This window comes from Hypanus sabinus, chromosome 24 (genome assembly GCF_030144855.1).
Source record: "Hypanus sabinus isolate sHypSab1 chromosome 24, sHypSab1.hap1, whole genome shotgun sequence".
NCBI lineage: Eukaryota > Metazoa > Chordata > Chondrichthyes > Myliobatiformes > Dasyatidae > Hypanus > Hypanus sabinus.
Window position 1 is genome coordinate 27012360 of NC_082729.1, and position 52504 is coordinate 27064863.

The window sequence follows — 52504 nt, forward strand, 5'->3', positions numbered from 1 at the left end:
AGATCAAGCTTCAACCCCACTGCTCTCTGTAAGGAGTTTGCACGTTCTCCCCATGACCATGTCGGTTTCTTCCAGCTGCTCCTGTCTCCTCCCACATTCCAGAGAATTGATAAGTTTGCCCACGGAAAAAAGGAATCTCACGGTTGTATGTGGTGACATGTATGAACTCTGCTGATAAATTTTACTTCCAACTTTAAAACTTGGACAGCTATGCTCTGGGTGAAGGGTAGATGTCTGCCATGTGGGATGTGGCTCATTTGACGGTCAAAAGCCCCTTCCACCGTGTTGGTCATACCTGGTGGATGAACATCAATTTCTCAATCCCCCTCCCCACCTCGCTCATTCCCATTCCCTTTTCCCTCCCCTACCTGTCCTTACCTGCCCATCACCTCCCTCTGGTGCCCCGCCCTCTGTTCTTCCTTCCATGGTTTTCTGTCCTCTCCTATCAGATTCCCCCTTCTCCAGCCCTTTATCGGGTTGTTGAATAGTTTGTGGAACTTGTTCCTCTCCGTGCTGTTGGCCAGAAAGAACTACAGTCTGCGAATCAATGAATTCTAATGAATCAAGGACAATGGAAGCAGGCAATCCCATTGCCTTTGCTCCCGCCCTGAGGGGGGGGAATGCAAGCTGCCATTTTATGAAGGGACTGTTTTCACCATTCTGTGAGTCAGTCGCTTGGCTTGATCAGTTTTAAAGTCGACGCGATGATGCCTCGGCTAATCTGCTGAACTAGGGATCGTTTACCAAGTAAGAAGTTATTCGTGACGTTGGATAAAACATGCAGGTTTTTGACTGCTGCGGTTCTGAATCTGTCCTGCGTGAGTCAAGCTGATTGCTGATTGATAACAAAGGGCCGTAAGTGCCCGATTTTCACTTGCTGGGAAGAGGGCAAAAAATGGACGCTGGCCTCGAGCAGAGCCAATAAAAAAAGGTGTTAAAGGTCAGACACATGACCTACAGCTAATGACACTGGAATGCAATATCTGAATTACATAGAAATATAGAAACCCTACTGCACAATACAGGCCCTTCGGCCCCAGTTATGCCGAACATGTCCTTACCTTGGAAATTACTCGGCTTACCCATAGCCTTCTATTTTACTAAGCTCCATGTACCCATCTAAAAGACTCTTAAAAGACCCTATTGTATCTGTCTCCACCACCATTGCCGGCAGCCCATTCCACGCACTCACCACTCTGAGTAAAAATCTTACTCTGTGCCTACTCCCCAGCACCTTAAACCTGTGTCCTCTTGTGACAACCATTTCAGCCCTCGGAAAAAGCCTCTGACTATCCACACGATCAATGCCTCTCATCATCTTGTACACCTCTATCAGGTCACCTCTCATCCTCCTTCACTCCAAGGAGAAAAGACCAAGTTCACTCAACCCATTCTCATAAGCCATGCTCCCCAATCCAGGCAACATCCTTGTATATCTCCTCTGCACCCTTTCAATGGCTTCCTGCAGTGAGCCGACCATAACTCAGCACAGTACTCCAAGTGGGGTCTGACCAGGGTCCTATATGGCTGCAACATTACCACTCAGCTCCTAAATTCAATTCCACAATCGATGAAGGCCAATACACCGTAGCCCTCTTAACCACAGTCAACCAGTGCTTTGAGCATCCTATGGACTTGGACCCCAAGATATCTCTGATCCTACACACTACCAAGAACTGTACCATTAATATTATATTCTGCCATCATAATTAACCTATCAAAATGAACCACTTCACACTTATCTGGGTTGAACTCCATCTGCCACCTCACAGCCCAGTTTTGCACCCTATCAATATCCTGCTGTAACGTCCAACAGCCCTCCACACTATCCACAACACCTCCAACCTTTGCGTCATCAGCAAATTTACTAACCCATCCCTCCACTTCCTCATCACAAAGAGTAAGGGTCCCAGAACAGATCCTTGAGGCACTCCACTGGTCACCAACCTCCATGCAGAATATGACCCGTCTACAACCACCCTTTGCCTTTTGTGGGCAAGCCAGATCTGGATCCAAAAAGCAATGTCCCCTTGGATCCCATGCCTCCTTACTTTCTCAATGTGCCTTGCATGGGGTACCTTATCAATTGCCTTGGTGAAATCCATATACACTACATTTACTGCTCTTCTTTCATCAATCTGTTTAGTCGCATCCTCAAAAATTCAATCAGGCTCGTAAGGCACGACCTGCCCTTGACAAAGCCATGCTGACTACTCCTAATCATATTATACCTCTCCAAATGTTCATAAATCCTGCCTCCCAGGATCTTCTCCATCAACTTACCAACCACTCAGGTAAGATGCACTGTTCTACAATTTCCTGGGCTATCTCTACTCCCTTTATGAATAAAGGAACATCTGCAACCCTCCAATCCTCCAGAACTTCTCTCGTCCCCATTGATGATGCAAAGATCATCCAAAGATCATCACCAGAGGCTCAGCAATCTCCTCCCTCGCCTCCCACAGTAGCCTGGGGTACATTTCATCCAGTTCCGGTGACTTATCCAACTTGATGCTTTCCAAAAGCTCCAGCACATCCTCTTTCTTAATATCTAGATGCTCAAGCTTTTCAGTCCACTGCAAGTCATCACTACAATCACCAAGATCCTTTTCCATAGTGAATACTGAAATATTCATTAAGTACCTTTGTTATTTCCTCCAGTTCCATACACACTTTCCAACTGTCACACTTCATAGGTCCTATTCTTTCAAGTCTTGTCCTCTTGCTCTTCACATACTTGTAGAATGCCTTGGGGTTTTCCTTAAATCAGCCCACCAAGGCCTTCTCATGGCCCCTTCTGGCTCTCCTAATTTCCTTCTTAAGCTCCTTCCTAGTAGCCTTATAATCTTCTAGGTCTCTAACATTACCTAGCTCTCTGAACCTTTTGTAAGCTTTTCTTTTCTTAACTAGATTTATCACAGCCTTTGTGCACCACCATTCCTGTACCCTACCATAACTTCCCTGTCTCATTGGAACGCACCTATACAGAACTCTACACAAATATCCCCTGAATATTTACCACATTTCTTCCGTACTTTTCCCTGAGAACATCTGTTTCCAATTTAAGCCTCCAATTTCCTACCTGATAGCCTCATAATTCCCCTTACTCCAATTAAATGCTTTACTAACTTGTCTGTTCCTCTCTCTCTCTCTCTCTCTCTCTCTCCCCAATGCTACTGTAACGGAGATAGAATTATGATCATTTTCTCCAAAATGCTCTCCCACTGAGAGATCTGACACCTGACCAGGTTCATTTCCCAATACCAAATCAAGTACAATCTCTCCTCGTGTAGGCTTATCTACATATTGTATCAAGAAACCTTCCTGAACACACCTAACAAACTCCACCCCATCTAAACCCTAGGGAGATGCCAGTCAATATTTGGGAAATTAAAATCTCCCGTCACAACTACTCTCATTATTACACCATTCCAGGATCTGTCTCCCTATCTGCTCCTCGACGTCCCTGTTACTATTTATAAAAAGTACCCAGTAATTATTCCTAGCCACCATCCACAGAGACTCCGTTGACAATCCCTCCTTGGCGTCCACCTTTTCTGCAGCCGTGAGATTATGTCTTATCAACAGTGCCACGCCCCCACCTCTTTTGCCTCCCTTCCTGTCCTTTCTGAAACATCTGAAACCTGGCACTTGAAGTAACCATTCCTGTCCCTGAGCCATCCAAGTCTCTATAATGGCCACCACATCATATCTCCAGGTACTGATCCATGCTCTGAGCTCATCCACTTTGTTCACAACACTCCTTGCATAAAATAGACACATCTCAAGCCTTCGGTCTGAGCGCGTCCCTTCTCTATCACCTGCCTATCCATCTCGCACTGTCTACAAGCTTTCTCTATTTGTGAATTGGTAAGAAATGAATACAAAAGCAGACGCTTCAAGTATGCTGGTGCTGGAACTCTGTAGGAAGCCAACCATCATGGATGTGCAGTGCCCCATAAAGATGTGGAGGTTCAGAATGACAGACATGTGGTCAGCAACAAGATCAGTTTCCTGCTCTTTGACTGGTCAGGAAAACTTAGTAGGTGAGCAGACAGTTATTTGGTTGTGTAAATTCAAGTGTTGTCCTGTTGAGATTGTAAATGTTCTTATCAGCAAATTCAGATTCTCTCTGTGCCTCCCTCATTGTTACTACAAGACTGTGCATTGGGTGGCAACCCTGCCGTTCCCTTGGCATTTGTCTGTCTTTTTTTTCGAGACGGAGTTCCTAGTTCGATGCTCAACGCAGCATGGATGGAAAGTGTGCAAGCAGCTGGCCGGATTCGAACCTGGGATCGTTCGCCTCGAAGTCCGGTGCTGGGGCCACTATACCACTGGCCGAGTTGGTGGAAGCTGGGGGGGGGGGGGGGGGGGGGCGACCTAAATGTTTGATCCAATCTGTTTGGAAATAGATGATTGCTTATTCACAGTCAGAGTTTTCTGCATCACTCAACAAACTTGTGAAACTGCTACCACAGTACAATGGTGCAGACTAGATGGCCTGAAGGGAAGTCACACTCATGCATGTGCACACACACACACACAGTGCAGGTCACACACACTCTCTCACACACACACAACCATGTCACCTGCACACAGCCCATCGATGCACCCTGTAAACAAGAACTTTAAGAAAAAAGCACACGTACCTAAAGGTCTTTACTAAATAAACTGAAATATACAGCAGTAGTTATAAAACTGATCCCAGTCCAAACTGTGTCCCTCCCTTCGCGCTCTCTTCTCCCTTCAATCAGCACAACGACCCGTTACAGCAGACCCAGTCAGTGGGGCTCTCTTTAGGGTACGAATTAGCTGAAAAGGGGAATGCAAGTCACATTTCAAACCTTCTCACAGTGTATGCAGCTTCAAACTGTTGTTATCAAGACTAAAGTGTGGGAAGTAGGAATGTTTAGAGGAAAGTCAGGCACAAAGCTTTGAGGTCAGGTAACAGTGAACTCCATGGTTTAGCCGCAGAGCCAGCAGCCTCCGTCCGTGAGCCATGAGGCGAGAAGGTGCAGCCGAATCCTGTGGCCTGACTATTCCTTCCCCCCCCCCACCCCCCAGTACCAGGTTCTAGAGGGTATAAAATGGGCTCCTTCTTCATCCAAACTGGAACCTCGCCTCAGGCTGAGAGGAGGCAGAATGACACCAGAGGAGACGGGGGGCAACCAGGCAGGGAGGGAGGGGCTGCGGCAGAGCCGGTTCAACACCGAAGGGTTTCTCCCACATTGTATCGGTTTTCCCTCCTTCTGTGTTTTAGTTGTTAATAAGCAGTCTTTAAAAAATCCTAATTTAGTAGTTTTTAAAACCGGTAACATGTATACTGCCTGAAGAGAGAAGGACAAAAATAGAGTGAATCTCCCTCCACACTGTCCCATCACACACTCCCGGGGTCAGACACAGAGTGAATCTCCCCCACACCGTCCCATCACACACTCCCGGGGTCAGACACAGAGTGAAGCTCCCTCCACACCGTCCCATCACACACTCCCGGGGTCAGACACAGAGTGAAACTCCCTCCACACCGTCCCATCACACACTCCCGGGGTCAGACACAGAGTGAATCTCCCTCCACACCGTCCCATCACACACTCCCGGGGTCAGACACAGAGTGAATCTCCCTCCACACTGTCCCATCACACACTCCCGGGGTCAGACACAGAGTGAAACTCCCTCCACACCGTCCCATCACACACTCCCGGGGTCAGACACAGAGTGAAACTCCCTCCACACCGTCCCATCACACACTCCCGGGGTCAGAGGCAGAGTGAATCTCCCTCCACATTGTTCCATCACACACACTCGGTATATCTGTCTCCTCCAGAACCCCAAACGCGTTCCGTGCAGGGTGACCAAGCCGGGCAGTGATTTCTGGATGAGGTGGGTGAGAGGGAGGGAACGTTCTAGCGAGTTCTTTCAGACCAATAAACCAGCGCTGTGAAGAGACACTGAGAAGAACCCACCCACCCACCCAGCAGCACAGGCAGTCCGTGAAGCTTCACCACCCCTTTCCACGAGCAACGACAAGACAGCAGTGATTTAAGCTCCAGCACTCTCTGTGCATACAAGTAACAAAAGTACATTCATCAGGTCCGACGGGCAACGCTGGCCTTGTGATGTTCTGTACGTTCCAGCCGGAATCATCCTGAGGGGGGTCCTCTGTTCTTCCCGGAGGTGCGATGGAACTGGTGCGGGGAGGGGTGGGGGGGTAGGTGTGGAGATTGGGGAAGGGTAGAAGGTCGGTGGTGTGTGTGTGTGTGTGTGTGTGTGTGTGTGTGTGTGTGTGTGTCTCTCTCTCTCTCTGTCTCCATCCACTCCCCCTCTCTCCGTTTCCACCCGGCAGCCGGGCTCACAGCCTGTTGGGGCTCACCCACTTGTAGGTGCCCTCGTAACGAAAGCCCACCTTCTTCATCATCTCATCGGCCTCTGGGGGTCCGCGGCTGGTGAGAAGGGAGGAGAGAGAGAAGGGTGGGTGTTGCTGGCCGGTGCTCAGACAGGGGTGGCAACGCAGGAGGGCAAGAACTCTAGCTGATAATTCCCCCCCCCCCCAAACAGAGGGGTGGACTGGGTAGCGATGGGGTGCAGGAACCCCTGGCTGATTCCCTCTCACTCTCTCTCTAACCCCGGGGTAACTGGACAGCGATGGGGAGCAGGAACCCTGGCTGATTCCCCCTCACTCTCTCTCTCTCACTCTCCTCCTCCCTCCCCCCGGGGTATCTGGGCAGCGACGGGGAGCAGGAACACTGTTTGATTCCCCCTCACTTTCTTTCTCTCCCTCTCCTCCTCCCCCCCCCCGGGGTAACTGGGCAGCGATGGGGAGCAGGAACCCTGGCTGATTCCCCCCCTCCCTAACCCCAGGGTGACTGGGCAGTGACGGGGGATCAGGACGAGAGAGACACGTGTGCATTCACATACCTGCCGTACTCATAGGGAACAGGTTGAATTTTGGAAGACTCCAGCTTGTGAAGAAGGGGCGTGAATATTCTCCAGGCTTCTTGGAGCTCGTCACTGAGGGGAAAAAGCAAAGCAGAGTCTCTGGTGAATCCAAAATGGCAGCCGAGCAGCACGGTAGTATGGAGCTCGCACAGGGCCTCCCGGGGTCAACTCCTCCCGCTGCCCGTGAGGGGTTTTGATGCTCTCCGGGGGCTCTGGGTTCCTCGGGGATGTACCAGTTAGTATCGACTGTCCCACGATCAGGTTAGGGTAATACTGGGGTGGCGCGGTTCGAAAGGCCCGTTCCACACTGCATCTCAACATCAAAGTGTTGGCAGGTAAAACGGACAGTGTGCATGTGTGCGCGTGTCTATTTGTGTGGGTGCGCGCATGTCAGTGCACATGCGTGTGCGTTTGTACGTGTGTACACGCAGACTTGTGCTGGTGCGCGGCGACCTCCCGGTGCAGGACAAGTGGGCACCCCAGTGGACGTTACCGTGCAGGGCCCAGAACCGAACGGACGGTACGAACCTCCGGACAAAGTGCATCTGGCTGCCGCAGAACACATCCAGAATCAGGCGCTCATAGGCATCAGGTAGCTTGACGTCCTGGGAGAGAAATCACCCATTAAAGACCACTCAGAGAAAAAAAAAGGGATCCTCATACCCTCCCTCAGTGACCCCTCTCCCCTACACCACGTCACTGACTGAATCCCCACTGACATCAATCCACGTCCCTCACACCGTCCCTCATTGACCCCTCTACCCACAGCCACGTCACTGACTGTATCCCCACTGACGTTAGTCCAGCTCCCTCACTCCGCCCCTCAGTGACCTGTCTCCCCCAGCGCCCTGTGTCACTGACTGCATCCCCACTGACGTTAGTCCAGCTCCCTCACTCCGCCCCTCAGTGACCTGTCTCCCCCAGCGCCGTGTCACTGACTGCATCCCCACTGACGTTAGTCCAGCTCCCTCACACCGACTCTCAGTGACTCCTCTCCCCCAGCGCCCTGTGTCACTGACTGCATCCCCACTGACGTTAGTCCAGCTCCCTCACAACGACTCTCAGTGACTCCTCTCCCCCAGCGCCCTGTGTCACTGACTGCATCCCCACTGACGTTAGTCCAGCTCCCTCACACCGACTCTCAGTAACCCCTCTCCCCCAGCGCCACCACTGACTGTATCCCCACTGACGTTAGTCCAGCTCCCTCACTCCGCCCCTCAGTGACCCCTCTCCCCTACACCACGTCACTGACTGAATCCCCACTGACATCAATCCACGTCCCTCACACCGTCCCTCATTGACCCCTCTACCCACAGCCACGTCACTGACTGTATCCCCACTGACGTTAGTCCAGCTCCCTCACTCCGCCCCTCAGTGACCTGTCTCCCCCAGCGCCCTGTGTCACTGACTGCATCCCCACTGACGTTAGTCCAGCTCCCTCACTCCGCCCCTCAGTGACCTGTCTCCCCCAGCGCCCTGTGTCACTGACTGCATCCCCACTGACGTTAGTCCAGCTCCCTCACACTGACTCTCAGTGACTCCTCTCCCCCAGCGCCCTGTGTCACTGACTGCATCCCCACTGACGTTAGTCCAGCTCCCTCACACTGACTCTCAGTGACTCCTCTCCCCCAGCGCCCTGTGTCACTGACTGCATCCCCACTGACGTTAGTCCAGCTCCCTCACACCGACTCTCAGTGACTCCTCTCCCCCAGCGCCCTGTGTCACTGACTGCATCCCCACTGACGTTAGTCCAGCTCCCTCACACCGACTCTCAGTAACCCCTCTCCCCCAGCGCCACCACTGACTGTATCCCCACTGACGTTAGTCCAGCTCCCTCACTCCGCCCCTCAGTGACCCCTCTCCCCTACACCACGTCACTGACTGAATCCCCACTGACATCAATCCACGTCCCTCACACCGTCCCTCATTGACCCCTCTACCCACAGCCACGTCACTGACTGTATTCCCACTGTTGTTAGTCCATCTCCCTCACACTGTCCCTCAGTGACCTGTCTCCCCCAGCGCCCTGTGTCACTGACTGCATCCCCACTGACGTTAGTCCAGCTCCCTCACACCGACTCTCAGTAACCCCTCTAACCCAGCGCCATCACTGACTGTATCCCCACTGACGTTAGTCCAGCTCCCTCACTCCGCCCCTCAGTGACCCCTCTCCCTCAGTGCCCTGTGTCACTGACGTTAATCCAGCTCCCTCACACCGTCCCTCAGTGACCCCTCTCCCCCATCGCCCTGTGTCACTGACTGTATCCCCACTGACGTTAGTCCATCTCCCTCACACCATCCTTCAGTGACCCCTCTCCCCCACAGCCACGTCACTGACTGAATGCCCACCAACATCAATCCTCGTCCCTCACACCCTCCCTCAGTGACCCCACTCCCCCTGCGCCCTGTGTCACTGACTGTATCCCCACTGACGTTAGTCCATCTCCCTCACACCCTCCCTCAGTGACCCCACTCCCCCTGCGCCCTGTGTCACTGACTGTATCCCCACTGACGTTAGTCCAGCTCCCTCACACCGTCCCTCAGTGACCCCTCTCCCTCAGCGTCCTGTGTCACTGACTGTATCCCCATTGACGTTAATCCAGCTCCCTCACACCCTCCCTCAGTGACCCCTCTCCCCCAGTGCCCTGTGTCACTGACTGTATCCTCACTGACTTTAGTCCCTCCCTCACACCGTCCCTCAGTGACCCCTCCCCCCATCGCTCTGTGTCACTGACTGAATCCCCACTGACGTTAGTCCAGCTCCTTCACTCCACCCCTCAGTGACCCCTCTCCCCCAGCGCCGTCACTGACTGTATCCCCACTGACGTTTGTCCAGCTCCCTCACTCTGCCCCTCAGTGACCCCTCTCCCTCAGTGCCCTGTGTCACTAACGTTAATCCAGCTCCCTCACACCGTCCCTCAGTGACCCCTCTCCCCCATCGCCGTGTCACTGACTGTATCCTCACTGACTTTAGTCCAACTCCCTCACACCGTCCCTCAGTGACCCCTCTCCCCCACAGCCACGTCACTGACTGAATCCCCACTGACGTTAGTCCAGCTCCTTCACTCCACCCCTCAGTGACCCCACTCCCACAGCGCCGTCACTGACTGTATCCCCACTGACGTTAGTCCAGCTCCCTCACTCCGCCCCTCAGTGACCCCTCTCCCTCAGTGCCCTGTGTCACTGACGTTAATCCAGCTCACTCACACCGTCCCCTCAGTGACCCCTCTCCCCCATCGCCCTGTGTCACTGACTGTATCCCCACTGACGTTAATCCTGCTCCCTCACACTGTCCCTCAGTGACCCCTCTCCCACAGCGCCGTCACTGACTGTATCCCCACTGACGTTAGTCCATCTCCCTCACACCATCCTTCAGTGACCCCTCTCCCCCACAGCCACGTCACTGACTGAATCCCCACCAACATCAATCCACGTCCCTCACACCCTCCCTCAGTGACCCCTCTCCCACAGCGCCGTCACTGACTGTATCCCCACTGACGTTAGTCCATCTCCCTCACACCGTCCCTCATTGACCCCTCTACCCACAGCCACGTCACTGACTGTATTCCCACTGTTGTTAGTCCATCTCCCTCACACTGTCCCTCAGTGACCTGTCTCCCCCAGCGCCCTGTGTCACTGACTGCATCCCCACTGACGTTAGTCCAGCTCCCTCACACCGACTCTCAGTAACCCCTCTAACCCAGCGCCATCACTGACTGTATCCCCACTGACGTTAGTCCAGCTCCCTCACTCCGCCCCTCAGTGACCCCTCTCCCTCAGTGCCCTGTGTCACTGACGTTAATCCAGCTCCCTCACACCGTCCCTCAGTGACCCCTCTCCCCCATCGCCCTGTGTCACTGACTGTATCCCCACTGACGTTAGTCCATCTCCCTCACACCATCCTTCAGTGACCCCTCTCCCCCACAGCCACGTCACTGACTGAATGCCCACCAACATCAATCCTCGTCCCTCACACCCTCCCTCAGTGACCCCACTCCCCCTGCGCCCTGTGTCACTGACTGTATCCCCACTGACGTTAGTCCATCTCCCTCACACCCTCCCTCAGTGACCCCACTCCCCCTGCGCCCTGTGTCACTGACTGTATCCCCACTGACGTTAGTCCAGCTCCCTCACACCGTCCCTCAGTGACCCCTCTCCCTCAGCGTCCTGTGTCACTGACTGTATCCCCATTGACGTTAATCCAGCTCCCTCACACCCTCCCTCAGTGACCCCTCTCCCCCAGTGCCCTGTGTCACTGACTGTATCCTCACTGACTTTAGTCCCTCCCTCACACCGTCCCTCAGTGACCCCTCCCCCCATCGCTCTGTGTCACTGACTGAATCCCCACTGACGTTAGTCCAGCTCCTTCACTCCACCCCTCAGTGACCCCTCTCCCCCATCGCTCTGTGTCACTGACTGAATCCCCACTGACGTTAGTCCAGCTCCTTCACTCCACCCCTCAGTGACCCCTCTCCCCCATCGCTCTGTGTCACTGACTGAATCCCCACTGACGTTAGTCCAGCTCCTTCACTCCACCCCTCAGTGACCCCTCTCCCCCAGCGCCGTCACTGACTGTATCCCCACTGACGTTTGTCCAGCTCCCTCACTCTGCCCCTCAGTGACCCCTCTCCCTCAGTGCCCTGTGTCACTAACGTTAATCCAGCTCCCTCACACCGTCCCTCAGTGACCCCTCTCCCCCATCGCCGTGTCACTGACTGTATCCTCACTGACTTTAGTCCAACTCCCTCACACCGTCCCTCAGTGACCCCTCTCCCCCACAGCCACGTCACTGACTGAATCCCCACTGACGTTAGTCCAGCTCCTTCACTCCACCCCTCAGTGACCCCACTCCCACAGCGCCGTCACTGACTGTATCCCCACTGACGTTAGTCCAGCTCCCTCACTCCGCCCCTCAGTGACCCCTCTCCCTCAGTGCCGTGTCACTGACGTTAATCCAGCTCACTCACACCGTCCCCTCAGTGACCCCTCTCCCCCATCGCCCTGTGTCACTGACTGTATCCCCACTGACGTTAATCCTGCTCCCTCACACTGTCCCTCAGTGACCCCTCTCCCACAGCGCCGTCACTGACTGTATCCCCACTGACGTTAGTCCATCTCCCTCACACCATCCTTCAGTGACCCCTCTCCCCCACAGCCACGTCACTGACTGAATCCCCACCAACATCAATCCACGTCCCTCACACCCTCCCTCAGTGACCCCACTCCCCCTGCGCCCTGTCACTGACTGTATCCCCACTGACGTTAGTCCAGCTCTTTCACACCCTCCCTCAGTGACCCCTCTCCCCCAGCGCCCTGTCTCTGACTGTATCCCCACTGACGTTAGTCCAGCTCTTTCACACCCTCCCTCAGCAACCCCTCTCCCTCAGCTCCGTCACAGACTGTATCCCCACTGACGTTAGTCCAGCTCCCTCACTCCGCCCCTCAGTGACCCTTCTCCCCCAGCGCCATGTCACTGACGTTAATCCAGCTCCCTCACGCAGTCCCTCAGTGACCCCTCTCCCCCAGCGCCGTGTCACTGACTGTATCTCCACTGACGTTAGTCCATCTCCCTCACACCCTCCCTCAGTGACCCCTCTCCCCCAGCGCCGTGTCACTGACTGTATCTCCACTGACGTTAGTCCATCTCCCTCACACCCTCCCTCAGTGACCCCTCTCCCCCAGCGCCGTGTCACTTGACTGTATCTCCACTGACGTTAATCCATCTCCCTCACACCCTCCCTCAGTGACCCCTCTCCCCCAGCGCCGTGTCACTTGACTGTATCTCCACTGACGTTAATCCAGCTCCCTCACGCAGTCCCTCAGTGACCCCTCTCCCTCAGCGTCCTGTCACAGACTGTATCCCCACTGACGTTGGTCCAGTTCTGACCGCGGAGTTGCCGAGCGCTTCCCAACCTTGTAGCGGCTGCCGTAGGTGAGGTCCAGCTCAGTCTCCTCGGGGCTGAAGAACATTCCGGGCTTCTTGGTCATCAGTTTGGTGTAGATGGCCTCGTTGGGCTGGACGCGGATGACCAACTCGTTGCGTTTGGACTGGCGCTGGAAGATGTCTCCCGGCACGTCCCGGAACTGGAGGCGAACCTCTGCCTTCCTCTCATTCAGCGCCTTCCCGCAGCGCATCACAAAGGGGACCCCTGCGGCAGAGGGGTGGGGTCAGACCGGTGCCTGCTCGGAACCCCTCCCTCCCCACCCGCAGCGTGGCCCTCGAGAGCGGGGAGGGGTCGAGAGGCGGCCCAGCCCTCATCACTCACTGGCGAGGGGCAGGGGTAGGAACAGAGGATGGAGTGGACACAAAGGGACCTCAGATGGGATGGGGATGGGTGGGTCACTGGGGGCAAACAACTCACCATCCCACCGCTCGTTCTGGATGTAGAGCACCACGGTGGCAAAGGTGGGGGTGGTGGAGCCCGCTGGCACGGTGGGGTCATCGAGGTAACCCTTCTTCGCCTCACCCTCTCCGTTCGGATTCCCGACGTACTGCCCGACCAGCACGTTCCCCATCTGGATCTCCGAAACGCTCTTCAGTACCTTCACCTGGAACAGAGAACCCGGAGTGACACCCCCTCCACACCGTCCCATCACACCTCCCCCGGGGTGACACCCCCTCCACACCGTCCCATCACACACCCCCGGGGTGACACCCCCTCCACACCGTCCCATCACACACTCCCGGGGTCAGACACAGAGTGAAACTCCCTCCACACCGTCCCATCACACACTCCCGGGGTGACACCCCCTCCACACCGTCCCATCACACACCCCCGGGGTGACACCCCCTCCACACCGTCCCATCACACCTCCCCCCCCCGGGGTCAGACACACAGTGACACCCCCTCCACACCGTCCCATCACACACCCCCGGGGTCAGACACAGAGTGACACCCCCTCCACACCGTCCCATCACACCTCCCCCGGGGTCAGACACACAGTGAATCTCCCTCCACACCGTCCCATCACACCCCCCCGGGGTCAGACACAGAGTGAATCTCCCTCCACACCGTCCCATCACACACTCCCGGGGTCAGACAGGAGTGAATCTCCCTCCACACTGTCCCATTACACACCCCCGGGGTCAGACACAGAGTGACACCCCCTCCACACCGTCCCATCACACCCCCCCGGGGTCAGACACACAGTGACACCCCCTCCACACCGTCCCATCACACACCCCCGGGGTCAGACACAGAGTGACACCCCCTCCACACCGTCCCATCACACCCCCCCGGGGTCAGACACAGAGTGAATCTCCCTCCACACCGTCCCATCACACCCCCCCGGGGTCAGACACAGAGTGAATCTCCCTGCACACCGTCCCATCACACCTCCCCCCCCCGGGGTCAGACACACAGTGACACCCCCTCCACACCGTCCCATCACACACCCCCGGGGTCAGACACAGAGTGACACCCCCTCCACACCGTCCCATCACACCTCCCCCGGGGTCAGACACACAGTGAATCTCCCTCCACACCGTCCCATCACACCCCCCCGGGGTCAGACACAGAGTGAATCTCCCTCCACACCGTCCCATCACACACCCCCGGGGTGACACCCCCTCCACACCGTCCCATCACACACCCCCGGGGTGACACCCCCTCCACACCGTCCCATCACACACCCCCGGGGTGACACCCCCTCCACACCGTCCCATCACACCTCCCCCGGGGTGACACCCCCTCCACACCGTCCCATCACACCTCCCCCGGGGTGACACCCCCTCCACACCGTCCCATCACACCTCCCCCGGGGTGACACCCCCTCCACACCGTCCCATCACACCTCCCCCGGGGTGACACCCCCTCCACACCGTCCTATCACACACTCCCGGGGTGACACCCCCTCCACACCGTCCCATCACACCTCCCCCGGGGTCAGACACAGAGTGAATCTCCCTCCACACCGTCCCATCACACCCCCCCGGGGTCAGACACAGAGTGAATCCCCCTCCACACCGTCCCATCACACCTCCCCCGGGGTCAGACACAGAGTGACACCCCCTCCACACCGTCCCATCACACCTCCCCCGGGGTCAGACACAGAGTGAATCTCCCTCTACACCGTCCCATCACACCCCCCCGGGGTCAGACACAGAGTGAATCCCCCTCCACACCGTCCCATCACACCTCCCCCGGGGTCAGACACAGAGTGACACCCCCTCCACACCGTCCCATCACACCTCCCCCGGGGTCAGACACAGAGTGAATCTCCCTCCACACCGTCCCATCACACCTCCCCCGGGGTCAGACACAGAGTGACACCCCCTCCACACCGTCCCATCACACCTCCCCCGGGGTCAGACACAGAGTGACACCCCCTCCACACCGTCCCATCACACCTCCCCCGGGGTCAGACACAGAGTGAATCTCCCTCTACACCGTCCCATCACACCCCCCCGGGGTCAGACACAGAGTGAATCCCCCTCCACACCGTCCCATCACACCTCCCCCGGGGTCAGACACAGAGTGAATCTCCCTCCACACCGTCCCATCACACCTCCCCCGGGGTCAGACACAGAGTGAATCCCCCTCCACACCGTCCCATCACACCCCCCCGGGGTCAGACACAGAGTGAATCTCCCTCCACACCGTCCCATCACACCTCCCCCGGGGTCAGACACAGAGTGACACCCCCTCCACACCGTCCCATCACACCTCCCCCGGGGTCAGACACAGAGTGACACCCCCTCCACACCGTCCCATCACACCTCCCCCGGGGTCAGACACAGAGTGAATCTCCCTCTACACCGTCCCATCACACCCCCCCGGGGTCAGACACAGAGTGAATCCCCCTCCACACCGTCCCATCACACCTCCCCCGGGGTCAGACACAGAGTGACACCCCCTCCACACCGTCCCATCACACCTCCCCCGGGGTCAGACACAGAGTGAATCTCCCTCCACACCGTCCCATCACACCTCCCCCGGGGTCAGACACAGAGTGACACCCCCTCCACACCGTCCCATCACACCTCCCCCGGGGTCAGACACAGAGTGAATCTCCCTCCACACCGTCCCATCACTCACTCCCGGGGTCAGACACAGAGTGAATCTCCCCCCACACCGTCCCATCACACACTTCCGGGGTCAGACACAGAGTGAATCTCCCTCCACACCGTCCCATCACACACTCCCGGGGTCAGACACAGAGTGGATTTCACTCCACACCGTCCCATAAACACTCCCGGGGTCAGACACAGAGTGAATCTCCCTCCACACCGTCCCATCACACACTCCCGGGGTCAGACACAGAGTGAATCTCCCTCCACACCTTCCCATCACACACTCGCGAGGTCAGACACAGAGTGAATCTCCCTCCACACCGTCCCATCACACACTCCCGGGGTCAGACTCAGAGTGAATCTCCCTCCACACCGTCCCATCACACACTCCCGGGGTCAGACACAGAGTGAATCTCCCTCCACACCGTCCCATCACACACTCCCGGGGTCAGACACAGAGTGAATCTCCCTCCACACCGTCCCATCACACACTCCCGGGGTCAGACACAGAGTGAATCTCCCTCCACACCGTCCCATCACACACTCGCGAGGTCAGACACACAGTGAAACTCCCTCCACACCGTCCCATCACACACTCGCGAGGTCAGACACACAGTGAAACTCCCTCCACACCGTCCCATCACACACTCCCGGGGTCAGACACAGAGTGAATCTCCCTCCACACCGTCCCATCACACACTCCCGGGGTCAGACACAGAGTGAATCTCCCTCCACACCGTCCCATCACACACTCCCGGGGTCAGACACAGAGTGAATCTCCCTCCACACCGTCCCATCACACACTCCCGGGGTCAGACACAGAGTGAATCTCCCTCCACACCGTCCCATCACACCCCCCCGGGGTCAGACACACAGTGAATCTCCCTCCACACCGTCCCATCACACCCCCCCCCCCCCCGGGGTCAGACACACAGTGAATCTCCCTCCACACCGTCCCATCACACACTCGCGGGGTCAGACACAGAGTGAATCTCCCTCCACACCGTCCCATCACACCCCCCCGGGGTCAGACACACAGTGAATCTCCCTCCACACCATCCCATCACACACTCCCGGGGTCAGACACACAGTGAATCTCCCTCCACACCGTCCCATCACACACCCCCGGGGTGACACCCCCTCCACACCGTCCCATCACACACCCCCGGGGTGACACCCCCTCCACACCGTCCCATCACACACCCCCGGGGTGACACCCCCTCCACACCGTCCCATCACACACCCCCGGGGTGACACCCCCTCCACACCGTCCCATCACACACTCCCGGGGTCAGACAGAGTGAATCTCCCTCCACACCGTCCCATCACACACCCCCGGGGTGACACCCCCTCCACACCGTCCCATCACACACTCCCGGGGTCAGACAGAGTGAATCTCCCTCCACACCATCCCATCACACACTCCCGGGGTCAGACAGAGTGAATCTCCCTCCACACCGTCCCATCACACACTCCCAGGGTCAGACACAGAGTGAAACTCCCTCTCCATACACACTATCCCATCGCATGCATGCAGGGTCCAACGAAGCATGAAGCTCCCTCCACTCCAGGGATTCCGAGACCCCCTGGCTATTGGTAGGGACCCACAGCATACAGGAGTTTGGGACACTGTCCCATTATACACTCCTGAGGTCAGACACTAGTTGTTCATTTCTACGATGTTAGCATTTATTTGATGTGAGCAGGACGGTGATGGTTGTGATTGGGACAAAATATGGCAACCCAGTGTACTAAACGAGAACAGGGTTGTTAAAATGAAAAAAAATCTTTTCTTTGTTGTTTAAATGTTATCAGAGTTAGCAGGGGATTGTTTCCTGTTGAGGATCTCGCCGGCATTCCGTAAGAGCAAGCTGTACGAAAGCTGGAAAAATTAAATTGGGATACGGATTCAGTTTACAGAGCTCAGACCTTGGAACTGTACTGTCTCTTTCGGAAACAGTGAGAGACCAGGATGGGAATTTCGGTGATAGAATTGAACAAAGATGACGGTGTGACTACATTAATAAATGCACTTGTCTCCGTTTCTCTAAAGGAAGAAAAGGATCGGAATTATGAGGCATATTCACACAGACAAAATTTCTGGATGTACAGTCAGAAGTTCAAATCCAAAATGGAACTTCCTGGTGTTGTATTAGCTTTTAAACTGTTGGATACTGCGTGTCTAGACGTAAAGGACAGACAGTTAGCATTAACTGAAGACACAATTGCATCTTTGGAAATGGCTCTGAAGAAGATATTTTGGAGAAGACGCCAGGGAAACAGTCGGAATTAGTCTGAGTGGGGAAAGGACAGACTTCACTGAGCAGAGAGGGCAGCCGGTGTCAGTCCCATAGTGACCAGACGGGGGCAGCATTACCTGCACAAATCAACTAGACAAGTACGCAGGCGATCAAAACGCGAGTGCAGTTGAGAATTCGGCGCAGACTTGCTTGAACAAGTGCAAAGACAACTTGGAAGTTTCGGTGTTAAAACAGGACGATCTGTGAGATTAGTAGACCAAGGCACTGGTATCTCAAAGCAAAGCTTTGCAAAGCTTTGCCGACGAGCCGGCAATGCCTCTGGGAGAAACAAAAGTTAGTCCGACCTGAGCTGACTAGAAGCGGTCGTGGTCACCGGCACTGCAGGGTCAGTCGATATGTCACGTGCAGACAGACTTCATGTTGAACCATGTGTACATCAGGCTGGACCAACTGAGAAATAACACAAGATGAAGGTGTTCTAGTTACTGATGAGCTGTCACCTGAATCTGAAAAACAGGACGAAAGTAGCTGGAGAAATCGTGGAGCCTTTGAGGAACTTTGAGACATTGGCTACAAGATGGGAGTGCGCCCGGAGAGGAATGAGACCAAAAGCGCGGCTGTCGGAACGGAACATAAAAGACTCACCAACATGTACATCAGAGTCTCCCCACCTCCTTCTCTCAGCGTTACGTCAAAAGCATTGGCAACCCGAAGGCAGGGGCATGAAATCCGCATTCTTACAGTGAATTGAGCGGTCACCTGATACTTACATTAAGTTCATCCACCCCTCTCCTCCTGAAGCCAGAAGTGAGGGAACACTGTGGAAATTCAACAAGTGTGTGTATGGTTGAGGAAATACATCACGTTACTAGTAAAATCAAGGAAGTGATGTTGAAAGCAGATGGAAAGATGTGGCCAGTGGATCCAGCTGTTTTGTTACTGGAGTATTTGCCAGTCACGTAGAGACTCACTAAAACTTGCCACAACACTCATCCCTCAGCTGACGTCCTTGTTTCGGGTCGGGTGTGAGGAACCGTGATTGAAATGGACGTCCCTGCTGCTGACGGGAGCAGTACACCTCCACCGAGAGAGCCCCATCAGGAACCTTCAGACAATCCGCACAGAATGCCCCCCGAGGGGATGCAGGGCGACTCGGGCCAAAGGTACGACGGACCCCAGGCAGAGCCGACCCAACGTCACGTCGGACGTCCAGCAGAAAGAAATGCCGCGGTGCGAACTTTACACGAGGCAAACAAGATCGCATGCAGAATTCAGTCTGGAAAAGCAATCCTGAAGTTTCAACAGCTTGGAAAAGTTAGCTCACCAAAGCTCGTTGAGTTGAGTGATGCCCCACTTGGAAATCTCCCTGGTGGACACTTATTGCACTGATGGGGGAAGAGGGAAGATTTGCTCCTCTCTGGTGGGGATCAAAAACAATCCGAAGAGTTGTACTGACTACGCTGGCAAGAGAAACCCTTGCAACGTCTGCAGGTATTGACAATGCCGTTTATCTGGCCACACACAATTCCGAGCTGTCCATGGTCACCCAACGAGGACAACTCTACAAATAACTTGTGTCACAGACAACGGCTCTCTGGTTGATACTGTGGTGACCCACTTCCCAGCGCACTGGAACCGGCTCACAAAGCGGTGCGCGCCGGCATTGAGGCCAGTCCCAAAGAGGGTGCCAAGCCTGCTTCAACAGCAAGGGGAAAACCCGTGCACGGGATGGGACTGTGAATACACGGCACCTACAGCATTCCAGCCCGGGGAGGACGGGAACAGGAAGGCTTTAAAGCGAGGCCACGAAGTTTGAATAAACCTCTTTTTGCAACTGCAGCTCACCGACTCTGCGTCGTTATTTCAGCGCTGCATGTAGCACACCACTACAATTGGTGACCCCAACAGCCCAAACAATATTTGGACTGGAGATGAACGACGCCGCATCTGTTCATGCAGATTCGTTCAAACTGCCAAGCTTCTGGACGCTGCGATCTCACCTGTGGTTCCAGCAAGCAGAAGCCCAATTCCACATTCGGCAGATAGTCTCGGATGCCACATGTTACGACTACGTGGCAAGTTCCCTCGACCAGGAAACAGCGGCCCAGGTTGAGGAGTTCATACAGTCTCCCCCAGCAGACGGCAAATACACAGAATTCAAAGCCCTGCTCATAAGGACTTTCGGACTCTCACGGCGCGAGCGGGCTGCTCGCTTACTGCACCTGCATGGTTTGGGAGACAGGCCTCCGTCAGGTGAACGAGATGCTGTCCCTGGCCGAAGAACACAAGCCCTGCCTCATGTTTGAGCAGGCATTCCTGGAGCAGCTGCACGAGGTCATACGCCTGCTGCTGTCCGACGCGGATTTCAGCGACCCCCGGAAGGTGGCAGCCCGGGCAGACTTGCTGTGGAAAGCCAAGGAGAGTGGGGCGTCCGTCGCACAGATCACCAGGCCGCGCTCCCAGCAGCAGACCAGACCAGGCCCGGCCGCAGAGCCCGCTAACACCAGAGGCAGGAGTGAGGAGGCCAACGAACAATGGTGCTTCTACCACCAGCGGTGGGGCGCAGAAGCCCGCCGCTGTAGCCCCCCCTGCAACTTCTCGGGAAACCCCAGGGCCAGCCGCCGCTGATGGCTACGGCGGCTGGCCATCGGGATAGCCTCTTGTATGTGGGACAAGCAGTCGGGACGCCACTTTTTGGTCGACACCAGAGCCGAGATCAGCGTCTTACCTCCGACGAGTTACGACACCCGCAACAGGGCACTGGGTCCCCCCCGAGGGCCGCGAACGGCAGCACAGTAAGGACCTACAGCACCCGTACAGTAAGTACGGCTACAGTTCGGCTCCAGCCGGTTCACGTGGGACTGGACGCCGTAGCCCAACCGTTCCTGGGGGCGGATTTTTTGCGGGCTCACAATCTACCGGTCGACCTGCAAGGCAAGAGACTGGTCCACGCCGAGACCTTTCAGACGTTCTCCCTGGGTGAAGCCCAGTTGCCGGCCCCACACCTCGACTCCATCACGCTGTCCGACAACGACTTCACCAGAGTCCTGGTGGATTTCCCATCGGTTCTGGTGCCACAGTTCACGGCAGCCATGCCCAGGCACGGCGTACAGCACCACATCCCGACCCAGGGACCACCCCTCCACGCCCATGCTCGAAGGCTTCCCCCAGACAAGCTCCGACTGGCGAAGGAGGAGTTCCGGAGGATGGAGGAATTGGGGATCATCCGGCGGTCCGACAGCCCATGGGCCTCCCCCCTGCACATGGTGCCCAAAGCGACGGGAGGCTGGAGACTGTGCAGCGACTACCGCAGGCTGAACGAGGCTACCACACCGGACCGCTACCCTGTGCCGCACATTCAGGACTTTGCAGCAAACCTGCATGGCGCACGGATCTTCTCCAAGGTAGACCTCGTCCAGGGATACCATCAAATCCCGATGCATCCTGACGACGTCCCCAAATCAGCTCTCATCACCCCGTTCGGCATTTTCGAGTTCCTCCGCGTGCCGTTCGGCCTGAAGAATGCCACACAGACGTTCCAGAGGTTAATGGACGCGGTGGGACGCGACCTGGACTTCGCTTTCATCTATTTGCACGACATCCTCATAGCCAGCAGCAGTCGTCAGGAGCATCAGTCCCACCTCCGTCAACTCTGCGCCCGACTGAGTGAGTACGGTCTGACAATCAACCCGGCCAAATGCCAGTTCGGATTCAACACAATTGACTTCCTGGGCCACAGGATTACTAAAGACGGGGCAACCCCTCTGCCCGCCAAGGTAGACGCGGTCAGCCATTTCCCCCGACCCAACACAATCAAAGGCCTTCAGGAATAAGTGGGTTTGGTGAATTTCTACCACTGCTACCTCCCTTCAGCTGCCCGAATCATGCGCCCCCTGTTCGCCCTGATGTCGGGTAAGGGCAAGGACATTACTTGGGACGCTTTCATTAAAACCAAAGAAACCTTGGCAAACGCCGCGATGCTAGTGCACCCCAGAACGGACGTCCCTACCGCCCTCACAGTGGACGCATCTAACACGGCAGTCAGTGGAGTGCTGGAACAACTGATCGAGGGTCGTTGGCAACCCCTGACGTTTTTCAGCAAACACCTACGACCACCTGAGCTCAAATACAGTGCTTTCGACTGGGAACTGGTGGCGCTATACCTGGCAATCCGGCATTTCAGGTACTTCTTAGAAGGTCGGCCCTTCACCTCGTTCATGGAGCACAAACCGCTTAACTTTACGTTCACAAAAGCATCCGACCCCTGGTCGTCCCGCGAGCAGCGACATCTGTCCTACATCTCCAAATACACGACGGACGTCCGACATGTCTCGGGAAAGGACGATGTCGTGGCGGACGCCCTCTCCCACCCTAATATCCAAGCCCTGTCCCGGGGGTAGACTATGAAGCGTTGGCGGAGACGCAGCAGGCAGACGAGGAGATCCCTAGTTACAGAACCGCAGTCTCCGGTTTGCAGCTCCAGGACCTCCCCGTGGGCCCAGGTGAGAGGACCCTACTCTGTGATGTCACCACCGTTCAACTCCGCCCCGTCGTTCCAACAGCCTGGCAGCGGCGTGTTTTCGAATCCATTCACAACTTAGCGCACCCCTCCATCAGGACAACCGTCCGGATGGTAGCCAACAGGTTCGTTTGGTACGGACTCCGCAAGCAGGTCAAAACGTGCATGCACTGCCAAACAGCCAAGGTGTAGCGGCACGCCAAAACCCTGCTGCAGCAGTTCCACCCCACCCACCGGCGTTTCGACCACATTCATGTGGATATCGTGGGCCCCCTGCCAGTGTTGCGCAGTGTCACCAGATGGCCAGAGGCGGTCCCTCTCACCGACTCCACTTCCGAATCCTGCACCCGAGCACCGATTGCCACCTGGGTATCTCACGTTGGTGTACTGGCCCACATTACCTCCGACAGAGGCGCCCAGTTCACCTCCAGCCTGTGGTCAGCTATGGCCAGCCTTTTGGGGACACAGCTGCACCACACAACTACTTACCCCCCACAGTCGAACGGACTGGTGGAGCGTTTCCACCGTCACCTGAAGTCGGCTCTCACAGCCTCAAGGGGCCTAACTGGGCGGACAAGCTTCCCTGGGTCCTACTCGGCATCCGCACGGCGCCCAAAGAAGATCTGCACACCTCGTCGGCCGAGTTGGTGTACGGCGCACCCCTGGTCGTCCCAGGGGAGTTCATACCAGCCCCAAGGGGGCAAGAGGAAGATCCCGCAGCAGTTCTGGGCAGACTCCGCGAGAGGCTCGGTAGCCTGGCCCCCATACCCACTTCGCAGCATGGGCAGAACCCGACCTTCGTACCCAAAGACCAGCAAAACTGTAAGTTCGTTTTTGTACGACGGGGCGGGCACCGTTAAAGCGGCCCTACGGGGGGGGCCGTTTACAGTGATCAGAAACAACGGGTCCACATTCGTGCTGGACATTGGGGGGAAAGAGGAGGTTTTCACAGTGGACCGACTCAAACCGGCCCATGTGGACGTGGCGCAGCCAGTCGAGATTCCAGCACCACAGCGCAGAGGCAGACCTCCCAAACAGAGACCAATCTAGACTGTAGACACTGGGGGGCGTATCGCCGGTTCTGGGGGGGGGGGGAGGTGTTATGTGGCGACCCACTTCCCAGTGCACTTGAACCGGCTCACAAAGCGGTGCGCGCCGGCATTGAGGCTGGTCCCAAAGAGGGCGCCAAGCCGGCTTCACCAGCAAGGGGAAAAGCCCGCGCGCGGGACAGGACCGTGAATACGCGGCACCTACAGCATTCCATCCCGGAGAGGACGGGATCAGGAAGGCTTTAAAGCAAGGCTGCGAGGTTTGAAAAAACCTCTTTTTGCAACTGCACCTCACCAACTGCGTGTCGTTATTTCAGCGCTGCGTGTAGCTCACCGCTACAGTACCATCAAACCCAACAAGCCACGTACAGAGAAGAGACTTCGTCCAGAGATAAACAGCATCAAGGAACGTGTCCAATAAAACCCATCAAGTGCCATGGTCCACCAGTAAAGGACCAAGTTGCGGACTGACTGACAAAGAATGGAGCACCAGCTCCCGTGCTGTGAAAGGCCCTTAGAGGAGGCATTTGGCAGCTTAAGAACTGTATCAAAATCAAGGGTAGCTCCGTTCATTTGGACAACGTCAGCAGTTATGGGCACAAACACAAGGGTGGCGGTTGGGAGGACAGAAAATGGCAGCCCGGTGAACTAACCAAAAACAGGGAAACTAACGTTGTTAAAACAAAAGGAAATTTTGTCTTCGTTTAAATATTATCACAGATGCACACTGGTATTCCCTCCACACCGTCCCATCACACACTCCCGGGGTCAGACACAGAGTGAATCTCCCTCCACACCGTCCCATCACACACTCCCGGGGTCAGACACAATGTGAATCTCCCTCCACACCGTCCCATCACACACTCCCGGGGTCAGACACAGAGTGAATCTCCCTCCACACCGTCCCATCACACACTCCCTGGGTCAGACGCTGAGTGAAGCTCCCTCCACACCGTCCCATCACACACTCCCTGGGTCAGACACAGAGTGAATCTCCCTCCACACCGTCCCATCACACACTCCCGGGGTCAGACACAGAGTGAAACTCCCTCCACACCGTTCCATCACACACTCCCGGGGTCAGACACAGAGTGAAACTCCCTCCACACCGTCCCATCACACACTCCCGGGGTCAGACACAGAGTGAAACTCCCTCCACACCGTCCGATCACATACTCCCGGGGTCAGACACAGAGTGAATCTACCCCCACACCGTCCCATCACACACTCCCAGGGTCAGACACAGAGTGAAACTCCCTCCACACGGTCCCATCACACACTCCCGGGGTCAGACACAGAGTGAAACTCCCTCCACACCGTCCGATCACATACTCCCGGGGTCAGACACAGAGTGAATCTACCCCCACACCGTCCCATCACACACTCCCGGGGTCAGACACAGAGTGAAACTCCCTCCACACCGTCCCATCACACACTCCCAGGGTCAGACACAGAGTGAATCTACCTCCACACCGTCCCATCACATACTCCCGTGGTCAGACACAGAGTGAATCTCCCTCCACACCGTCCCATCACACACTCCCGGGGTCAGACAGAGTGAACCTACCCCCACACCGTCCCATCACACACTCCCGGACTCAGACACAGAGTGAATCTCCCTCCACACCGTCCCATCACACACTCCCGGGGTCAGACACAGAGTGAATCTTCCTCCACACCGTCCCATCACACACTCCCGGACTCAGACACAGAGTGAACCTACCCCCACACCGTCCCATCACACACTCCCGGACTCAGACACAGAGTGAACCTACCCCCACACCGTCCCATCACACACTCCCGGACTCAGACACAGAGTGAACCTACCCCCACACCGTCCCATCACACACTCCCGGGGTCAGACACAGAGTGAATCTCCCTCCACACCGTCCCATCACACACTCCCGGACTCAGACACAGAGTGAACCTACCCCCACACCGTCCCATCACACACTCCCGGGGTCAGACACAGAGTGAAGCTCCCTCCACACCGTCCCTTCACACACTCCCGGGGTCAGACACAGAGTGAATCTCCCTCCACACCGTCCCATCACACACTCCCGGACTCAGACACAGAGTGAATCTCCCTCCACACCGTCCCATCACACACTCCCGGGGTCAGACACAGAGTGAATCTCCCTCCACACCGTCCCATCACACACTCCCGGGGTCAGACAGAGTGAACCTACCCCCACACCGTCCCATCACACACTCCCGGACTCAGACACAGAGTGAATCTCCCTCCACACCGTCCCATCACACACTCCCGGGGTCAGACACAGAGTGAATCTCCCTCCACACCGTCCCATCACACACTCCCGGGGTCAGACACAGAGTGAATCTTCCTCCACACCGTCCCATCACACACTCCCGGACTCAGACACAGAGTGAACCTACCCCCACACCGTCCCATCACACACTCCCGGACTCAGACACAGAGTGAACCTACCCCCACACCGTCCCATCACACACTCCCGGGGTCAGACACAGAGTGAATCTCCCTCCACACCGTCCCATCACACACTCCCGGACTCAGACACAGAGTGAACCTACCCCCACACCGTCCCATCACACACTCCCGGGGTCAGACACAGAGTGAAGCTCCCTCCACACCGTCCCTTCACACACTCCCGGGGTCAGACACAGAGTGAATCTCCCTCCACACCGTCCCATCACACACTCCCGGACTCAGACACAGAGTGAATCTCCCTCCACACCGTCCCATCACACACTCCCGGGGTCAGACACAGAGTGAATCTCCCTCCACACCGTCCCATCACACACTCCCGGGGTCAGACAGAGTGAACCTACCCCCACACCGTCCCATCACACACTCCCGGACTCAGACACAGAGTGAATCTCCCTCCACACCGTCCCATCACACACTCCCGGGGTCAGACACAGAGTGAATCTCCCTCCACACCGTCCCATCACACACTCCCAGGGTCAGACAGAGAGTGAATCTCCCTCCACACTGTCCCATCACACACTCCCGGGGTCAGATATAGAGTGAATCTCCCTCCACACCGTCCCATCACACACTCCTGGGGTCAGACACAGAGTGAATCTCCCTCCACACCGTCCCATCACACACTCCCGGGGTCAGACACAGAGTGAATCTCCCTCCACACCGTCCCATCACACACTCCCGGGGTCAGATATAGAGTGAATCTCCCTCCACACTGTCCCATCACACACTCCCGGGGTCAGATATAGAGTGAATCTCCCTCCACACCGTCCCATCACACACTCCTGGGGTCAGACACAGAGTGAATCTCCCTCCACACCGTCCCATCACACACTCCCGGGGTTGAAGATTGGTTCAGAAATGGGAGTGGGGGGACCGGACTTGCCTTCTCATCCCGGACATCATCAGAGTTGGTGGAGGCCGGCTTCTCCATGGCAACCAGACACAGCATCTGCATCATGTGATTCTGCATCACGTCCCTGGGTCGCGGGGGGGGGGGGGGGGAGGGAGAGAGAGAGTCGAGTCAGTGAGGTGGGGCTGGGACGCGCAACCCCTCTGCCTTCCTGACACCCACCCCACGACACTGCCAGAGCCTTCCCAGCACCCACGCACCAGGCTGAGGGAAGACAGCAAAGGAGATACAGGGAGAAGGGAGGAGAAGGGAGAGCAAAGGAGAGTGGGGAGTGAGATACAGGGAGAAGGGAGGAGAAGGGAGAGCAAAGGAGAGTGGGGAGTGAGATACAGGGAGAAGGGAGGAGAAGTGGGGTGGAGGGTGGGGTGGCAGAGAGAATGAGAGAGAGGCAGACTGAGACACACAGACAGAGAGGTGCTGGGGGAGGAGGGAGAGAGGGGGGTGAGAGGGGGGAGAGGAGGGGGGAGAGAGGGGGAGACGGAGAGGGAGCAGGGGAGAGGGGGAGACGGAGAGGGAGCAGGGGAGAGGGGGAGACGGAGAGGGGCAGGGCAGAGAGGGGAGAGGGGGAGGGGTGAGGGGACGGAGTGGGGGGAGCGCGACACACACACACACACACACACACACACACGGTGTGACACAGAAAGGGCAACAGAGTACTTCTTGTTCACACTTAATTCTCATTCAACCATACATGAAGATTCACGAATCCAGCCAAAAAAATCACGTTCCGCAGAGGAAAAAGTAAAGCCCAGTACCGACAGTCCCACAGCACAGCAGATAAGACAGCATTAAACATACAGTCAGACACGAATATTTATATCCCACACGCCTCGCAAACTGAAGATGCGTGGGAGTCACCGGCAAGAACGAGCAATTCTGCGGATGAACGCAATCCGAGCAACCCTTACCGGATGATCCCAAACTCGTCGAAGTAGCCCCCTCTGCCCTCCGTCCCGAACGGCTCCTTGAAGGTCAGCACGACGGAGGCGATGTTGTCCCTGTTCCACACGGGCCCGAAGATCCGGTTGGCGAACCTGGCGAGACGGCGCAGGGTGGGAGGTGGGGGGTTAGTGTCTGGGAACGCAGGGGCCCACGTCGAGCTCGACTGCCCCCCAACACCCCTGAACCCACCACGTTGTCCGGTCCTGCCCCAATACTCTCACCTGCAGCAGGGAGGTGTGAGACGATTTTCCTCCTCCCAGAGTTTAACACCTAGCACACCCCCCATTGCAAAATACCCAGCCGTTCCCACCCAGCCGACGAACCGAGGCATCTACAAGGTGGACACAAGCACCCACAGGTGAGCAGGCCCTGACCCGGGGGCGTCGGGGCAGGAGGAGAGGGATTTAGACGGAACCGCGGGGGGGGGGGGGAGGGCAACCTTCTCCACGCGGAGGGTGGTGAGTGCATGGAACGAGCTGCCAGAGGAGGTGGTTCGAGGCAGGGACGATACATCATTTCAGAAGCACTTGGTTCGGGATGGAGAGGGCAGGGCGTGGAGGGGTATCGCCCGAGTCCAGGAATCTGACTGGGCACCACAGCCAGCATGGTCTGGTTGGGCCGAAAGGTCTGTACCTGCACTGTATTGCTCCACGACTCTATGACACTATGACACAGTACAGGTCCCTCAGCTCACGATGCGGTGCCAACCCTAAGATCAAGCTAACCCTCCGTTTTGGCTCCGATCAGCCCACCTAAGAGGCTTATTAAATGTCCCTTATACAGGCCATTGCAGGCACCACTCGCTGGGTGAAGAACTTGGCTCTTTAAATTTCCCCACTCACCATAAAATTACACCCTAGGAAAAAGTTTCTTATCATCTCGACACCTCTCTTCCTCGCTCACTCCAGAAAGAAAAGCTCTAACTCACTCATAAGGCACGCTCTCTAAACCAGACAGCATCCTGGTGAATCTCCTCTGCACCCTCTCTAATCCAGACAGCATCCTGGTGAATCTTCACTGCACCCTCTCTAATCCTGGTGAATCTCCTCTGCACCCTCTCTAATCCTGGTGAATCTCCTCTGCACCCTCTCTAATCCAGGCAGCGTCCTGGTGAATCCCCTCTGCACCCTCTCTAATCCAGGCAACATCCTGGAGAATCTCCTCTGCACCCTCTCTAATCCAGGCAACATCATGGTGAATCTCCTCTGCACGCTCTCTAATCCAGGCAACATCCTGGTGAATCTCCTCTACACCCTCTCTAATTCAGGCAGCTTCCCGGTGAATCTCCTCTGCACCCTCTCTAATCCAGGCAGCGTCCTGGTGAATCTCCTCTGCACCCTCTCTATTCCAGGCAGCATCCTGGTGAATCTCCTCTGCACCCTCTCTAATTCAGACAGCGTCCCGGTGAATCTCCTCTGCACCCTCTCTAATCCAGACAGCATCCTGGTGAATCTCCACTGCACCCTCTCTAATCCTGGTGAATCTCCTCTGCACCCTCTCTAAACCTGGTGAATCTCCTCTGCACCCTCTCCAATCCAGGCAGCATCCTGGTGAATCTCCTCTGCACCCTCTCTAATCCAGGCAACATCATGGTGAATCTCCTCTGCACACTCTCTAATCCAGGCAACATCCTGGTGAATCTCCTCTACTCTAATCCAGGCAGCATCCTGGTGAATCTCCTCTGCACCCTCTCTAATCCAGGCAGCGTCCTGGTGAATCTCCTCTGCACCCTCTCTATTCCAGGCAGCATCCTGGTGAATCTCCTCTACACCCTCTCTAATCCAGGCAGCGTCCTGGTGAATCTCCTCTGCACCCTCTCTATTCCAGGCAGCATCCTGGTGAATCTCCTCTACACCCTCTCTAATCCAGGCAGCATCCTGGTGAATCTCCTCTGCACCCTCTCTAATCCAGGCAGCGTCCTGGTGAATCTCCTCTGCACCCTCTCTAATCCAGGCAGCGTCCTGGTGAATCTCCTCTGCACCCTCTCTATTCCAGGCAGCATCCTGGTGAATCTCCTCTGCACCCTCTCTAATCCAGGCAGCATCCTGGTGAATCTCCTCTGCACCCTCTCTAATCCAGACAGCATCCTGGTGAATCTCCTCTGCACCCTCTCTATTCCAGGCAGCATCCTGGTGAATCTCCTCTGCACCCTCTCTAATCCAGGCAGCGTCCTGGTGAATCTCCTCTGCACCCTCTCTATTCCAGGCAGCATCCTGGTGAATCTCCTCTGCACCCTCTCTAATCCAGGCAGCATCCTGGTGAATCTCCTCTGCACCCTCTCCAATCCAGGCAGCATCCTAGTGAATCTCCTCTGCACCCTCTCTATTCCAGGCAGCATCCTGGTGAATCTCCTCTGCACCCTCTCTAATCCAGGCAGCATCCTGGTGAATCTCCTCTGCACCCTCTCCAATCCAGGCAGCATCCTGGTGAATCTCCTCTGCACCCTCTCTAATCCAGGCAGCATCCTGGTGAATCTCCTCTGCACCCTCTCTAATCCAGGCAGCATCCTGGTGAATCTCCTCTGCACCCTCTCTAATCCAGGCAGCATCCTGGTGAATCTCCTCTGCACCCTCTCTAATCCAGGCAGCATCCTGGTGAATCTCCTCTGCACCCTCTCTAATCCAGGCAGCATCCTGGTGAATCTCCTCTGCACCCTCTCTAATCCAGGCAGCATCCTGGTGAATCTCCTCTGCACCCTCTCTAATCCAGGCAGCATCCTGGTGAATCTCCTCTGCACCTTCTCTAATCCAGGCAGCGTCCTGGTGAATCTCCTCTGCACCCTCTCTAATCCAGGCAGCGTCCTGGTGAATCTCCTCTGCACCCTCTCCAATCCAGGCAGCATCCTGGTGAATCTCCTCTGCACCCTCTCTAATCCCGTCAGCATCCTGGTGAATCTCCTCTGCACCCTCTCTAATCCAGGCAGCGTCCTGGTGAATCTCCTCTGCACCCTCTCTAATCCAGGCAGCGTCCTGGTGAATCTCCTCTGCACCCTCTCTAATCCCGTCAGCATCCTGGTGAATCTCCTCTGCACCCTCTCTAATCCAGGCAGCGTCCTGGTGAATCTCCTCTGCACCCTCTCTAATCCAGGCAGCGTCCTGGTGAATCTCCTCTGCACCCTCTCTAATCCAGGCAGCATCCTGGTGAATCTCCTCTGCACCCTCTCCAATCCAGGCAGCATCCTGGTGAATCTCCTCTGCACCCTCTCTAATCCAGGCAGCATCCTGGTGAATCTCCTCTGCACCCTCTCTAATCCAGGCAGCATCCCGGTGAATCCCCTCTGCACCCTCTCCAATCCAGGCAGCGTCCTGGTGAATCTCCTCTGCACCCTCTCTAATCCAGGCAGCGTCCTGGTGAATCTCCTCTGCACCCTCTCTAATCCAGGCAGCGTCCTGGTGAATCTCCTCTGCACCCTCTCTAATCCAGGCAGCGTCCTGGTGAATCTCCTCTGCACCCTCTCTAATCCAGGCAGCATCCTGGTGAATCTCCTCTGCACCCTCTCCAATCCAGGCAGCATCCTGGTGAATCTCCTCTGCACCCTCTCTAATCCAGGCAGCATCCTGGTGAATCTCCTCTGCACCCTCTCTAATCCAGGCAGCATCCCGGTGAATCCCCTCTGCACCCTCTCCAATCCAGGCAGCGTCCTGGTGAATCTCCTCTGCACCCTCTCCAATCCAGGCAGCGTCCTGGTGAATCTCCTCTGCACCCACTCTAATCCAGGCAGCATCCTAGTGAATCTCCTCTGCACCCTCTCTGAAACATTCACATCCTTCCTATAACGAGGTGACTGAAACTGAACACAACACTCCAAGTGTGGGCGGACCAGGGCATTACCCTGTGGCTCTTGAACTCAATCCCCTGAATATGAAGGCCAACAGGACGTACTCCTTTTTCACCACCCTCTCAACTTGCCCGGCAACCTTGAGGGATCCGTGGGCGTGAACGCCAAGATCTCTCAGTTCCTCCGCGCTGTCAGGAACCTTGCACTCTTCCAAACTAAATCACTTCGCTCTTCCCCAGGTAGAACCAATTCACCCCAAGCCACAGCGCCTCAGGTAGGCTGCCCCCCCTCTTACCGGATGACCATCAGGTTCTGCACCATCTCCTTGCCCAGGTAGTGATCGATGCGGTAGATTTGCTCCTCCTTAAAGAGGGAAGCAAGGTGGGCAGCCAGCTTGTTCGAGCTCTCCAAGTCCTTCCCGAACGGTTTCTCCACGATCACGCGGTTCCAGCCCCTGGTGACATTAAAATTATAGCATCACAGAGGACCACAGCACAGAAGCCGGCCCTTCAGCCCATCTAACCCATGCTGACCTCCTCAACTCGCCTCGTCCCATTGACCTGCAGGGCCGCACCCCTCCCATCCACGCCTTAAACGCTGCACTCGAACCCACGGCCACCACTTACACTGGCAGCTCGTTCCGCATGCTCGGAGTCAGGGGCTCCCAACTTTCTTTGAAGTGAAACGGACCCCTACCGAGGAGTCTGTGGACCCCAGGTTGGGAAACCGCCCCCCCCCGCCGCTCTGCGTGAAGAAGCTCCCCCTCAGACTCCCTTTAAATATTCCACCCTCAAGGGATGCTTTCAAAGAACCCAACAGAAGACAACGAGAAAAAGCAATAAGGAGAGGAAAGATGAAACAGCATGGTAAACTAAAACAGGACGTCATAAGTTTTTTTCCACATATCTGAAGAGCAAAAGAGAGACAAGAGTGGATATCGGACCACGGGAAAACAGAGAGTTAGAACTGTCAATGGATTTTATTAGGCAAGTCTTAGCAGTATATCAGAGATTCGAGTGTCAGGGACATCAATAAAAATTGGTAACAGTCGACAGGGACATATTGAATTTCTTTAGCCTCCCGAGGAAACAGAGGCCTTGGTGAGCTTCCTTGGCCGTGACGTCTATGTGGTTGGACCGGGACAGACTATTGGTGATATTCTCAGCCAGGCACATGAAGCTTTCAAACCCTCAGCATCGACGATGTATACGGGAGCCTGTGCACCTCCCCTCGTTCCTGAGGTTAGTGACCAGATCCTTTGTTCTGAGCTCGTCATGACGCCGAGCTCTCTCACTGTCCCCTGACTCGTCGTTATTGGAGCCGTGGCCCACTTCGATGGGCGTCGCCCGCAAGCTCACCGACGGAGCACGAGCACAATCTGCCCGCGCTGTCGCGAGTGGACAGGGAGTGGGACAGCTGAGGCCGCAGCCTCCTGGGGCACCAGCAATGAGAGTATGCTGGCTGCTTTGCCCAGTCAACGGGGAACTTTGACAGAGCCAGTTGACCGTGAGATATAGGAGCGGAATTAGCCCATTTGGGACAGCACGTCTGTTCCACCATTACATCAAGGCTCAGCCAATTTTCCTCTCCGCCCCAATCCCCTGTATCCCTCCATGTCCCGACCAATCAAGAGTCTATCAACCTTTGCCTTAAATTTACCCAATGACTTGGCCTCCACAGCTGCCTATGGCAATGAATTCCACAGATTCACCAGTCTCTGGCTAAAGAAATTCCTCTCCATCTCCGTTCCAAAAGGACTCCCCTCTAATCTGAGGCCATGAGCTCTGGTCTTAGACTCTCCCTGCACTCTCCCTCTCCATATCAACTCTTTCAAGGCCTTTCACCATGTGATAGTTTCCAATGAGGTCACCCCTTATTCTTCTGAATTACAGTGAAAACAGGCCCAGAGCCATCGAAACGCTCTTCACGTGACAAGACGTTCAATCCTGGAATTATTTTCCTGAACCTCCTTTGAACTCTCCCCAACGCCAGCGTATCTTTTCTTAGATAAGGGGCCTAAAACTGCCCACAAAGCTCTGCGAAGCCTCACCAGTGCTTTACAAAGTCTCAACATGACATCTTATCTCTGGTTTCTGTAACTTGCTGTGCCACGTCCCAAGGATAAGTAACGATAAGCCCCTGATATATCAGAAGGATAACTGAGATCAGTCAGCAAATGCAAACGATGCTACTAATGCCATTACCTTAAGGATTTTGTCCATCTCTGGTATGTGGACACGAATAGAGAGTACAGCACAGTACAGCCCACAATGTGGCCAACATTCCCTCTAAATTTCTCCCATTACGGCCGTGCAGACCAACCGTTGCCCTGAGCAGGAAATCTTCTACACGGCCTGAGAACTGCGCTGCACGTCAAGTGCTTTTTTTTGTGTAATATGCACATCATAAACCACAACTCACAACACAAGTAAACGACGGCAGGCACTCAGAACAACTGGCAGGCTCAATGGCAAAAGTAAAATGTTCTGACTAGATGGCGTCAGCGTTCAGCAGGCCGGCGGTTCATAAAGAGTTACCGACTCGTTTTGTGTTTATTGTAACAGTGTTGTCACTTGAAACGCTGACAATGTAAATATGTTGAAGCTCTAGAACATTCCAAAGTAAAGGCTGTGGTACGTTTAGTATTTAGCGAAATTTTATGGATTATATTCATTAGCACGTAATTAACAGGGTATTTCACAACTGGCATAATTTCAAGATGATACGAAAATAATTCCAGCCTCAGATTCACGACACACATGTACGGCGGAGTGCACTCTGACTGGCCGCGTCACCACCTGACGGGCAGAGCCAGCTCCATCGCGGGCACAACCCTGCCAGCCGTCGAGGACCAAAGCGACACTTGTGGGCTGCCCCCCACCCCACCCCAGCACAATTCTCAGATCGTGCTGGTCGTTGACACATTTCACTGCGTGCCCCTGCTGAAATAAATCAGCCCTTTATCAAGTCAACGATGAGCACCCGGTTTCCGATTCCCCTCTCACCTGAAACCTACAAGTCGGCGGCCGCTTCATCAGGTGCACCTGCTCATTCATGCAAATACCTAATCAGCCAATCATGCGGCAGCGGCTCAATGCACGCAGGTACGGTCAGGAGGTTCGGCTGCTGTGCAGACCAGAGAAACGGGATCTAAGCAACTCTGACCGTGGAATGATTGCTGGTGCAAGACGGGGCGGTTTGAGTCAGAAACGGCTGATCCCCGGGGACTTCGACACACAAGTTTACAGAGAATGGTGTGAAAAACAAAACAAAAAATCCAGTGAGCTGCAGTTCTGTGGGTGAAAATGCCCTGTTAACAAGGGAGGGCGGAGGAGAGTGGCCAGACTGGTTCAAGCTGACAGGAACTCAAACGACCACACGTTACAACAGTTGTGTGCAGAAGAGCATCTCTGAACGCACGACACATCAAACCTTGGAGTGGACAGGCTCCAGCAGCAGGAGACCATGACCATACTCTCATTGGCTTCATTGGGTACAGGAGGTACTGCATGAAGTGGCGGTGCGTACGTCTGTAGTACGTCTTCTCCCAACCGTGACCGTAAAGATTAAAGAGAAGAATTAGGCCACTCGGCCCTTCCAGTGTGACCTATTCACACATCAGTGGTAAAATAAAGCCAAGCAACACACACACATACACAAAATGCTAAAGGAACTCAACAGGTCGGGCAGCATCTATGTAGAGGCATAAAGAGCCATCGTTTCAGGCCAAGACCCTTCCTCAGGACCGGAGAGAAAGGGGTAAGAACACCAGGGGGGAAAGGACGGCAAGCTGTCAGGTGACATGCGAGGGGGTAGGTAGATGGGTGGGGGGGGGGGGAGGGGAATGAATTAAGAACCTGGGAGGTGATAGGTGAAGGGCTGAAGAAGGAGGAATCTGATTGGAGAGGAGGGTGGGCTACAGGAGAAAGGGAAGGAGGAGGGCACCGGGGGAGGTGAGACAAGAAGGGGTGAGAGGGGTGAAAGAGGAGGGAGGAGTTGAAGAAATTGGCATTTGTGCCGTCAGGGAGGATGGAATACACGTTGCTGCTCCTTCAATCTGAGCGTGGCCTCACCGCGGCAGCACGATCGGAGCGGGAGCGGGAAGCTCCCGATTCAAACGACCCCGTCCCCTCCCCGCTCCCCGCACTCACTCCTTGCCCATGCAGGCCTCCTTGATGTTGCGGGTGACGTCCTCGTAGACGCTGGGCGGCAGGGCGAGGTAGAAGAGGCGGTTGGCCCGGCCACCGTGGTGGAGGGAGGCGATGTGGCTGTCCAGCTGCTGGAAGCTGGCCCTCTCACCGTACTTGCCCTGCAGGTAGGAGTTCCGGCTGAAGAAGCAGTCCAGTTTGTCCAACTCACCCTCGGTCGCCTGGGGGAGACAGAGAGAGGGTGAACGACTGTGGGGACAGGGGGAATGCAACGGGAGTGGGGGGGGGGAGACAAAGCAGATGGACGGTCAGGGAGGGAAGATCTTGGGGGTGGGGAGGGGAGGGTTAAGGAGGCACAGAAGAGTAAGAGGGTTACACTGGAGTAGCTGAGGCTGCAGGAGGTGGGGAGGGGAAGAGGGATGAGTAAAAAGGGTGAGGTTGAGGGGGGGCAAGGGAGGAAAGCCGGGCGAGCAGAGAGGAGCGTTACCTTCAGGTAGGGCTGCACTTGGTTGCGAAGGCCCTGGATGGTGAGGGCAGAGCGGGCAAACCCCACCACGTACGTATCCTCCGGGAGTAATCCATCCCTGAACAGCCACCTATGCGGGGGGGGGAACAAAATATCAGACCCACGGTGAGGAGGTCAGCTGGACTGGGGGGGGGGGGGGGGGGGAAGGTGGAATGAGGCATGAGCAGGATATCAAAATGTGCCAATCACCCTACGCCCCAGAGACACGTCCCCTTCCCCCAGAATCTTGTAAAAGGGAGAACCAGGCTGAGTGCATTAAAGGAGAGGTGAAGAAGCATTTAAAGGTGACCCGGTTTGGGGGGGGGGGGGGGGGAGGGAAAAGAATTTAAAGGGGATCAGCAGGGGTGGGGAGAAGGGTTTACAGGCATCTCATCGGACGTGGGAAGGGTTTAAAGGTGACCCATCAGGGGAGGGAAGGGTTTAAAGGTGACCCATTGGGGTGGGAAGGGTTTAAAGGAAACGGGGGACGGTTTAAAGGGGACACGGCAGGGGGAGCTTAAGGGGACACGGGACACAGTTTAAAGGGGACACAGGACAGAGTTTAAAGGGGACACGGAGGACAGAGTTCAAAGGGGACACCGGGGACAGATTTCAAAAGGGACACCGGGGACAGATTTCAAAAGGGACACCGGGGACAGATTTCAAAAGGGACACCGGGGACAGATTTCAAAAGGGACACCGGGGACAGATTTCAAAGGGGACACCGGGGACAGATTTCAAAAGGGACACCGGGGACAGATTTCAAAAGGGACACTGGGGACAGATTTCAAAGGGGACACCGGGGACAGATTTCAAAGGGGACACCGGGGACAGATTTCAAAGGGGACACCGGGGACAGATTTCAAAGGGGACACCGGGGACAGATTTCAAAGGGGACACCGGGGACAGATTTCAAAGGGGACACCGGGGACAGATTTCAAAGGGGACACCGGGGACAGAGTTTAAAGGGGACATGGGAGGACAGATTTCAAAGGGGACACCGGGGACAGAGTTTAAAGGGGACACCGGGGACAGAGTTTAAAGGGGACACCGGGGACAGAGTTTAAAGGGGACATGGGAGGACAGAGTTTAAAGGGGACATGGGAGGGGGAGAGTTTAAAGGGGACACGGGGTAGAGTTTAAAGGGGACCTGGGTTGGAGGAGTGTTTAAAAGGGTCCTGGGGTGGGGAGGGGGAGGGTGTTTAAAGGGAACCCGAGGAAGGTTTTAAATGGGACGCAAGGGACAATTTCTTCCCCTCGGTGTCCGTTTATGGAAATAGTTGCCAGAAGCAGGAACGGTACAGACTGCCAGGGTCAAGGACGCGAACAAACTTTGGATAGACTGGGGCCAAACGCGGGTGAATGGGACCAGATGGGCTGAACTGCCTGCTTCTGCCCTGTAGGGGAGGCGTCAAGTGGGTGTCCTGCAGCCAGGGTCAGGCAGCAGGCGGAAGCTGCCAAATCGGAGAAGGCAGATCTGGAGGAACACGCGTTTGAGGGGGGAGCCTCACCAGAGCGTGGGGTAGATCTTCTTCTTGGCCAAGTCACCCTGCGGACAGGAGAGAGAGAGCAGTGTCAGTCCAGTCAAGGCCAGCAGGGGAGGGGGTGTGATTGGGATCATTAACCACGTCATGCCCGCTGTCCAGTCCAAGTCCTGACATCTGCCCCGTTCCCCCTCAACCCCAGCTTAATCTTCTCACCCTCAGACTCCCCATAGATGGTGGAGCCTCCATTCTCTGCTTTCCATGACATCCACTTCCAAAGCACATTCCTGCGACTTGCATTGTCCGTTCCAGAACCTACACCACTCCCTCACCCCTTCCGTGCTGTCCTCCCCCCTCCAAACCATCCTCCCTCTCCCCAACCTCTTCTGCCCTCACTCGCCTTTCCCCTCCAATCACCCCCACTTCCCTCTTATACCCCTTCTCCTCCCTCTCCCTCCTCAACCAACTCCCAGCCCTCTTCCCTCCTGTCTACATCCACCATCCCACCAACTCGCACTACCCGTTTCCCTTATCCTCTACTCTCTTCCCCTTATCCCTCCTCAACTCCCTCCTTACCTCTGTCCCATTCCTTCATTCCTCTATCCCCACCCTCCGGTCCCCCCCGAGTAGTGGAGCTGCTCTCCCACCCAAGGAGTCAAAGACCCACCTCAGACGACGGCACCAAAGGCACAAGCAGCTCTCCAACCCTCCCTCCCATCCCAATCCCGTATCCTGCTACCCCCTTGTACGCAGGACTCCATCCACAGACACTTCCACCGGGCCGCCTTCTGGAGACCCACCCCACCAGTTGAGTAAACTCAGCCTTTTCTCCTTAGAGTGACGGAGGATGAGAGGTGACCTGATAGAGGTGTATAAGATGATGAGAGGCACTGATCGTGTGGATAGTCAGAGGCTTTTCCCCAGGGCTGAAATGGCTAACACAAGGGGGCACAGTTTTAAGGTGCTTGGAAATAGGTACAGAGGAGATGTCAGGGGAAAGTTTTTCACACAGAGTGTGGTGGGTGTGTGGAGTACTGTGTGCATTTCTGATTTCCTACTTGAGGAAGGATATATTGGCTTTGGAGGCACTGCAGACGACCCAGGTTGATTCCAGAAGTGAGGGGGTTAGTCTAAGAACAGAGATTGAGTCACCTGGGACTGTACTTGCTGGAATTCAGAAGAATGAAAGGAAATTTTATAGAAACATATAGAATTATGAAAAGGATAGAGGAAGGAAAGTTGTTTCCACAGGTAAAAGAGACTAGAATGAGGGGACATAGACTCAAGATTCGGGGGAGCAGATTTAGGACGGAGATGAGGAGGGACTGCTTTTCCCAGAGAGTGGTGAATCTGTGGAATTCTCTGCCCAGTGAAGCAGTAAATATATTTAAGACAAGGTTGGATAGATTTTTGCATAGTAGGGGAGTTAAGGGTTAAGGGGAAAAGGCAGGTAGGTGGAGATGAGTCCATGGTCAGATCAGCCATGATCTTATTGAGTGGCAGAGCAGGTTCGAAAGGCCAAATGGTTGACTCCTGTTCCTATTTCTTATGTTCTTACGAATGAACTGTCAGCAACGGTGGTGGAGGCAGGTACAATAGGGTCTTTTAAGAGACTCTTACATAGGTCCATGGAACTTAGAAAAATAGAGGGCTATGTGGTTGGATAATTCAAGGCAGTTTCTGGAGTAGGTAACACAGTCGGCACAATATTGTGGCCCAAAGGGCTGTAGATTTCTACGTTCTAGGGGAAACATCACCTGTTGAGAATCGATCCCTCACTCCCACACAGCCACCAACACCAAGAGAGGATCTCTTGAGACAGGGAGAGACATCCCTGTCTGACTCCATCTCTGAGCAGTCCAAAGAGTGCTATAGGAACAAGTTAGGCCACTCAGCCCATCGAGAGTCTGCTCCAACATTCCCTCATGGCTGATTTATTCCCCTTCTCAACCCCATTCTCCAGCCTTCCCCCATTACCTTTGATGCCCTTACTAATCAAGAACCTATCACTCTCCGCTTTAAATGTCTTGGCCTCCACAGCTGCCTGTGGCAATGAATTCCACAGATTCCTCCTAATCTCGTTTCTACAAGGTCGGCCTTCTGAGGCTCTGAGAGGCTCCCGCTAATGGAAACATCCTCTCCACGTCCACTCTACCCAGGCCTTTCAACCGTCGATAGGTCTCAGTGAGATCCTTCCACTTGCGAGTGCAGGCCCAGAGCCCTCAAGCCTTTCATTCACCTCAGGAAACGTGCTTACAGCTCAGGGCACCGGAGTTCAGAGGTCAATCCCAGCATCCTCTGTGAGAAAGTTTGTGCGCTCTCCCCGTGACCATGTGGGTTTCCTCCCACACTCTAGACTAGGGTTGACTAGGTGAGCTGCCCGTTGGGCTGGACGGGCCTGGTCCTTGTTGAAGACGTAAATTAAAGAAACCGAGGTGATATTGTGGGACATTGGAGACGGTCACCAAAGAACACGGCTGGACACGGGTAACGGGCGGCAAAATGGCCACTGGAAATTAGTTCAAGCGAGTGTGAGGTGCTGCACTTTGAGAGGCCGAATGTGAAGAGTTAGCTAGCGGCAGGCCCGCCCATAACAGCTCCGCCCTGAGGAGGTAAAAGGGCCGGGGGAGTCTCAGCAGGACCGGCAGCGTCGATGGAGGGGAATCGAGGCGGCGCGTTGGCCCAAGGTGCTTCCTCAGGACCGGAAAGGAAGGGGGAAGAGCCCGGAATGCAGTGGTGAAGGGAAGGAGTACAAGATGGCGGGTGGGTGGGGAGAAGGGATGCAGTGATAGGCGGAGAAGCTAAAGGGCTGAAATGGAAGAAATCTGATGGGAACAGAGGGAGGTGATGGGCAGGCAACGAGAAGGGAGTGAGTGAAGATTGGAAAGAGGGAGAAGGGGACAGAAACTACCGGAAGCTAGAGAGATTAACGCTCTGGCCACCAAGGTGAAACGGCAGGTGGAACTCAATCCAAGCAAGTGTGGCCCGTTGCGCTTTGGGAGGTCAAATGTAAGGAGACGGTGCACAGGTTCCCGCAGGAGGAACTGAGCAGGTCAGGCAGCATTGACGGAGAGGAACAGAGTCGATGTTCTGACCCGGGGCACTTCACCAGGACCGGAACGGAAGCGACCCAGACAGAGGAAGGGGTGTTACTAATCCAACCCGAGCGCGGCCTCGCTGTGGCAGGAGAGGAGGAGACGAACTGACATTCTTGAGACGCTCAACGTGGACCAGGCCCTTCCAATCCGACAACCCTCAATGTCCAGCAACTCGCCGACTGACCACAGGACAACTTACAGTGACCGATTAACCTACTGGACGGTTCGTTTTTGGACTGTGGGAGGAAATCCACACACCCACAATCTCCTTACCGGCTGTGCCAGGATTGAACCCCCGAACTCCGGGACACCCCAAGCTCGCGTGGCGCAATGGGAATGGGCACTGGGAAGCCCTGGGGCAATCCCGCCTGTAGCGGATGGAGCGAAGGTACAGACCTTGGGAGATCCAGTGGAGCAGGTCATGGGAATAAACAGCTGACGAGATATACAGATTAGAAAAGATGGGTGACTTACAGATGGATCACGGGCACCCTGAAAGTCGACGGGGTGACTAAAGAAGGCGTGTGGCGCGGAGTCCGAGAGGCAGGAAGTTATGCTGCAGCACCACAAAACTAGCTAAGCCACTTCTGGAGTGTCACACTCCTGGATCTGAGCACCCCAGGGCAGGAAGGCTTTGAAAAGGCTGCGGTGGGGGCCAGCTCCGTGGGCAGATTTAAGGCGGAAGTTGATCGTGTCCTGATCGGTCGGGGCACCAAAGGACGTGGCGAGAAGGCAGGTGCACGGGGTTGAGTGGGATCTGGGATCAGCCAGAGCAGACCCGATGGGCTGAATGGCCTAATCCGGGACACTGCCTGGATTTGAGGGCGTGAACACGTGTCCTCTGGAGACCTGATAAAGGGGGTCTATAAAATTACGAGGCACAGAGGGGGAAGACAGCCAGGTTCTTTTTCCCAGAGGGTATACGTTTACGGTGAGAAGGGGGAAAGTTCAAAGTAGATGTGTGGGAGGGGGAGACCCTTTTTTTTAAATATGGAGTGGTGGGTTCCGGGAATGTGCTGCCTCGAATTTTACAGAGGCACGATGGAGGAGGCAGAGCCGTGCACAGGCGAAGGGCATCAGGGAACACACACGTCAAAATGCTGGAGGAACTCAGCAGGCCGGGCAGCATCTCCGGAAAAGAGACTTGCAGCTGAGGCCATGCATCAGGAGGAAAGAGTTGAGGTCAGAGGGGAGGTGGTAGGTGATAGGTGAAACCAGCAAGGGGGGGAGGGGGTGTCAGTCCATGGCCTCTGTTGCCGCGATGAGTCCACACTCCGGTTGGAGGGGTATTCCATTTGGGTAGCCTCCAGCCAGGTGGCATGAACATCAATTCACCATTCCCCATTACTGTTTTCCCCTGCAATCGCCTTATCTCCTTACCTACCCATCACCTCCCCCTTTCTTCCATGCTCTTCTATCAGATTCCCCCTTCTCCAGCCCTTTATCTCTTTCACAAAACAAATTCCCAGTTCTTTGCTTCACCCCTCCCCCTCCCCTACCCCTGAACTCCCTCCCCTCCCCCACCCTCTCACTCGGACGTCCCCTCTTCCCCTCCGGTGCTGCTGAAGCCTCTCAGTCCAAGGTGCCAACCCTATTTTCATTTTCATGGAGGACCTGTTCCTCCAGCGTTGTGTGTGTGCGGCTCTGGGTTTCCAGCATCCGCAGACTTTTCTTGTCTTTGTGGAAGGGGATTAGGTATTAATGAGCTTAATTAGTTTAGCACAAGGGCACTTCCTGAGCTCATCCATGTGCTCAAGGAGCAGCCCTTTCATCTTGTAAATGTATCCCATCCACCGAGACTGCCAGGAGTGTGAACACCATATCTTGTCCCCCAACCCCACCCCCCCCCCGATCTACAGTTTCTACCCACCATCTCCTCTCCTTCATCTATCACCCCCGCTCTCTCTCTCACCCCTGCCTCCTCTCAATCGCCCCTGCTTTCTTTCTCCCCTACCTCCTCTCTATCACCCCCGCTCTCTCTCCCCTACTTCCTCTCTATCACCCCCGCTCTTTCTCCCTACCTCCTCTATCACCCCCGCTCTCTCTCTCCCCTACCTCCCATCGCCCCCACTCTCTCTCCCCTACCTCCTCTCTATCACCCCTGCTCTCTCTCTCCCCACCTCCTCTCTATCACCCCCGCTCTCTCACCCCTACCTCCTCTCAATCGCCCCTGCTTTCTTTCTCCCCTACCTCCTCTCTATCACCCCCGCTCTCTCCCCTACTTCCTCTCTATCACCCCCGCTCTCTCTCCCTACCTCCATCGCCCCAGCTCTCTCTCTCCCCACCTCCTCTCTATCGCCCCTGCTCTCTCTCCCCTACCTCCTCTCTATCGTCCCTGCTCTCTCTCTCTCTCTCTCTCTCCCCTACCTCCTCTCCCCTTACTTCTCAACCACCTTCTCCCTCCCCCCTCTCTCCCCTCTCCCAGAATCAGGTTTATTATCACCGGCATGTGACGTGAAATTTGTTAACTTAGCAGCAGCTGTTCAGTGCAATACAGAGAGAGAAAAATTAATAATAAATAAAATAAAGCAAAGCAATAATAAACAAGTAAATCAATTATATATATATTGAATAAATATTTTAAAACTGTGTAAAGTCAAAAATACTGTATATTAAAAATGTGAGGTAGCGTCCAAAGATTCAATGTCCATTTAGGTAGGAATCAGGTGGCAGAGGGGAAGAAGCTGTTCCTGAATTACTGAGTGTGCCCACCCCTTCTCTCCTCACTCCCACCCACTGTCTCACCCCCACCCTTCCCTCTCTACCCCCCCCATTACCCAATCAACAACAGGTGTTGTTGGGACACACTGCTCTCTGCAGTACTCAATACAAGGTTAAACGAATCTTTCTATTTTGTATCAGGGCAGGCCATCTCGACTCCCCCACCTTTAGTCTGCATACCACAAGAGGCAAAACAGTCCTTCCAAAAACAAGAGATTCCCTCGATACCGGAAATCCAGAGCAAGACACACAAAAAAAAATCGCTGGTGGAAATTAGAGGAAGGTTTTTCACTCAGAGAGTGGTTGGTGCGTGGAATGCACTGCCGAGTCAGTGGTGGAGGCAGATACACTAGTGAAGTTTAAGAGACAACTAGACAGGCAGATGGAGGAATTTAAGGTGGGGGGTTATATGGGAGACAGGGTTTGAGGGTCGGCACAACATTGTGGGCCAAAGGGCCTGTACTGTGCTGTACTATTCTATGTTCTATCTCAAAAGATCAGACAGCAACTATGGAAATAAATAAACAGTCGACGTTTCAGGCTGAGTTGAATATTCTCAGCCCAAAGCACCCGCTCCTCTCCATAGATCAACAACACACACACAATGCTGGTGGAACACAGCAGGCCAGGCAGCATCTACAGGGAGAAGCACTGTCGATGTTTCAGACCGAGTGTCAGGACAAAGGGTCTCGGCCCGAAATGTCAACAGCAACTGCAGATTTCCTGGAGCCTCTCCAAAGATGCTGCCTGGCTTGCTGAGTTCCTCCAGCGTTTTGAATGTGTTGCAACAGGCCCTTAATCTTAACACTGATCACCCACCGCCCACTTCTGCCCGTCTCAGGATCTCAGAATTTCCCTGGCTCCCTCGTCCACCCCCGCTCACCGTTTCCCTCCACCTCTGCACACTTCCACCCCCTCCTTCAGCATCCGCTCTCCTCCCTCCCACTCCATCTACCCTCAGAATCTTCCACTCCATTCCTACCATTCCCTCAGAGCCTCAGGGTCTTTCCATCCTTTGCCCCTCATTCCCTAAGCCTCCACCAAGTCTCCTCACTCCAATCTCTCCTTGTTCCTGCAAATCTCTCTGAGCATCTATGCTTCCTCCTCCGCCCATCTCTCGATCTGCCCTGCCTCTCCGTCGATTCCCACTTCTCCCTCCGGTCTCCTTTGCCCCATCATTTATCCCTCCTCCAGCCCCTCTTCCACTTCTTTGCCTCCCCCTCCACCGCCGCTAGTCATCCCCCATCCCTCCCGTTCACACACCCGCGCATCTTCCACCGCACCCTCGGCCTCCCTCGGCGGTCCCCCTCTCGACCTCCCCGTTCCCTCCCTCGGCGGTCCCCCCTCGGCCTCCCCGCTCCCTCGCTCGGCGGTCCGTCACCGAGGCGGTCCCTCCCCGCTCCCACCCTCCCTCGGCGGTCCCTCGCCTCGGCGGACCCTCCCCGCTCCCTCCCTCGGCGGTTTCCCCCACCGCGGCGGTCCCTCCCCGCTCCCTCCCTCGGCGGTCCCTCCCTCCCTCGGCGGTCCCTCACCGAGGCGCCAAGCACCACCACGCAGCTCGGAAGGTGCAGCATCTTCCGCACAGAGCCGATGCCCCGCCCCGACGCCCAGGCCCCGCCCCGACACTCAAGCCACGCCCACTCTGTGGTCCACGACCCGGTGCCCCCCCCCTCGATCGAATGGTTTCGCCCACACCGCCCATCCTTCCAAACGCCATCTCAGATGGAACAATCCCAGAAAAGGGGAGCACTAGGGTTACACCGGGTGTTACAACAACTCTTGCCTTCCGGCAAGCGATGATACCAGTACAATCCGTTAGATTGAGCGCCGAATTTCTGCTCGATTTTTGCTGCTCGTCTTCCTTTAACCTCAAGTTCTCGGTCACAAATGCATGCTGAGTCATTTCTCCTAATGCATTTCACCCCTCCTGCGCGTGGAATCGCCCGTTGCCCCGGCAACTGCCGGAGCGGAGGGGGGCGTCGCGCCTCCAGAAGGGAGCGGGCGGGCCCAGAGTTGTTTTTTTTAAACGAAAGCATTACGGAAATGAATCTGCAACGCACACAAAGTGCTGGAGGACCTCCGCAGGCCAGGCAGCGTCCGTGGAAAAGAGTAAACCGTCGCCGTTTCCGGGCGAGACCCTTCATCAGGGAATTGAATATTATGGTTCACGACCCGGCTGGGCAGAGAGCGCAGTCGGTCGGTTCAATCACAATGTAATAAATGGCGATATTCAAGATTGTTTAATATCATTTCCTGTTCACAAGTGTAAGGAGACCGAAGTAATTGTTACTGGAGATCCTATGCAGCACAAAAAAATGAAGAACACAATATAAATACACAAGATATACATACGTAGATTGTAAAGTGACGCTGGATACAGGAATGTCTGTACACAAGGGGACTGACTGGCAGGAAATGATAAATCAGTGGTGATTGAGGGGATTTGAGTTTTTGAGTCTGGTGGTCCCGGTGTGGAGGCTATTCAGCCTCCTCCCTGCTGGGAGTGGGGCAAACAGTCCTTGGGTGGGGTGGGTGGGACCCTTCATGCTGTTACAAGCCCCCACCCCCAGAGCTTTCTATATACCTACCGGTGATGCATTGGGAAGTTTTGATTCCCCGTTGTAAAGCCCTCCTGCCTCCTGCATTACAGTTTCTGGAACCATGCAGTGATGCAGCTTGTTGGGAAGGGTTAACATATGAGCAACATCTGGCAGCTCTTGGGCTGTATTCCCTGGAATTCAGGAGAATGAGGGGGGACCTCACAGAAACATTCCAAATGTTAAAAGGCCTGAACAGATTAGTTTTTTTTCCCCATGGTAAGGCATTCTAGGACAAGAGGACACGACTTCAGGATTGAAGGACGTCCATTTAGGACAGAGATGCAGAGAAATTAGTGAGGGTGGTAAATCTGTGGAATTTCTTGGCACAAGCAGCTGTGGAGGCTGCGTCATTGGATGCATTCGATGCAGAGATAGATAGGTTCTCGATTAGCCAGGGCATGAAAGGGTATGGGGTGAAAGCAGGGGAGTGGACGTGACTGGAAGAATTGGATCAGCCCGTGAGTGAATGGCAGAGCAGACGCAATGGGCAGAATGGTCCACTTCTGCTCCTGTTATAGTCCGCTGCACAGCTGCGAGCATGAAAGTGTGAAGTCCAGCCTCTCTTCAGCCTCCTCCGGCAATAGAGGCGGTGGTGAGCTTTCCTGAGCGTGTAGGATGCATTCTGGGACTGTGAGATATTGTGCAAGATGTTCCCCTGCAGGAATATGAAACTGCTCAGTTGCCACTGCGATGCCACCAGTGCAGAGTGGTGCAATCGTGAAGGAGGCACACCATCTGTCAAGAGCAACAAATCCCTGCAGACATACAGGGGAGAGCATTCTAACCGGTTGCATCACAGTCTGGTATGGAGATACCACTGCAGAGGATTGGGAAAAAGCTGCAGGAGACTCTGAACCCGGCCAGCTCAATCACAGGCACTGGCCTCCCCAGCATCGAAGACATCTTCAAAACATGATGTCTCAAAAAGGCAGCATCCATCATTAAGGACCCTCACCATCCAGGTCTTATAGTCAACATTAGGGAAGAGGTACAGGAGTCTGAAGACACAGACTCAACAATTCAGGAACAGCTCTGGGACAGTGTGGCAGCAGCGTCACTCTATGTCTGACCCCGGGAGTGTGTGATGGGACAGTGTGGAGGGAGATTCACTCTGTGTCTGACCCCGGGAGTGTGTGATGGGACGGTGTGGAGGGAGATTCACTCTGTGTCTGACCCCGGGGGTGTGTGATGGGACGGTGTAGAGGGAGCTTCACTCTGTGTCTGACCCTGAGAGTGTGTGATGGGACGGTGGGGAGTGAGATTCACTCAGTGCCTGACCCCAGGAGTGTGTGATGTGATGGTGTGGAGGGAGATTCACTCTGTGTCTGACCCCAGGAGTGTGTGATGGGACCGTGTGGAGTGGCTTCACTCTGTGTCTGACCCCGGGAGTGTGTGATGGGACCATGTGGAGGGAGCTTCACTCTATGTCTGACCCCGGGAGTGTGTGATGGGACGGTGTGGAGGGAGATTCACTGTGTGTCTGACACCGGGAGTGTGTGATGGGACGGTGTGGAGGGAGATTCACTCTGTGTCTGACCCCGGGAGTGTGTGATGGGACGGTGTGGAGGGAGCTTAACTCTGTGTTTGATCCCGGGAGTGTGTGATGGGACGGTGTGGAGGGAGATTCACTCTGTGTCTGACCCCGGGAGTGTGTGATGGGACGGTGTGGAGGGAGCTTAACTCTGTGTCTGACCCCGGGAGTGTGTGATGGGACAGTGTGTAGCGAGTTTCACTCTGGGTCTGACCCCGGGAGTGTGTGATGGGACGGTGTGGAGGGAGTTTCACTCTGTATCTGACCCCGGGAGTGTGTGATGGGACGGTGTGTAGGGAGATTCACTCTGTGACTGACCCCGGAGTGTGTTATGGGACGGTGTGGAGGGAGATTCACTCTGTGTCTGACCCCGGGAGTGTGTGATGGGACGGTGTGGAGGGAGATTCACTGTGTCTGACCCCGAGAGTGTGTGATGGGACGGTGTGGAGGGGCTTCACTCTTTGTCTGACCCCGGGAGTGTGTGATGGGACGGTGTGGAGGGAGCTTCACTCTGTGTCTGACCCCCGGAGTGTGTGATGTGACGGTGTGGAGGGGCTTCACTCTTTGTCTGACCCCGGGAGTGTGTGATGGGACAGTGTGGAGGGAGCTTCACTCTGTGTCTGACCCCCGGAGTGTGTGATGGGACGGTGTGGAGGGAGCTTCACTCTGTGTCTGACCCCGGGAGTGTGTGATGGGACAGTGTGGAGGGAGCTTCACTCTGTGTCTGACCCCCGGAGTGTGTGATGGGACGGTGTGGAGGGAGTTTCACTCTGTGTCTGACCCTTGGCCCTGGAGAGATGAACCACAAGTCCTGGGAGTGGTCCCTCTCCACTGTTGCAATCCCTCTCAGTTCCCCATGACAGTTACACAACCTCCAGCTGCAGCCAGTTCCACATTCCTGATAAACTGCCGGCCACAGAAACACAGCCTGGCCCCTGATCAGACTGGTTGGATGGCAGGAGATATTGGCGGAGCTGGAGGAGGGGCATGGGGGAGGTACACTACCGTGCAACAGCCTTAGGCACCTGAGCTGTACGCACCTGCCGTGGACTTTTGCGAAGTATTGTCCGAGGGGTTATTGATAAGTTCCTTGCCTCAGCTAAAAGGAGATGAGTTATACGTGTACGTGCAGTTCAACTCTTCGAGTAGATTATGCAGAAAGTTATCATTGCACATTGGTAGATTATTACTGTGTAATTTATTCTGTGTGCTTCATTATTAGTTCAGTCTGCAGACTGCTAAATGTGTTTTTAAATGTTGATGCTGTAAAGAAAAGTATTTCCCACTCGGAATCAATAGAGTGTTTATTACTTATTTAGTTTGTGTATTTGTAATCTTTCGCATTTGCATTGTTTGCGAGTCTGTGTGTGGCTCCTCATTGATTCTGTTTATTTCTGTGTCCTACTGTGAACACCCACAAGACACTGAATCTCAGGGCAGCATAGGGCGTCATATCCGCCCCTCCCACCACTCCAGGCAACACATCGCAGGCATCCACCACTCCGTCTCTTTTGAAATTACCCTCCTCTCAGAGGGTACATCCTCCAAGAGGGCCTCAGCTTGCCGTAGGGGTTGGAGTGCTGGCCCTCAATGACCTGGCTTGACGCTTTGGTCGGGTCGCCCATGCCAAACAGGTCAAAGGGCAGAGGCCAGACTGGGAGTGGTCCACCGGACCTCCACGTTCAGGGGTTCAGCTCAGGGCCAACAACCCCGACTGGTCAAACAAAACTGGGACAGAAACAGCAGTGAAGAATCCTTCTTCATCGGAGCATGACGGTGTTCCCGAGTCTCCATCCGGGACCTGCTTGACTGACCGCAGTGTAAACCCGGAGAAAGCTACTAACGGGGAAGCCCTGAACCCCTCCGGAGATGGAGGGTGTTCATCCCTATCCCTGGAACGCTGGGGCGTTACTACCTCCAATGCATGCCCACTGGAGTTAGACGTTTCTACCCTATGCCTCTCTTCTCTTTCCCCGTGGTGCACAGGCCACTGGTGACCTCCCGCCTCCACCGTCCGGTCGATGGTAGAGTCGCCCCGTTGGGCAGCCTTACCCATTGCCACCCCTCATCGCGAGGGGGCGTCAGACTTTGAGAAATGCTCTACCCCTCTCAGAATCTTATAAAGTCCTACCTCCAGGGTTTCCGGACCCTGGTTTCCAGTTTCCGGGTTTCCATTTAGAGCTCAATGGCCTAAAAATGATCGGGAACCCCTCCACCAGATCCAACAGTGAGGACACCTCCTTAAAAAACAAGGAGATGCCATCACCCAGAACATGCCCTCTTCTCATTGCTACCATCTGGCAGGAGGTACAGGCGCCTGAAAGAACAGCTTCTTCCCCTCTGCCATCAGATTTCTGAATGGACATTAAACCCATGAACACTACCTCACTAGTTTTTTCCCCCAAAACACTAATTTTATATACTTTTTATTGTAATTTATATACAATTTATGATTATTTTACTCATTATTAATTATTATTCTATTATCATTCTATTATACACATTCTGTTATTTTCTCTTTTTGCACTAATCTTTATATATAGTTTTTAATTGTGATTTATAGCTATTTTAATAACACAAACAACAAATTTCACTGCATACAATTCTGATCTCTCGCCAGGTTACCTCACCTGGAAGGACTGTTTGGGGCAGGCAGCTGGAGAGACAGAGAAACAAGACAAGATAAAGCGCGGGGAATTCCTGACTCTTCCGAACAACTGTCACAGGTTCGATGGGCCGAACGGCTTTACTCTGAGCCCCAGGGCTTGCAGAATCGAATCTGTCTGCACAACACTGGAGACCCTGGGACTTCAACCAAACGGTGCCACTACTCCTGACGAGTTTGCAATTTAACTAAAATACGATTAATCCTGAAATTACTTTCGAGGCAAGAATATTAGTTCTGCAAAGATTAGTCTGTAACGGAGGAACTCACCGAGGCGCCCAACACGATGAAGACGTGTGGGTCAGACTGTCTGAAACGTTTGTCTTCAATCAGATCGTGCCGGTAGATATCCACGATGTCCGACTGACTGAGAGAAGTCGGCCTTTGCTTGAGGAGACTCATCCTGCGGACTGGTGCCGTGCAATAGAAAGAGAAAGAGGTTTAAATGCAACGCGTTCAGAGGAAGAGGAAGAAAATGAAGAGGAGATGCAGTGCGAAGAGGGAAAGGAGGAGCAAAAGTACGAAGCAGGAAAGGGCGAGGGACGGCCTCCGAACCCGCCCCGCCTCCAAACCGGTCAGGTTGGAGAGGGGCGGTGCGGCGCCTTTACAAATTTCATCCCCATTCGCACTGACCGGTGCCGAGGGGGATCCCCATTTCCGCCTCTTCCACGCGCGCTCTGACGTCACGCGACCACAAAAGATACATTTACCCCCGTCACCCCGGCGACAAGAGTAGCCTGCCGCCGGCAACGGCCAATCAGCTTCTTGCACGCTCCTAACCCCGCCCTCCTCGTCCGATCAGCCGCGCAGCTCCGCCTGATGGAGGCGCCTCCTCAGTTTCGTTACCTTCTCACCCAACCGACCCTCAAGCTGTGCGGGGTTCCGACACCTCGCTTCTCCCCCTCCCGCCCCACCCACCGTGCAAAGATTCTTTACCTCGCCCCCTCCACCTACCCTGTGGAGTCCCTCAACGTCCCTACCACAGCATGGAGTTTCCTCATTGTCTCCCTCCCGCTGCAGCGCTCCCACATCCTGTGGCAGTGGCACTCCCTCGTTGCGCTCTCCCAACGCGAAACAAGACTACCTCCTCACCGCCCGTCCCACCCAGGGCAGCGATACCTCGCAGACAGGGCAACGGCTCCCTCACAGCCCCCAACCCCACGCTGCACAGCGCTCCATCACAGCTCCCCTCGGGGTACAGCGCTCCCTCACCGCCCCTCCCTCGCTGGGTCCCCTCTTACCCAGAGTTGGGAAACAGGATGGTTGAGTTCAGACAATCCCTGGATTGCAGTGTCTGTTTCGTTTGCTCTATTGTGAAAGATACAATGGAAGTGGGTGGGGTTAAAGGCAGCCTTCTCACCGTGAATCAGCACAGCACTCTGGGGTGAGCTGATGCCAATGGGACCTGCCCCATTAACCCTGTCCGTGCCGCAACGGCGGCTGGGGTGAGCAGAGTACCGAGAGAGGACTTGCCCTAATTTTGACCTCCCCAATTCTGTAATTTCCCCTCACTCCCCATCTCTGTGAAAGACTACACCTCTCCTTGTCTCTGTGACTGACCTACTCCCTTACACCCCTCCCGTCTCTGTGATCCCCTCCACCACTCCCTCTCTTACCCTCAAACTCCCTCTTACTCTCATCCTTCCCATCACTCTCCCTGTCTCTGTGACCCACTCGACTCCTCACAATCTCAGATAACTTCCCTCTCCATCAGCTGTCCTCCCCATCTCCCTTTCCCATTCCCCTACACCCTTCCGTCTCCATGTCCCACTCCCCTACACCCATCCTGTCTCCGTGTCCCATTCCCCTACACCCTTCCCTGTCTCCGTGTCCCATTCCCCTACACCATTTCTGTCTCCGTCCCATTCCCCTAC

General features: G+C 55.2%; 1 protein-coding gene across 3 annotated transcripts; it reads right to left on the bottom strand.

The window, feature by feature from the left end:
* Positions 1-4640: 4640 nt before the first annotated feature.
* Positions 4641-52017, bottom strand: g6pd (glucose-6-phosphate dehydrogenase). 3 transcript variants are annotated; one of them, XM_059949475.1, is made up of 13 exons: positions 51872-52017; positions 50901-51040; positions 38043-38080; positions 36514-36622; positions 36030-36247; positions 32174-32332; positions 28067-28192; positions 27132-27225; positions 13299-13485; positions 12850-13085; positions 7465-7541; positions 6916-7008; positions 4641-6440 (listed from the first exon to the last, which is right to left on the bottom strand). In XM_059949475.1, the coding sequence occupies exons 2-13, from the start codon at positions 51030-51032 to the stop codon at positions 6350-6352; spliced, it is 1560 nt and encodes a 519-aa protein (XP_059805458.1). In that variant the 5' UTR covers positions 51033-51040; positions 51872-52017; the 3' UTR covers positions 4641-6349. The 3 variants fall into 3 exon arrangements, with proteins under 3 accessions (XP_059805458.1, XP_059805457.1, XP_059805459.1); XM_059949474.1 differs by lacking the exon at positions 51872-52017 and adding an exon at positions 51264-51363; XM_059949476.1 differs by lacking the exons at positions 50901-51040; positions 51872-52017 and adding an exon at positions 45367-45433.
* Between the last annotated feature and the right edge of the window lie 487 nt (positions 52018-52504).

Bases quoted from the DNA above. Each gene is read 5' to 3' on its own strand.
- g6pd (XM_059949474.1), bottom strand. From the start codon at position 51,336: ATGTATCTTTTGTGGTCGCGTGACGTCAGAGCGCGCGTGGAAGAGGCG. The intron at 13,086-13,298 runs GTGAGTTGTTTG...CCTCTGCCGCAG, and splicing joins CCAGAACGAGCGGTGGGATG to GGGTCCCCTTTGTGATGCGC. The intron at 7,009-7,464 runs GTTCGTACCGTC...TTTTCCCCTCAG, and splicing joins CAGATGCACTTTGTCCGGAG to TGACGAGCTCCAAGAAGCCT.